Here is a 70,980-nt window from a genome sequence, read left to right on the forward strand (position 1 = left end):
CGAGCGTGCAGATGCCCCCATTGCTTGAGTGGGAAAACACACCGAGTCACTCTCGCGTCGCTCCCAGCACGCTCCAGCAGGCAGTTTGCCTCGGTTCTCCGGCCAGGGACTGACCGGGAAAGCGGGTTGGGGCTGTTGGGAAAAGCTGGAGCTGATGGCGAGATTGCCGCGGCTATAAATCCATCACTTCCCAGGTCAGCTCTGCGAGGCGCTGGGACTAAAGGGCTGGCGGAGCGAATTCCTGGGCTAGCGCGCATGCGTCGGCAGGTAGCAACCCAGCTCTTTATGACCAGGTGAGATGTTGGTGAGCAGGTAAAAAAAGGAGGATTTGCCTAAGCGATTCCAGGGAGCGGGCCCGGCCGAGCCCTACAGCCCATGCCCGGCGGGGACCCGTCGCCAGGAGCGCCGAGCCGCGATGTCCATACTTGCCAAAATGGGGGACTGGCAGGTACGGGGGTTTGCCTTGGATGGGGCTGAGGTGGGCGGGGGTGGAGCGGGGGAGGGGGCCGGGCGGGGGGAGGCGGAGAGCAGGAGCCGTGGCCCAGGGCGGCGGAGTCGCAGGGGAGGCGCGCGGGGCAGCGCCTAGGAGTGTTCCCCGGAGAGAACGCGGGCAGGAGAAAACCGGCGCAGGCGGCGGCCGCGGCGTTAGGGGCCACGCGCGCCACCGGCCGGCCGGGCGCGGGGGAAAGTCCGGCGCACGCTCCACAGGTGGCCCCGGGGGTCACTTGTGGTTTGCGCTACAGCCCCCGCCCCCCCCCACCCGCCCCGCCACCACCCCCCAAGTAGAAACTGGGCTGGATGACTCATTCGGGCGGGGGCAGGGCGCGGGGCGGGGGTGCGCTGCGCTGGGAGGAAGGTTCCGTGCTCGCTACGCCTCCGGTCTCGCCCTGGACCCCAAGGCTGCGCGTGAGCCGGGGCTCCCTTGCACCTGTCTCTCCTCTCGGCTCCACATTTGGGGGAACCGACAGGGCGGCAAGACTAGAGAGGGGCCCGGCTGGACGGGTCGCGCCGGCGAGCGTGTTCTTTCCGGGGAATGCCTTAAAGAGTTTGCGCCAAGTTGAGCTTCTCACTCTGGCTAGTTCCCGAAGCTAGTTTTTTTTTTTTTTTTTCTTTTTTCACCGCTTGGAGGTGACTGGTGGGGAGCAGTAAGTGGCGAGGGATGCGGCAGAAGGCCTAGATTTGATCGAAACCAACGCCTCCCGACGTTGGCCCGACTAGGCCGCAGGCACCGGCGAGGCCAAGTAGACTCCAGATACTTCGCTCTTTGAGCCCGGGGCCCGAACTCGGCCAAGGGAGCCTTAGGTTCAGCGCCCTCCTCCTGCCTTCCAGACATTTCCCTACGAAACCAGGGAGGCTGTGGCCAGGCTGGTGAGGAGGGCAGCCTCTCCCCTGTCGCCGATTTCCTAATGGGAACCGCCGGGCCCTCTTTTCGCCCTAGCCACGGGAAGGCCTCTTGGGGCGAGATTCTGAGTGTGGAAAAGCCTGCCAGCCCATTGGAATGGAAGGCCCCGAACTTCCTAAAGAAAAGCTGAGGCCCTGCTCCTTCCGGGGCGAGTTCTTTCGCTTGTTTCAGGTTCTGGCCACGAGAAGCAAAGTTCAGAGAAGTCCCATCTTCACCTCGCTCTCTGGAGTTGGGAAAAGGAAGTCAACACGATGTCTTTCTTTCCTTGTACCTATTATTTTACCAGCTAGGAGGTCTTTGAAGCCTCTCCTTCCCAGTTAAACCTAAACAAGTGCAACTTCATCTCCAGAGTTAGACTTTGTGGTTTAAGGGTGCAAATCCTGCTCCGAACTCAGATCTCAGGCACCCACTCTCTCCCTCTCTTGCCCTGTGGTTCTCAGGGACCTTCTTCATTCTCTTCTCTGGAGGGTGAAGACTGGGGGGCTCTTTGAAAGCCGAGGTCTTTCGGTTTTCTCCTCAAGCCGGGTGAACTTTGCGCAGAAATCCTCTGGGTGAGAAAAGGCCAGGAGTGCAGGCCTGGCCACGGGCTGGGCCTCCAGTGAGCCCCCGCTGAGGTTTGTAGGCAGCAAGATTCCAGCCTGAAGAAGACAGGAGTGAACCATGGGCCTGTCTCTGGGCAGGCTCAGTTTAACAAGCAGTGGGAAGCTGGGATCTCCGGTCGGGCAAGCGGCTTTGGGGTCTGTAGGGGCCAGGTCCTCCAGGTTGGGCCTGCTGGACTCCTGGGGCCCACTTGGTGGTGACCACCACCATCACTGGCGAAAATGGTAGCATCCCGTCTCCCTGGGTGTCTCTTGGTCTCTCTCAGTTGTCTCTGTCCCTCACACAGATAACTCACTCTTTTCCCAACGCCCTTTACACAAGCCCAGGCCAGGCCTAGACAGCCCCCCTACCCCCGCCTGACCCCTGCCGCCAGGCCTGGCGCTGCCGTCCTGGGGTCCCTGGCAGGCCGGAGCATTGACATGCAATGAAGAGGCTTGTGGTGGAAATGACGCTCACACTAGCGCGGTCTCGCTGGCTCCGGGGGCGACGGGACGCTGGCTGGGGCCTTTCTAAAGCGCTCGGCGCCGCAGAGCCCTCGGGCCCCAATCTGCACCTCAAAGGCGCCCTCGGCGGGAAAACAACAACAGTTTAGCAGCCCCGGCGGGTGCGGAGCCAGAGATCCTCCTCAGCGAAGAGGGAATGTGGATAAGACGAGGCCTTTACATGCCTTCCCCAGCCCAGAAGGAGAAAGAAAGCGAAACTTAGCTCCCCATGCGCATTGGGGGCGCTGGCGACGTGAGGGTGTACACTGCCCTGCTCCCAGCCCAGAGCGTGGCCTACAGATTGCTCTCTGGGGCTGCGGCGGCTGCTGGGAGAGTGTCGGTGCTCCAGGCGGCCTCCCTCCCGACGTCCAGCCGCTGCTGCTGGGCGGCGGCCCTGGGGGCAGCCCGCAGGGTGCGTGGCGCTAGGCTGGAAGTTGACCGTTTTTGAGGGCGGAGTACCGTGCCGAGTCTCGAGCTGGGTTCAGCCAAGAGACTGTGCTGGTGTGCAGATGGGAAAAGGGAGTGCAAGGGAGGGCCTGGCGCCTCGGGAGGCGCCCCCTCTTCCCCCACCCCCGGCTCTGAACCCCCTTCTAGCTCTGGTCGCCTTCCTCACTTAAAAGTTTTGTTGTTGTTGTCGTTGGGAGGACGGTGGTGCTTGTGGCCTACTCTGCCAGGCTTGGGGAATTGGCCGCGGTCTTTTTGGGGGGAGACTTGCCCTTGGGCAGCTTGGGGAGGAGGGGGGTCCCCCTCCTCTCGCCTTCCTTCCACCTGTTAAGCAACGCTCCTATTTGCCACAGCCTCTTACCCTCCCTCCTCCGCCCCTGCGAGGACGCCCTGAGAAAACTGGGAGGCCTGGAGTTTTGCAAGAAACAGGCCTAGACGGAATCAGAGGTCGTTACTAAAGCAACTCAGAGGCGAAACCTACTGTTGCTGGGGTGGGGGTGGGGGGGGGGGGTTGGGGGTGGGGAGTGGTTTGCAGGATTGCAGAGGGAGAAAGAAGGATTTTTTACGGAGGACAAACGAGGACGCTCACCGGGGGAAATTGATCCCTCTATTTCTAATGATTACATCACATCTTTTTGGGTCGTTCTTTCTTTAAATTTTGTTTCACACTAGGAAAAAAAACACGAAGCCCGAGTGGGGCGTGCAGGCCCCTGCGTGGAGCCGGGGAGTCTAGACTGGCTGACCAGAACCAGGGGGTGGCTCCCCGGCCTCCGGGTTCCGCGCCAGCCGGGCACTGCGCCGCGAGCGCGCTCGCGTTAGTGACAGCACCGAATCATGAAGGAACTCTCCCTGCTTTAATTAAAAAGGGGAATCTTGGGAAAACTGGAGCAGATTAGCACAGCAAAGGGTTGGTTCCCAGCGATTTATTTTGATGCATGCATGACACGGCGCACACATGTCGGTATTTCGGCTCAACTCCAGAAGCGTGCGTGAGCCTCCGTAGGAGTTTCCGTATTCCTGTCCACATCGCACCTAGGAAGCCCTTAGCCCAAATACCACGTTGAATTATCCGTCGGCCCTAGCTTCGTACAAATGCGAGGAAAAGTATTTAACCCCTGGAGCTGTCAAGCAACCTCTTCGGGGTACACTTTTTATTTTACACTAGGCAATTAAAGGATGGCAAACCCCAGCCGAGCGACTAAAGCCGTTTGGCAAAAATCTCCAACCTGGGGATTGGGGGGTGGGGGGCGGTGAAGCGCGAAGCCAATAAAACTCCCGGGGCCCTGCGGCCGGAGGTGGCGGCTACCCGCAGCGGAGGCGATCTTTAGCTGGGCAGAAAATCCTGGAGTGATGTCGCCGGTCTTGGGTTGATGGTTATATTTAATTGAGAAAAGGAATAATCATTTCTGCTAAAATTGGACAGGGCCCGAAAGGACGGAACCGCTGGTAGAGGCAGGGATGGGGGAGAGGTGCTGGGAGAGCTGGGCCCCGGGAGCGGCCGCTCGGACCGTGCGCAGGGCCGGGACGAGGAAAAGAGGAGAGAGACGACGACTCGGGCGACACGGGGCCGGGGGCGCCGGCTCAGCGGCGCGCTGCGGGGCTCAGGGGAGACTCCGTGGGCTCCCGGGCGGGCGTGCTCTCTAGGAGCGAGTTCGCGGCTCGCAGAGGCCTTTATACCTGGGTCAGAGCGGCCGGCGGCAGATTGTGGTGCTGGCGAGCAATTGGACTATTGTTGATATGCTAATGAGGCGATTAGGCTGTTGGTAAAGAGCAGGAAAAGGGAAAAGTTTCTACCATTAGAGGGAGATCTCCGAGCGCACACGGGAGCTCCTTCCCTCCTCGCCTCCTCCTCCTCACCCTCCTCCTCCTCCTCACCCTCCTCCTCTTCGCCCTCCCCCTCCTCCTGCGCTCGCCGCCCGCAGCCGGCACTTTGCGCTTACCCAGAGAGTAGCTCCACTTGGGTGCGAGGCGGAGAGGGGCCAAACCCATTCACGCCGATCCATGAAAATGCTTTGGAAACTGACGGACAACATCAAGTACGAGGACTGCGAGGTAAGCGCGGCGCGGGCGCAGTCTCTCCCGCGGCTGCAGGCTCGGAGCTCCGCTTCCCTCCTCTCCTCGCCGCCAGCTGCGAGAGGAGGGTGGGACAAACTTTGCCCAGCGCAGCGTCCGCCTCTCCGATTCGCCCGAAGAGCGCAGGAGAGAAGCTGGCGAGGAAGGCTGAGGACGTTCCCTTCTTTCATTCTCTTCCTTCGCAGCCCCCTGTCCCACTCCCCCCCTACCCCGATTTTCTCCGGACCAGTTTTGAGTGTGGCTAAGGGTAGACGAACGTGGGTTTTTGAAGTCATTGCTGGCAATTGGGCAGGCGACTCTGAACTCTGCTTGTCTCTCCAACGAGCTTCTGAGGGCCCAGGTCACCAGAAAGAGAAAGGGAAAACCCCTTTCCCTCTTTAATTCTTTGTCTCTGATCTTTAACATTCTTTATTTCTTCATTCTTTCCTTCCTTTCTACCACTCCTCCACCCAACCCGCTTTAAAAAGGCCCCCTCCCTTTTGGAGAAGGGGTCCGCAGCCTGCGCTCTGAGCGGGGGCGCACCTCCCTGTGAGCCGGTTCAGTTTGAGAGCACTCCTCCCCCGAACGGCTGCGGGGCTTCCTCCAGTACCCTGCGTTATTCGATAAGTTCTAGGCAGCTTCTCGCTCTGTGCTACTGGGTCGGCGCATCCCTGGGGTGGAGGCGGGAGCCTGCTGGCCGCCGCGCCCTCGGCTGCGTGACCGTGGGAATCCTGGCGGGGCTACCCACAGCCTCTGGTGCGCGGAGCCCGCCCGGCCGATAGAGCGCGCCGCCTTGAAGCCTGTTTCAAAACCCACAGTCCCGGGAGCTCCGCTTCGTGGGGCAGCCGGGGAAGCCCCGGGACCACGGGCCTGGCGGCAGCTGCCGCAGCCCCCTTCTAGCCCCCCGCTAGAAAGAGCCGATGAATCACGGGAGGGGGGCTGGGGAGGGGGCCGCTGCCAGAGACTACCTACGTAAATAGTAGGTGGCAGTCCCGGCTTTGGCTCTCCCCTCCCCCCTTCTCTTTCTCTCTTTTTGGCATTTGGAGCTGGGAATGTGGGGCGTAGAGGTCTGTGCGGGGCGCGGCGGGGTCTTCACTTGAAATGAGACTCTGGGCTCGGGCGAACGACGTGTCCCCCGTTCCCTCCTCGTCTCCTCTCCGTGGACTATTTTAATTCTTTTTCCTTCCCCAGTCCCTCCTGTTTCGCCCTTCCTCCCCCTGTGAATGGGGGCACGGAAAGACATGCCAAGGGGTTGGTTGCTTAGCTGGGGACTCGTGGCTTGGCTGGTGCGGGGTGCAGAGACTGACTCCATGTCAGACCAGTCGCTTTGTTTTCAGGGCCGGGGGGGTCCTTTGCGGACCGGTCGGGGTGACAGCGAGCTCCTAAGCCTCCTCGGGCCGTGGCCCTGGGCTCGGGCATCCCCCTTCTCGAAGGCCGAAAGCCCCGGCGAGCGGGGTCCAAAGCGGCGCGAGGCGCCCGGGGGACCCAGGTGGGAAGCGATGAACTTGCACCCCCATAGGGGGGACCCTGTGGGGGCGCGTCGTGTGCATGTGCGTGTGAGTGAGAGCAAAGGAAAAAAAAAACGAGAAGCGAGAGGAGAAAGAGGAGAAAACAGAGCTAAGGCTGTTTCAACAACTTCGCGGTGGCGAGCGCCGGAGCAGGGATTTCGGGTTTCCGAGCCGGCTCGGGGCTGTCTAATTATTCCGGGCTCTGCAGGGACATGCAGGAGGCGAGGTGCCGCTTGTTCCGACACCCCGGCGGGCAGACTGGCAGCGGCAGCGGGGCAGAGCGAGCCGTGTCATCCGGGGGTGCGTCGGGCGAGAGTGCCCCAGCCAGTCGGACGGGTTTGCGCCGGGAGCGGGGAGCCCGTGCCAGCGGCGCCCGGGCTGGGCCGCCTCGCGTCTCTGCGCGCCCCGGGCCGCGGTCCTGTGCCTCCCCCCAACCCCCGCCCCTCCTTCGCGAGCCCCGGCCGGGGAGAGCCGAGGGCGGGGCGGCCGGCGGCGCAGAGCGGCCGGTCCCAGGAGGCCGCGGGAAGCAAGAGAGCGGCGGCCCAGGCGAGAGTCGGACCCAGGCGGGGCGCCGGGCCATGGAGAAGCCGCACGGCGGCGGGCGGCCGGACCCCGCGCCCCAGGCCCGGCTGCGGAGCGGAGGAGCCCGTGGCCGGAGAGGCCCGGCCGGCCGCAGCTCGGGGGCCGAGAGCCCTTCAAACGCCCGGCCGCGGTCTCCGGGAGCGCCCGGCCGCGCCGCGCGGCCCCCGCGGCATGCCGAGGTCTGCCCCAGCCTTTTAGGTCTGATTGTCCTCGCTCGCTTCCTCTCCCCTCCCCCTCCCCCGCGGCCTCCCCCTCCGCGCGCTCCGGCGCGGCCCCCTCCCCTCCCTCCCCCTCCCCTCCCCTCCCTCCTCCCCCCCTCCTCCCGGGCTCTCCCTCCCCTCTCCCCACTCCTGGCTCCTCTCTCGCGCCCACACTTTCTTTCTCACACACGCACGCAAGACACACTCTCCCCCTCTCCGCGCGCTCGCGCTCGGTCTCCCCGTCTCCCTCTTTCTCTTTCGCTTTGGCCTACCCTGCAACCTTTTAAAATGTTGCCCCTTCCCTGTGATTCGCCAGCCGCCGCGCCGCGGCCCCCCGCGCGCTCGCCCGCTCCCTCTCTCGCCCGCTTTTTGTCTCTCGCGCTGCCTCTCCCCACCTCCGATTTGCTACACTGAGGCTCCCGTCAATGGACTGCATTGAGAGCCGGCTCCGGCGCGAGTTGCCTCTCCGCTTCACGCTCGATTTCCAGGCATTCTTCCCTTATTAAGTATTCGTGTAATATTAATAGTCATGAATATCTGCTATTAGGAGGCTCCAGGAACGCTGCCCAGCGCGGTTATTAGAAGCTCAAGCGAAGCCGCGGCTCAGAAAAGAGGGGGAGACACGGATTAAGGAACACGCGCGCACACACACAGACACAGACACACACTTTTCTTTCTTTCATTTTTTTTTTTTTTTGCTTTTTTGCCTTTTCGGGGTTGTTTTTTTTTTTTTTTTCCCCAATTTTTTAAGGAACTTTGAATCCTACCCGATCGCGGCAGGATAGAGACCGTGGGTTCGACCAGCTGAAGGCGCCGCTCGAATCGGTGGTTCAAGTTCGGATGGACCAGAGCAGGGCTCGGGCGCCCGGGGGAGCGGCGGCGCGGTGACCGGAGTCCTGGGTGGCGCGGGGCGCCTTTTGTGTGGGGCGCGCTCGGGCGGCGGGGCAGCCGGGCTCTCCGCGCTTGCTTGTTGTTTTCCACCCTGACTCGTTACCCCAGACTCTTCGCAGATGTTAGTTCACAGTTTTTCAGCTATGGTGAGTCCCACCCCCACCCCCACCCCTGCCTCCTTAGGAATCCTAGTCTGGAAACCTGGGGCTGCGGAGCGAGACCTCGGGGTCCTCGCCCGGTTTTCCTTCAGGGCGCCCGCCTTTCCTCGTTTGCATTTCCCACCCCCTCCCCGTTTTTCTCCCTCTCTTCCATCCTTCAGTCGAACGCGGTCCCCCCCTCAGCCCCGCGCGACCTCTCCCGGCTCGCACACCTACCTCGCCGCTACTTCCCCAGCGTGTTTTCTCTCCGCGTTCATCTGTATTTCCTCGCCTCTTCACTTGCTCCCGAGACGTGCTCAACATCTGATGCTTAATCCGGATGTAGGAAAAACGCTGCCCGGCGTGCCCCTTCTTCGCCCCCGGGGCCCAGGGCTGAACCTCCGAGGGTTCGCATTCCCTGGAATCAACTCCGTTCGCTTGTTTTGCAAACGAATTGCAATAGAGGAACAGAAGTCAGGCGTTTCTTCTGCCCTTTGGGGCTGGGGTGGAAGGGGCGGGGGCCTCCGCCCCGGGGCGCACCTCTCTTTTAAACCCAATATAAGGCTGAATCTTTGCATTTTAAACCTTTACTTGAAGTCCCCCTCTTCCTCGTCGCTCTCATAAATCGACTCTGTCCAGAAAAAGGCTCCTAAGTGAGGAAGCGGAAAAGACAGTCCCCAATCCCGCAGTTAAAAACCTTCTTTGAGCTGGTAATTTAAACGTGGGCTTTCCTTACAGCCCCTCTACGAAATATGTTTCTATTTAAATAGTCATGAAATGGTAATGGTCTTTGAATGGACATGATTTTACCCCCCTCCAAATAAATGGAACAGGGTAAACAATAACGATGTGGCGGGCAGGTTCAAACTCAGGGACAGAGAAAAGGCCGCTTCTAGCTGTTTAATATATTTACTAGGAATTTTAATTTTGCTTAAGGGAGGTTTCCCTCTGCTGCTGAGCGGGCTGTAGTCCGGGTTCTGCCTTTTTTCCCCCTTTGCAAGAAACGCCTAAGGAGAGTCTCTAATGCCCCCTCGATTGGCATCGGTGAAAATTGCCTATGATTGGGGAAGGAAGGGCCCGTTTCGCTTTTGGAGAATTTTCTGCCAAAGCCGCGCGGTGGGTTGGTTCCTCGCGGCGGCCTGCGGCCGGGCCGGGCGGTTTCGCACGCAGCCTGGCGGAGTGGCCCGACGCCTGATGCCGTCTTCTCTCCCCTTGGCCTCGCTCTCTTCCAGGACCGTCACGACGGCGCCAGCAACGGGACGGCACGGTTGCCCCAGCTGGGCACTGTAGGTCAATCTCCCTACACGAGCGCCCCGCCGCTGTCCCATACCCCCAATGCCGACTTCCAGCCCCCCTACTTCCCCCCGCCCTACCAGCCTATCTACCCCCAGTCGCAAGATCCTTACTCCCACGTCAACGACCCCTACAGCCTGAACCCCCTGCACGCCCAGCCGCAGCCGCAGCACCCGGGCTGGCCCGGTCAGAGGCAGAGCCAGGAGTCTGGGCTCCTGCACACGCACCGGGGGCTGCCCCACCAGCTGTCGGGCCTGGATCCTCGCAGGGACTACCGGCGGCACGAGGACCTCCTGCACGGCCCCCACGGGCTTGGCTCCGGACTCGGAGACCTCCCGATCCACTCCTTACCTCACGCCATCGAGGACGTGCCGGTAAGAGGCCGCGCGCGCGCGCGGGCGGCGGGAGAGCAAACGCTGTCCCGGCTCACCCACGCCCGGGAAAGGGTCCCCCCCTGGAACGTCCAGCCCCGGGGACTGGGCTTTCCTCCTCCCCTCTGGTTACTTTCTTCACATCTCCTTTTGTTTTATCGGGTGGACCCTTTGAGCACCACCTAGCCAACCGCATGCCAAAGATTCAAAAGTAGTTGAGAGTTCGGCCGGGAGAACAATGGTTCGCAGAGCTCCTTCAAACAATGCCTGCGTTACCATTTATAAATCAGACTGGTGTCACCGTGGACGCTACCTTCCCCTCTCGGCGACAGTAAACTGTTTCGATTATGAGAGGATCTGATTCCACCGCTATGTCTGACGTGGGGGTTTCTCCCAGTCCTGAAAGACGTGTTAGAGTGGATCCAAAGAGCTCATTTAAATGCCCTATCGATTTAAAAGAAAGTGTAAAAGACACACGAAGAAAATTATTTTGGCCGGATTTTATGAGTGCTAGGGGGTCTTTGAAAGTTACGTGTATACCCTACCCTGATTAAAGAATACTAAGTGGCAAATCCGAACAGGAGGACATTAAATGCAGCCTTTTTTCTCTTCCTAGGGGTGCTAAGTGCTGACCTCATAAATCATTAGCTGGGTTCCCAACGCCCATCAAGACCTGCTACACCCCCATATTACTTTAATGTTTTGAGACAATTGGGCAATGCAGTCTTTGAGTTCTAATTCAGTTATCAATAAATGCAGTTTTCTATGATTTCTAAATAAGCATGGTATTAGCACATTTACTCTTTGGCAATGCAAACCAGGCTATTGATAATTTGAAAATACTTTCTGAAATTAAATTTAAACCAGCATCTCTGCTTCAATTCTACATATTTATGGTTTCCTCACAACCTTCCTGAAATGGAATTAGAACAAGCCAATAATTTTATTAAAGCTGTAAAGGCTCTGTTAATGCTGCTTTTCTTTGGAGAGGAAATGTATCTGGATGTGATTTTTGCTAAAATGCTATTTCAAATTACTGCATCAAATATTGCAGCAATATGTCCGTTGACAGTTTAATGATTACTGCATTAGATTGCAAAGAAAATGGTCAGATGAACTTACCTGCTTGCTTGGTGAATTTAAAACATTATTTAAGTTACATAGGGAAATAGAAAATTTATTACATCTCTCATTTGGCCTAGTTAATCACTGAAATTTGTTGGTTATGTTTAGCAGCCTAGCATGGAAAGCAGGAAAGTAGGCATTTGATCTAGTGTGGGGTTTAGTAAGTCTTGTGTGCATGCATATGTGTGTATTTTCATACATGGTTTTAGAAACACATTACACAGTGCGTTTCTTGGAAAGTAAAATGAGAGGTGGAATAGTTGGGAGAAGGGCCATTAAAAAACAAACTTGGAAGTTGTGACCATTTGATCTTCCCCTTCCCGAAGAGTCTCTGAGTCCTGATCCTAGTCTGCTCCTTGGAAATATTTGAATTGCAAAATAACGTTGCTAGCTTTTTAAATCTACTGTGAATTAGAATTGCTCTACTTTGCAAAAAATTGCAAAGTGGCTGGTGTGAATTCTTAACACCTGTATAGTCTCTCTTTGTGGTGAAATTGGCCTACAGGAGAAATTAACCAAAAGATCGAATAAAAACAAGGAAACCCAGTTGCTGCTCTTCCCCTTTCCTCCCCCAACCTTTTAAGAGAAAATTCTTTCAAAGGAATTTGGGTCAGGAAAAGGGTTGTTTTCAATTTTCCCATTGCTGCAACAGTTAACCTTTAATGAGAACGAACGCCAAATATTTAAGAAAATCAAATCGATGGTGAAAATTATTTAATCATTAATATCTCAGTGGGGTTTTAAACTTAACAGTCTTCCCTGTATGGACAAGGTCTAGAAATAACACAAATAAAAGTATTATGCCACACTACATTTACTTTATGGGTTTAGGGTGCATGCATAAAGGGATCATATTTCCCCATATAGTTAAAACACAAGAACTGCAGCAGTAGTCATTTCTGAACATTTCTCAATTTAATTATACTTAAATCCAGAAGCACTTTAGGCAAGTTACAAATGAGAGCATTGAGTATAATAAAACCTGTAATAAAGCAACTTAGTACCATCCACCCGGAATCATTGCGATCAGGCACAATTAACAGGAGCATAAATCCAAGACAGAATGGAAAATGTTCGAATCAGTATTATTGTTGGACAAAGACTAGAGAAGGAAGTAATAGTTTTTTTAAATGGTAATGTCTGCGTTTGGTAACGATTGCGAAATCTTCTATCTCAGCAGCCCTGGTGCTAATTTGTAAACACAGCCAGACATTATATTGCCTGTCAGTTTCTGCATTAGAAAACATGATTTCATTTTACTTTCTAATCACGTTTTGACTGTAGCACACGTATACCCACCCATCTGTAAAAAAAAAAAAAAAAAAAAAAGGGAAGAAAGAAGGCCACACTAACAAATCTGCTGTTGGACACAGCAGGGAAACCTCAAAGGCTGCCCCCTCCCTTCTTTTTATCGTTTTCATATCCAATTTGATATTTGATATTCAATTTAGACAGTAGTCCTTAAATTTTTTGTTTGTTTCTCTGTAAGTGAAGGTGCACAAACACGTTAGCTCTTTATCACATCACCTAAAACGTTTTCGGGACTCCCAGGCCACTCCCGCCTCTGTCATTTCTATTGTGTTTCTCTGGTTTTTGCTACCTGAACAGTGGAATCGCTGAAGTCCGAAGCCGCTGAGGCGCCAAACTAAAGCTAGGTGTATTTTGAAAGGTTGAGCAGGCTGTGAGAAAGATTAGGTGTTCCCAAACTCGATTTAATTTCCAAAGAAAGTTTTGTTCCCCACTCCCACCTCCTTCAAATGTGGATTATTTGCTGGGGGTAGAGAAATTGGCTGTGGGTGTACAGTGAAACCTCTTGAGCTGCAAAGCTCCAAATTCCAATAAGCCAAGATGAGATGTTTATATATAAATGTCACCAGATGGGAGGGGGGATTTCGATTCTACGCCTTCCCCTCCCCCTATCTTGCGCGAAATATTCATTTCCTTTTGTTTTGATTATACACTTACATCCATGTGTATCCTTTTGTTGCAGCATGTAGAAGACCCGGGTATTAACATCCCAGATCAAACTGTAATTAAGAAAGGTAAGCCATTTCCTTCTGCATTCCAAGCATGTCCTTACAGGCACAGTGTTATTTAAAAGAACTTGCAGAGGTGTATTTATTTTTTTCAAGTAGGATTTCCTAAAGGCTCAGAATTATCGAATAGATAGGCATAGAACAGCAATGCTCAAATGATTTAGTAATGGCAACAGGCTAGCTTTGTTCTGATTTATGACTTGACCATTTAATTTAGTTTAATGATATCTGGACAAACACATGAAATGTGTAACAGTTGAGCAGATTTGGAAGTGGCATTTCAATTTTGAAACAGCTTTAACAGTTTAGTTAATCCACTGCCTGAGTGGCCATGAGTGTTATAGGAAGCGCATCATGCTAACAACGATGCAAGTAATTCAGTATTAATATGGGGGCAGATGATAAAGACAGCACTCCTTAGCAGAGGGGGAAAAAACCTTTCAAGTTCTTATACTGAATTTCTCATTAGGTGTTGAAGGGTTTTTTAAACTTTGTGAATTAGGTTAGCAAAAATTTGGCGTTTGGTTAAAATGAGCCTCTTGAAGATGTCAGGTTTATTAGCATAACTGTTCTGAGCAGAAATTGTTTTTTAAAAGTGTCAAGTGATTTGGATAGATTTGTAATTTATGTTGTGTTTAGTGAGTAAAATAAAGTTTACTGGATTAAATGCTATTCACAGCAGCTTCCCCCCCCCCCACTTGGTTATAGTGGCAACGTTACATTTCAGGATTCAAGGCACCACCAGAGAATGATGCTATATAAAACTGTTCTCATTTCTAACCCCAATCAGTATATTGTTAGCGAGTTTAAAGTTTCATTTTTGCATCTGTGAAGTCTTTGTCACGTCAAATTAGATGTGCAAGGGATAAATCTTAAGAGATGCTCTTTCCAAGTCGACATGATAATTGGCTCTTTTATTAGTAATCTCTCAAGAGTTCGTTTAACTCCTATTGTCTCTATTAGCCTCCCCAGAGCTATTAATGTCACAAGTGATCTATCCAAAACCTAGAGACCCCCCCCTATACGTCTAAAATATCCCTATTAAAGAGAGTACTGAGATAAGCATATATTATGTAGTATGTCTCCATGTGGAATTTTAATACAAATGCATACTGTATTTAAATGGTTGTGAATGCATTTGAATTATATTGGTGTTAGAAATGTAACGTGTTGGTCCACTTCCTGCTGGCCTTGAATTTTTTTTTCCCCCAAGTATGGGGGAATCCAACAATGAAGAGCTTGTGATTTAAACTAGTAAGAATATATCCTCCCCCCAAGAAGGCGCTTAAGCGTAGGGACTGTTAACTCTTTGCTCGTCAAAGAACACATTGCTAGTATTCCATGGTAGGCCTGTTTATCCGTTTTTTTTTTTTTTCAATTCAAAACTGGGCTTGGCATGGACTTCCAAAACCCCTTTTCACAGATAAACGTAAAGGGGAGGGGGGTAAGGAAAGGACTATTTATCAAAAGGTTGGGGCGTGTGCGCTGTGTGACACCTTGAATCCACCACTTTTCGGCTTGGGTGCCATGACTGAGATGCTCATTTTTACAGGCAGCTTTAGCCGTGGAGACTCGGCTGATTTTAATTATGGGTCTTTGAACAGTTTCTCCCCAACACTGAAGAAGCCCTCGCCTCCCCCGCACCCCACCCTGAATGCACACGGGGCTTTTTTTCTCGGCTCTGGGCCCAGTGTCCTCCGATGCGGAGAGGCGAGAGGGTCACCGCCTCACCAGCACCTCTAAACAGCACCCCAGCGGTTAAAGGGCGAAGGGTCCCGGCGGAAGGACGAGCCGGGCTGGCGGGGCGGGGTCACCGGGGGCGGGAGGGGGACGCGCCAAGGGGCTCAGGCTTCCACTCCCGACAGGGATGGAGCCGGAGGGACTAGGGGAGGTGGGGAAGGAGCCATGGGATTTTCGGGGCTGGAGGAGAAGCGGGTGAAGGGGGGTTGGTGGCGGCGCAGGCCTGGGGCAAGGGGCCCGGGGCTCTACAGGGCTCCCCGGCGCCCACACGCGGCCTCCCCATGTGTCTCCGCAGGCCCCGTGTCCCTGTCCAAGTCCAACAGCAACGCCGTCTCCTCCATCCCCATCAACAAGGACAACCTCTTCGGCGGCGTCGTGAACCCCAACGAAGTCTTCTGTTCAGTTCCGGGTCGCCTCTCGCTCCTCAGCTCCACCTCGAAGTACAAGGTCACGGTGGCGGAAGTACAGCGGCGCCTCTCACCGCCCGAGTGTCTCAACGCTTCGCTGCTGGGCGGAGTGCTGAGGAGGTGAGGCCCGGCATGGCCCCGCCCATCCCCGCCCCGCAGCCGTGAAGAGCGGGGGGGCGGGGGGAAAGCACTGCGCCTGCGCCGGGGCTGTGACGCCAACAGGCTTCGCGCCAGGGCCCGCCCTCCGCGGGAAAAGAAAGGGGCGGGGAGAAAGAGCGTAGAACCGAGTGGGTGGGAGCTGGGGGTGGGGTGGGCGGGGCGAGGCGACGCGCGCCTGCGCACTCCGCCGCTTTCCCGCCCGCGCGCGCGCGCTCCGTCGTTCCAGGGGCGCGCGGCCGGCGTGGCGCGCTCACCCGGCGCTCGGCCGCCCCCCGCCCCTCCCCGCGCGCACGCGCAGCTCGCTCCGCGGCGGACTCAGTCCCGGCCGCGGCAGCCGCGGGGCGCCGTGCATCCGCCTGTTCCCTCCTCGCGCCCGTGTCGCAGGCCTAGAAAAACTTCATCTCGGGCTGCTCACTTTGCCTTGCCTGCATGCAAGGTCTCTGATCGCAGAGGGCTTGCGGCCCTTGAATAGGGTTTTAAGCAGAAGACGATGGTTTTAGAGTCAGCGCGCCACGCCCCCGCGTCCCCGTCTCCCCAGGCTTCACGGGCCCGAGGGACTTGCACTAATAATTCGGATGCGCCGCGTCCGCACGTGCCAGCCTGCGTGCACGGCACGGTTACGTGCGTTTTGTGCGGTCGCTACCTACGACTGCATGTTGCTTACGTGGTCAGGAATTCTCATCTCAACGCGCGCGAGGTTGGAATGATTCGTTTCCTAGATAAGGTTTTATGAGGGTCAGCGAGGTGAAGCACCTTCCCTGAGGGCAGTTTGTCCCTCCTGTGGGCTTTTTACTTCTTGGGGTCCCAGCCAGGGTTGTGTGTGGTGGGTCTTGCGTTGAACGGTCCCAGATATTTCCTACTTCTTTCTAGTTTTTAATAAGAAAGTGGGCCCCACACTTCATTCTTTGACGTGTACACATATAGCTGTATATAGACCCGGAGTTCTGCTGTGATGGGTATATCCTATACAAAGGCTTACAGAACCGTTTTTGGACAGATTTTAGCATCAGCTGTTCTACTCTTTTCTTCCTCCTTCACAGTCATTTGCTGTTCCTTTGTAATCTTTCACTGACACATCTAAATCTGCCGCTGCCTCTTCCTACCCCTTCCCCCATCCCCAGTATTGGAGACTGTTTACCTAGGGGAGTATAATCTAATCCACACAATTAAAGAGCACTTGAGTAGGGAATAAAATCTGAAATTAATTAATTTGCTGTTTTATTTAAACAATTTATCTTAACCACTTTCTGATTATGGGAGTCTATTTAGACATCTATTTAGAACCACCTCCACTGTCTCTGAATTCAGTGACATTTGTAAAGGCTGATATCAACTTTTGACATTTCCAGTTAGGCTGGTGACATGGCATGTAAACAGTTGGTGAAATGAATTTCCCACTGGGGCTGAAGCCGAGCAAGAAACCTGAGAGTGATGATAACTTTGGTTACTCTGAACAGGCTCACAGCAGATCTAGCAAAGACAATTTAAAGACCCCATTGGGATTTGTGTGATTGTAACAACAGGGAAAATATACAGTAATCAGTTGAACTCAAAAATACTTCACACCCTGGAGATGAGAACTGTGTTTATCTGTTTGTGGTTCTTCTTTAGAGAGTTGGGAAATCAAAACCTTCTAACCTGCCACCATAGTTGCAGTAATAAATGAACACAGAGGGTGCTTTACAGTCTAGCAAGTATGCATCTCCTATGATCTTTCCTTCCCAGGTTTCCTTTCCTTATATATCTAGGGGCCAGGATTCTTAATTTTTAAAAGCGAATTTTAGGAAGTTGTCAAAATGAGTACAGTGGGATGCAGAGCAACTGAATGTTTTCTAAATCCATTTCTCACATATATTTGTGAAACAGGGCGAAGTCTAAAAATGGAGGAAGATCTTTAAGAGAAAAACTGGACAAAATAGGATTAAATCTGCCAGCAGGGAGGCGTAAAGCTGCCAATGTCACCCTGCTCACATCACTAGTAGAGGGTAAGCGAGTTCCCTTGCTAACAAGAAGGGAAGTTTCTCCTGGGAAAGTGGATGCTATTCAATGGCCAGATGTTTGGTTATATTTTGTGTCAATTGTGCAGTTTCATTTTTTTCCAGAGAACGTAGCTGGAAGTGAACAGAATTCTTGCATGTGAAAAAACTATTTGCATTTAGTCCTGTCCTCCTTTCCTCTTCCCCTCTGCTACCAAATTACACCCCCTGCCCCAGCCCAGTTTTGACCTAAACAATGTGAAAATTTAAGAACTGCATACTCTTCAAGTTCCTGTCTCCTTTATGGAGCTCAGCAGTAAATCACTTAAGCTACTCTGACATCTGCGTTTGAGAAATGCGTGACCATTACTTCCTGAATTAATTTGGGAATCTTTGACCTGCATCCTGATTTAAGACCATCCTGAAAGCTCAGGGTTATATGCCCTTTCAGGTTTTTGTTTTCCAAACATATGCTCCCTTATCTCTCATTTAATTGTGCTTCTCTACTGGAGAGGAAGAAAAATGAACAGTTTTAGACTTTGAGTTATTTGGATAGGAAAAGAAAAAAGAAATAAGCATTGCAAAAAGTTTCTCATGACAGTTTTTTTAAGCGTGCCCTCGAGCACACACACACACACACACACACACACACACACACACACACACACACACAGAGGCTTCTAAACCCCTCAAAACAAAAGCTCACCCTGTCCTCACTCCCTTTCGATATATGCCACAGTCCAGTTATGGTAGTCACATTTGTACCTCCTCCAGATCCTTGTTAAGTTTGTCTGATACTAAATTGGCTAAAGTTTGGGTGTGTTGGAATGAATGTATAATTCTCTCGCATTTTCCTTTGTGTTCTGTTGGAAATGTCTCATGCCAATAGGAAAAAAAGGAACTTAAGTTATGGTGCAGATTTCAAAACCACCATTTATATTTAAAGATGGCACTTTATCTTACTTATATCTTGTATTTGAGAAGATATTGTATAACAGTTCAGGTTCTCACATTGTAAATAATTTTTAAAATATTTAAAAACACAAATTTGAGGAGAAATCCTGTGAACCACTTGTTAATGGTGTCAAAAATGATAACTCATGTAACTGTTAAGGAATAAGCAATCGTTCAGTTGCAGAAACTTATCTACAGTAGCACTGTATTAAAAATAATACCGGTGCCCTGGGAACCCACCATTCAGACCCAAAAGCAAAAAATAGTAGTAATGATTTTGGGTGTAGTGTGCATGGGTCTGGGGGTTGAGTCCCATAGCAGGGAGGCAGTTTCTGGAGAACTGTTATTGTTTGTGATCCGCTCCATTTTATGGAAACAAGCTCCGCGGAGAGGGCTTTGATGCTCTAATTGGCGCATGCGTTCTTCCGGAGCTGGAGCTAATGGCAGGAAGCCCTGCAGTAAAAACCAACTGGTTCAGGAAATTAAAACCAAAGATTTGAAAATCAACAACACAGACAGACTCAGTGGAGTGACCCTCAAATCCTCTTGGTTAATCGGTTTGGATGAACAGATAATTATATGCGATAAAGTTAAAATGTAAACCCTGAGTCGTTCCCTTGCAGAAAAGCTCAAGAAGTAATTATGAATATCATTTTATGAACACGTTAATAGGTGTGAGGCTGGGACACAAGAAATGTTTTAAAAGAGATTGTGGGAGAATGTCATCAGGGTGGGGGATGAGGCTGTGTGGGGAGGTGATGGAATCTACATTTTCAAATCATCTTGGCCTTCTAGGGTAAGTGGCCATTTTCCCTGAGAAATGCATCTGCTAGAACCCTACAGAGAAGGAAAGAAAATGCCTGAAGTGGGGAAACAAGTCGTTTGTGTTTCCTGCGACAGCTGGGTTAAGAAAATAAGGGAGCTGGAAGTCTTGATCCCAGCTTTTTTCATTCTTTTGCCCTCTCCTTCCTCCTTTTGCCAGGAGAAGCTGTCCACCTAGCCAGGGACTTTGGGTACGTGTGCGAAACCGAATTTCCTGCCAAAGCAGTAGCTGAATTTCTCAACCGACAACATTCCGATCCCAATGAGCAAGTGACAAGAAAAAACATGCTCCTGGCTACAAAGTAAGACATTTACCTCTTCGGGGTCTCTGTGTCTCACTGTCAAAGAGAAACATCAAAATCGTCTTTGCTCTCACTTTTGGCCTCTTTTCCTTTTGTGTTAATCAGTTTTGTTGTTGTAAACGCTGAAATTACAACACAATCTTATAAACCATGATGGGGCTTAAAGAGGAAATACAAGGAAGATTATGAGTGTGTATTTCCCTCTTTCCCCTCCCTTCTGCCCTACCTTCTCATTAAAAAAAAAAAAAAAAAAGAGCATGTATGGGAATGGGGTATAGTGGGGATGTGAGGGAAGCTGAGTGTGGCTTTGTGACTGTTATTTTAGGAAAACCAGAACCAAGTTCTTAAAGGAGTGGACAGACTTGCCTGTGTCAGTTTTTGTCTCTTATCAATAGGTTCTCCAAGGGCAAGGATTAAGCTAGTGGCTTGCAAAATGTTCGGGTCAGAAGCTGGCCTAGTTTCTACCCTAATCCCTTCTCCCATTTCTTGCCTTGCTTTCTCGACCTCCTCAAAAGTGCTGCATACTCACAGCCCACAAGTTCTAGCCTACAGGCGAGATGTCAAATCAGTTTCAAAATGGCCCAAGTTTATATTCCCATTGGTGCCTGGGCTGAATAGGCTTCTCCAGGTGGTGTGTGAAAAGAAAATGACTGTTTTGATATGTTTTCTGGAAATTAAAAGGCTTGTTTGGAAGCCGGTAATTATCAAAGATGATGTCCCAGGAGGGCTTGGATCCAGAGGGCAGAGGCTGAGGCCTCTGGCTGGGCACTTTCTAGCCTGGGGAGACATCAACTGGCCTTGGGGGAGGCAGCCGGCCAGTACTCCCCATTCTGCCTCCCTCGTGTGGAGCCCCCTATCCAAAGCCCCCACCCAAGTCTGCTGCTGCCTCGGGAAGGCCCCAGCCAGTCCTAGCTTCCCAGATTCAGAGACTGAGCTACCCCTGTAGGCCTCATCGCCTGTATTTCAACTTTTCCCTCTTCTCTTAGCTTCCTAAGCACACCCACACTCACAGTTTTACCTAGACATTTTTTTTGGTGGCGGTGCGTGGGGGGCGGTGGGGCGGTGGGGGTGGGGGTGGGGATGCATGGGAAAGGAGGTGGCAGGGGAAATTGAAATGTCTATTTCTGCTTCCCCAAACCACTGAATTATCCCCACACTTGGGTATTCAAGTGCCTTTTATTTTTTAAGAGTAAAGCAATCCCAAGAAAAGTTTTGCCTTCCTTGTCCACACCCACCCTGATGTGAAGGTGAATGAGTGGAGAATTCATGCCCCCAGACCTCAGACTGCTGAGGTCACGCTGGAAGGTCAGGGAAGAGGGTCTCTACAGTATTTTGAGCAGGACAGCTGATGGGTGCAGGCTATTGGCTGCGGAAGAGATGCTTGTGTTTCTGACTCCCTGCCTTTCCTACTCACCTTCCTTTCTCTCCGGATGGGTGAAGTGTCTTCCTATGTCAGGGATGCCTGGTGTGAGTGAGAAATGGGGGTTAGAAATTTGGTTCAGGACTTCCCTGGCAGTCCAGTGGTTAAGACTCTGTGCTTCCACTGCAGGGGGCACCGGGTTCGATTCCTGGTGTGGGAACTAAGAGTCCACATGCCACAGGGCACAGCAAAGGAAAAAAAAAGTTTGGTGCAGCTGAGAGGTGAGAGACACACAGGTGGAAAGAGAGAGGGGGGCGTTAGTGGAAGTGTGTAAGGAGCAGGAGATGTGTGGATGGCTCCTGAGAGGTGGCTGGGTCTCCCCAGCTGTGCCCTGCACCCCTGGTCTGTCTCTGGGGCCCTGAGTCAGGTCAGCTGTCCTGCAGACAGAGCTGGTTGCAGAGAGGAAGGTCTTGTCTCGCTGCTGGTTGTGCTCCCACGGAGCCTCACCCCCTGTCTCTCTGCCCTGCTTGCGCTGCAGACAGATCTGCAAAGAGTTCACCGACCTGCTGGCCCAGGACCGATCGCCCCTGGGGAACTCGCGGCCCAACCCCATCCTGGAGCCGGGCATCCAGAGCTGTTTGACCCACTTCAACCTCATCTCCCACGGCTTCGGCAGCCCGGCAGTGTGCGCCGCGGTTACGGCCCTGCAGAACTATCTCACCGAGGCCCTCAAGGCCATGGACAAAATGTACCTCAGCAACAACCCCAACAGCCACACGGACAACAGCGCCAAAAGCAGTGACAAAGAGGAGAAACACAGAAAGTGAGGCTCTCCTCCCGCCCCGCCCGCCCCGCCGCGCGCGCCCGCCCACCTCCGCCTGCACCTCCATCCCCCCACCGCCCGCCGCCGGCAGGTGACAGCGCCGGGGACCAGCGACCCTCCACTGCTGCTACTGCCGCTGCTGCCGCCGCCGCCGCCGTCGCCTTCGGTCCGGAGGCCCCGGGGCCCGGGGCCCACGCTCCACGGCGAGAGGGGCGACCCCTCAGGCCCCGGCCCCGACCGCCCCCATGAGCATCACCTCCCCTTTGCCCCCGCCCCCGCCCCCGCGTGGAGCCTAAGAGAACCGAACAGGCCGTGAAGCCAGCAAAGAAAAGTTCTGTCCGATTTGTGAACCTTTTTTTTTTAATCCAACAAATCAACCACAAAGACAACAAAGAAATTAAAAACTTTTTTTTTTTTTTTAGAAAAAAAGAACGTAAAAATTAAAAAATAATTCTATGAGTTTCACAGGATGGAATCACCACCTTCCTTACATATTTCAGTTCAGATTGTAGCCATACTTAAAAAAAAAAAGGCAAAAAGGATCATGACATTTTTATCAGTATTGTGAATAAACTTGAACACACAGAAGTTCCATGTCTTGTCTTCAGTTGTAAAAGTTTTCCCTCTTCAAGGTAAAGCGACTAACTTGAACTTTCTCTGGCAACACGATTCACAATTCTATAAGGGAATCAGTGTTCACGTCTCTGTATATATTTATTTATGTGTAATTTAATGGGAATTGTAAATATGGTGAGTCTGTTTTAAGCCTTTTTTTTTTTATTTATCTGGTGATCTCGTTTACCTCTTGTTTAGTGGGTTTGAATCTTCCCTATTAGTTCTTCATGTGGTTCATGGTACTTATTTAGGAATTCAAGGTTAGGGGATTTTTTTTTTTTTCCTCTGGGATTCATGAATTTAGCCCTGTTGTAGCATGTTAAAGACGACAATGAAACAGCCAAACAAATTTTAAAAAGTAAAATAAAATTTTATAAATAATTAGTATTACATTTAGCTTTTCATTGAACTGAAAGGAAAAAAAATAAAAAGTGATATTGGACCCTGGAAAGATTTAACTTGAGTGGTTTGATAACCGGTCTATGTTTTTGTGGGGGAAAAGCAAAAAAGTTTATTTTATTCCACTGTCCTCCCTTAAAAGCATCATTTGAGCAATAAATGAGTATTGTCTTTAAACCAAGGGTTAGGGATGTTTTCCTCTCTCTCTCTCTTTCTCTTTTTGTTAAAGAACTTCAAGCATTTGGGACCGCCTGGTATTCTGTATTTTCACTGGCCATTTTGGAAGCAGTTATAGCTGTATTGTATTGAGTTGTGCTGGCAGTAGTTTTCATGCCTGTCAATGTATCATAGTCCTTTGTTGCCCAGATAAATAAATATTTGATACGCTTTATGTCGATTTTTTTATTCAGTAGCTGTCTTTACCCAGGCGTATTTTTGTTCTTGGCAGTATTTTTTATTCAGTATGGTTACAGTAATTGAGTTTAACTCTCCCTTGGCAATTGCTCCTTGCAATAAGCAGCTGAACCCACTGTTTCCCTTAAGTATAATAAAAACTTACTTTCAACTTGGAGTTCAGAGCAGGGTATCATTTAGATATTCCATTGAGTCTGTATTCAGACAAATGACACAATAAAACCCAATATATTCTTTTGGATAAAAGATTGTGTGTACTGCTCAAGGAATGACATACTATCTTTTCCTTACTAGAAACATTAATTTTACTATTAAAAATAAAGTTATATTTTATTATGTTGACCCTTTAGGTTTTCATTTGTGTTTTGAAAACCAAAATATAAAATCTTCAGAGCCAAACCCTAAAGAATGGCAGGGAAGATGGAGAACAGGCCAGAGGAACCTCCCACTTGCCCCTCATAACTACTTGGGAATCTGTCTCAGAGGATAACTGAAATTTAAATTGTTGGTTCATTAGCACAAAGGAAATACCCACTTCAAAATTCACTTAACTTGCCCTGGCTTCTCAGTGGCTAAGACATGCAAATGAGCTAGAACTGGCCCTAGTTTTCTGGGAAGAGTGGCAGAAATGTACGGAAAGCAGAGACAGAGAGGGCAAATTGCCTCCCATTTATTTTAATATTTCATTTAGAGATGAATTCATTACTGGGCTGTTCTTAGTAGCTCTTGAGGCAGCAGAGGGGACTGGGAATGTCTGTAGATTCCCAGAATCTTTTCCTCCAGCCCCCTAAATGCCCACCCACCCCTTTCAGTCACCACATGGGCTCCTCCTAGGACCTTTAAGAGATACAAAACGTTCTCTGGGGTGGAGGGAATTTTGGGGGGGGGTGGGCTGGGGGTCCTGCCCCTGCAGACCTGACTTAGCACTTAGCTCTTACCGAAAGGACTTCCTGTGTGTGAAAAATGGCCAATTCCGAGCCTGTGTATACTGCTTTGGAAAGTCTTTGCTTTGGAAGTAAGGAGGATTTTTTTAATGGTTTTTAAAGAAGAAAGTGGAGGTGGTTAGCTGGAAGATTCACAGGAGAGGTCATAGGGAAAGTGTCTATGTATACATACTGGAAAGGGTGCAACATTTGTTCTTCCGGTTTGACATTCTGAAGGACTAAAGAAGAAAACATTAGACAGTGTCCATTTTGCAGCCTTTTGCTTTCTAATCTCCTTATGGAAGGCAGGGGAAAATCAATCTCGACAGACGAATGAGAGTTGGTGGAGTCTAAATTCTATTTTCCAAAGCCAGAGAATTCATAACAATGGTGGGTTTGAAAAAAAAAATTCAGATGGAAAGTGTATCCTCAGCTCGAAATGCAGCAATTGTTTTTTAAAGCGGTTATTTATTATTTCCTAGAGAGACTGGTTAACTGTAACGTAGATGTAACAAAATAATGAGGCGAATGAACCCTAACTGTACATACTCTTGACAGAAATGAAATGCACACAGCATCGTAGCAGGTGAAGTGAAGCATTGTCTATCAAGGCTGTTTTTCTTGGCTGCATCTCAGATTGTGTGGGGGATCCTAACCTCAGGCACAATAGCATTCATAAACAGCCATACATTGCTAGTCTTTCTCCAATGACACATAAATACTCATTTTAAAATGAAAACAATCTTATTAAATACCATTCATTCATATCTGGATTTACAGATGCTTGTTATGTTGGAAAACCTGAACCCAGTATAATCCTTGCATCCTGAGAAAGACAGAAGGAAATAGTGGGTTAGAGTATGACAAGGTCATGATAAACAATGGTTTCCAAATGCACAGAATTAGTTGTTTTTATTCTGTAGTTGGACATTTGGCGGAACATGATATTGTCACTTTTTCTTTCTTTTTTTTAAACAACACATTTAAAGAAGCTATGCATACTTTTAAGGGGTGGGGGATCAGAAGGGTTATTATTAAAAATGACTTTTATGGCTACATGGATCTGGGCTTTCTCTGTTGTGACCAATTTTCTAAAACACATGGTGATTACTTGACAGGTCAGGTGCTTATATACTAACAACAGTGATTCTCTTTGGATTAACTCAAGTTAGGATACACAGTTGAATGATAAGGATGCTTGCTAGGCTGTGCTGATTACCAAGACCGATTTTTATGGCAACACAAGGCTCCTTCCAGTTTGGTAGTCATCATTACCCCTTCTATTCTCCAACACCCTTTAAAAATCACAATCCAATCCACGCCTCCCCAAAATCGAATATTAATATAATTTGAGTTCTTGATGGAACTACCATCAGGACTGCAATGCCCCGCAGCTGAAATAATATTTAAAATAGAAGGGATTTGACATTTGAGAAGTCAGTGGCTTGAAATACCCAGTTGTACTTAGCTAATTCAGTCCTTAACCTCTGGTTTCAAATAAATCAATTACAGTCGATTCCACTTCAGTTCAGAAGTGCACAGGGTTTTAGTTAATTGAATACATTTTATTCACTTGCTAGGAATATTCATTTATCAAAACTTCAAATTTAACATACATTTCTTTACAACTCAGGTTGTATTGGCTTGCACAATCAGATCAAATTTGCCCTGGTTTCCCCAAATCCTGCTTAAAATCTAAATTTCACCACTCTTTTCAAAACAATGTTTCCCCCTTCCTTTCTCAATCAAAAGTAAATGCATCATAATTCCAGGTCAGATAGGAGAGTTGCTTTCCTCTTCACAAAGGAAAAAAAAAAAATCTCATCTGTGGTCATCAGCCTTGTGTTAAGTTTAAATAGGTTAAGAACAGAACTGGATTAATTAAGTTTTTAAAAAAGTATTGACCTGAAATTGAAAAAAAAAAATTACGCATGGTTTCCATTAGAGCTCAACTTTGCTGCAGCTGACAGGTATGACAGCATTTTGTGGTCTTAAAGCCACAGGCCCCTTTTCTTAACCCTCTCCCTTCCTCCGCATGCCCCCTCCGGCTTTTGGAGAAGTGCTTGAATAAATAGCGAATTGTTAACTGAGAGCAATGTGGTTAAATGTGCCCAAATGAAGTTGTGCTTTAAACAGATATTGATGTATGCAGTGCTTTATATTTATTGTTTGTAGCATCCTGCTGGCAGCAGTTTACTGTTTGGAAAGGAAAGGGGTTAATTAGCGTCATTATCAATCACTAATGCTTGCCTAACGTGTCCAAAGAATAATCAAGTTAGAGGACGGCATGGAGCCAACAGCTGCTTCATCCCAGTTACAGATCCCCTCCTAAGCCACTCACTTGTGGGGTCGGGGGGAGGTGAAGTGAGGGGAAGAATCCTCATGGCTTTGGTAAAAGGGCTATAAAAACCGGGTCAACTCACTAGAGATCCAAGAGGCAGAAAGGACAACATAAATAACCAGTGTTTTCATTCTCTGAGTTACAGGTGCAGAGATGGGAGCATCCTGAGGCAAGAGCACAGATATTTGTCCTTTCATTTGTTTGATTATCCAAGTTGGGCATTTGAAGAAAAGCATCCATGTTTCCCTATCGCTTAGTACTGTGTGGTAAAAGGAAATCTAAAAATGCAAGGAGAGAAGAAATAACCCACACACGCCACGGACAAACCTGCCATCTCCTAGCATCACCCAACCGCCCATGTCAGAGGGATGCGCCCACAGAGCGCCGCAGTACCAGTGGTTCTCACACCTCGGCATCACTGCTTACCATGCTTAGGGATATCTTTCCTTGTCCATTTCTATGAACAGTTCTTTTTTTATATTAAACGTGGTTGCTGTGCAGGTATGCCATCTCAGCTTTCCATTGTTTTTATTACGATGATACTGCTCTCTTTGTGACACACCGTGGGAGAGAAACTGAGAAAGTCTGACCTGGAAATGAGTTTCTCTTACAAGCTTCTCTTTAGAAACATTATTTGCCAAGTTAACCATGAGTTAAGAGCTAAAGGCTCCATTAATGATCAGAGTTGACTCCACTGTTTTTCTGAAGGCAGGAATGAAGTAGTCTGAAGTGGATTATTTACAAACAGAGAGCAATTTGTGTGATTCAAGAGAACTATGATTCCTGTCTGCAAAAGCAGTGCCCAAACTCATCCTTGCCCCTGTGGACATAGACGAGAGACATTCACAATCAAATCAGGAACGTTAAGTCCTTCCCCAAAGAAGTAATTGGTGTTTCCCATGAAACTATAGTATCAGAGTATATCCCATGGTGATCCTCAGAGTGAGGAGAGAAAAGGACATTGGAATGGAAAATTGTGTAGTTCATGTATATGGGAAGGTCTTGAATTTAAAAAACATTCTATTCCTTAGGATCATGACTGAGAAAAAGAAAAAAGGGAATAAAAGATCTGAGGTTCTACCTGGGACCCCTATAACTAAGCTTTAAATGTTATTCATGTGTAAAACTACTTTTTTCCCTCTTTGATGCCTGAAAGGATGTCGAACCATCTTTGCTTTCATAGAGAGTTTCATTTTTTAGCAAAAGGGCAACACTGAGTATATTGCTGGAAAAAATCTGTTAGAGAAGAAGGAAGCTCAGGGTAGAGGGCCTTTCTATGTACATATATATATATTTCTCTCTTTCTTTCCCTCTCTCCATCCTTTCCTTGCTTCCTTCCCAACTTCCTCTCTCCCTGTACCCCTTTCTTCTTTTTCTCTCTGTCTCTATATCTTTCTAACTACACAATCAATTTAATGTCTTTGGGGGAGCTTGGTAGACTTAGTTTGGTCTTCCACACCAACATTCATTTAAAAGTCGGAATATTTTCAACAGCAGGTCAGGGATTTTTCTCAGAGTGGCCCAATTCCAGGCTATGCTTTTTTTGGTGTGTGATTTTTCTATGGAAACAAAGATTCTATCTGCTAAATTTCAGTAACAATCCGAAACACAAGCCCTCAAACTGAAGGTTGAGTCTCATGGTCCAGCCTCTGCCCGTCACAGCTCCCTCTGTTGGGTGTCCATCAGGACTCGGGACTTTTGCAAGTGGAAAGACCCCTGGCCCTGGGTTTCCTCTGGACCCGCATGTCTCCAATCTCTCTCTCTCACGAGCTGTTCTGGCTCATCACCCTTTTAAAATCCAGCGTATCTTGAGGAAATGTACACACATATGTATACAAATTTATTTACATTCATATCTGAGGTGTTTGGTCAACCTAAAGTTAACTATCATAGCTTAAAAGAATTTTCCCTGAGGCAGAGTTAATGTCAGGATCGAATTTCCTTTTTGCCTTGTCAGCTACCAAATCCTGTGTCAGGATCCACCTCCCCACCCCATCATCTTTTGGAGCCCCCAGGTCTGGGCTGAGCCTTTATCCCCAGCATGGAGTCGGCCTCCAGCGCCAGATCTCAGCTCCAGGCTCCAGGATCCCGCCCGGGAGGAGACTGGCACTGTCCGTACCCCCTCGGCGCTGGCCAGGGAGCCTTCTTGGCTCAATTTCAGGGAAAAAAAAGAAAAAAAAAAAAAAATCCCGCCGCGGGCCCCCTCGGATGAAAGGCAACTTGCTCCTTGAATTTGGGGTCTGGAGTAGCAGGCGGGAGGCGAGGCGGCGAAGGTTGGGTCGGGGGCCAGGAGGCTCGAGCCCACCTCGGGTGGTCGGAGGCGGGGGTGGAGGGCACAGGAGCCCCGGGAGCGGTGTGGGCGGCCTGGGCGGCGGCCCGCGGCCCGCCTCCGGGTTAGACCCAATTAAACTGCAATAAAACCCTGAGATAGAGGTTTGGGACTTGCCAGCTTCCCTTTTGCGCGCCGGTGCAGTGAGCGAGAGCTGGGAGGCTCCAGGTCAGAGTTTTCAGGGCCTTTTTCACGGGAATGGCGCTTTAATTAATGATTGGAGGCGAGATCTGGGCAACTTTCTTGTTCCACGACTCCGAAGGCGGCGCAAAATTTCAGACTCCCCGGCCCGGGTCTCTAAACTGATCACAGCGCCGTGGGCCTTCGACTTGGGGACCCACAGGCCTCCCGGAGCTTTCCACCCTCAACCCATCTCGGCAGAGCTGTGACTGCCCGACCTCTCCCCCAGGCTTCCCTTTCACCGAGACGTCGCCTGGACCCGCGCCGCCCGCCCACAGCAGGACAATGACCATTAGCCATCTGAGTCTTTACAAACTCATCAAGACCTTGTTTGGTTGCGACAGTTCAGTTGACCTTCCAATACCCGTTTGAACCAGCATCCCAGACCAGAGACTATCTTAGGAATGGGAGGTTCTATGGAGGACCACTTATGTGACCGCCCCCCCCCCCCCCCCCACTCCACGCCCCGGATCTCCGCACCCAACATGGATCGCGAATTAGGATGACCTCAGATGAAAGCCTTGGGTGCTGATCCTCGCCAATCCCAGGCCCATTTGCTCCTTCGTTTCCCCTCTTCCCTGCCCCCTGTCTTCCTCCTCCCTCTCCCTCCTCTCAAGACTCACCCTCCTCCCTCCTCCTCCCTTTGTAAAAATGCGCTCTGACTTTTGGGGCGGGGGCGGGGAGGCTGGCTGGGCTGGGCTGGGGAGGGGGGCTTCGCAGATAGTTGATATTCCGGGTCCAGCAGCTCTCCGCGCTCCCATTCTCTAAGCTCAGCCGGGGGGAAGTGTCGCCCCGGGCCAAACATATGCTTCTTTCCAGCGCGCTAATCCACCTTCAGCGTGGAGGCATAATTGCTCGAGTGTCCATGGATTCGCGGCGCTTTGTCCCTCGCTGGCTCCCATCAGCCCTGGCACACGCCATTTCAATCAAATCTTTTCAGAAAACTGTCTCCTTTTATCAAGTCCCAGCCCCTGCGAACGACCGGAGCATTTAACAAAACACCCTCGGTGTTCCGCCCGCCTCCCTCGGCCCTGGCGGAGCTGGAAGCTGAGATTATTGCAACAACTTTTCATTGAGTTCAGCCTCTGAGAAGGGAGAGAGAGAGAGAAAGGGAGCAGAAGAGGACAGAAGAGAACAACAACAAAAAAGCAACATCAGCATCCTAGACACATACATGTCTTTTTCTAAAGCCCTTGGTCCTTCGTGTCAGGTGTATTGGAAAGGAAAGGTCAGAGGTCACCCTCAAAGTGAAAACATGCTTCATCTGTTATATTTTTCTTTGGAATTACAGAAATCAAGTGCCTCTGTCGAGTATTCCAGCAGTCCAGTGGGTTAAAAAGACGGGCAGAAACAGGCTTCAAAAAATGGTCAGAGAAGAGGGAAGGATGTCTGAAGGATGTTTTTGATGGTCTCTTTCTCAAAAAAACTCTCACAAAAGAATCCCTCGCGTTGAGCCCCATCTAGTATCCCCTCTCTTTCTTTTTTTGCCAGCGAAGGGGATAAATGGAAGTTGAATTTGAAGATCTCTGTCTTTATGATAGTACTCTCTTGGTAAATATGCAAGTCTTACACACTCCTGATTTAATATTTTGACTGGATTCCCAGCTTCAGGAGAAAAAAGAAAAGAGAATGAGAGATTGAAAAGATGAACTCTGGATAAGACCCTACAAGGAGATCTTTAAAATATTTGTGATGCGGTAGAAAAAAAGTCATGAACCCAGATGCAAAAGACGAAGCACCAGGTTTGATTTTGCTTAGCAATTATTATGCAAATATACACAAACAGAAGAGGTTGTAGTTCTATTATAAGGAACACAGCTTTGCTGCTTGTTTGTAAAATGAGAACGTCAGAGTAATGAACAGTGTTCTTCAAATCCAGAATTACCCCATTTTGAGACTGATTTCAGGGACTTAGGTAATTTTCTTCTGCAGCAATTTATTTCCTGATGATGGAGGAGAAGAAAGGCAATGTGGTTGGACATGACCATTTGCTCTACAGTCTTAGAATACGGCAGGCCTTTATGGTTTAAAACTCCATGGGGTGTTCTGGTGACTCCCCTCACTCCTCACAAGTCCAAGCTAAGGAAACTATGAAAGGCTTGCAAGTGATAAGGTCTTCCTTGATCACATAGACCCCACAATGCCAATCCCAGTACCCATGGTCCAGTTCCAAAGTCAGATGAAATCCTTGATGTCCTCTCCATTAACCAAGTGGATGAGCCAAATTTGCTGTGAATGCCAAGGTCCAGGTGTCTAAGTCAGACCTCCATGCCCACAGTTTGAATAGGTGATTGCAAATGTAAGGCTTGAAGTCTTCTAAAAATGTCCAGGCTGTGAGATAGGAAGGGGTCGGATTTAAAGGGGAAGGCTATCCCACCTCACCCTGGAAGCTGGGAAATTTCTTAGCTAAATCTTGAGAACTAGAAATTACTTTGTTATTAATATGAAACACTAAAGGATGGTGGAAATCTTTCAAAATTTAAACCATGAGGTTCATCAGAGGGAAAAAGAGAGTGAGTTTTCAGTTTTTATTCAACTGCATATATTATGATCTTTTTGTAGTTACAGAACAAAAGAAATGCACAGTAACATCAAGTCTTCCTCCAATTCTCTTTTCATCTCTATGGTAAGGTTGGGGGTGGCAAGGGGGCAGAAGGGGAATTCAGAAGGAAGTAGTCATCTTGGAAAGGAGAGAGAAGTTAAAAACCATGATGGCAAGGACTGTAAGAACTCTCCAGTGGGAAAGACCACTCTCAGTAAACATAGTTGTTATATAATCTCTCAATTTCTCATCACTCCCTCCATGGTCAGTTGAATGGGCTCCAGAAAAGAATGTGTTTTCTGGAATATCAGAGAGCATGGAAGTGAAGAGTTCTAACCTTGAGGCTATTTCTCCAAGTCAAAATGGTCTTGAAGATTCCCATTAAGCTCGCAGGTTGGAAACTGGGTGGGTTTCTCCTCTTAACATTATGAGACATAAGCGGGTGGCTCTTGAAACAAGGTGGGATAGGGGAGACTGATTGTGGGGAGATGATGAATTGCAGGGGGCTTCTAACCATCCCCCGGGGACTCCACCTAAAAAAGTTCCAGGAACAGCAGAATAGAGGAAAGTTCTGATGAGGGAAATCTAAAATTAAACCAATCCTTTAATAAGGAGACCATTCTTAGGGGAATTTTTCATTTTATTTTCACTTAAAGAGATATTGATCTCACCACTGCCGTCTAGCTCTGTTTCAAGGCTGAGAAGCATCTTGCTGGGTTGGTTCAGGAAAGCTGGGGAGAGCTGACAGGGATGCTTGGACTGGTCATGCCCCTTGAGGCTCCAGAAAAGCCGTGTGTCCCTCAGTGATATGGTTTAGAAGGGGAAGAATCCACCTGCTTGTTTCTGAAGGTGCTTTTTGCTACTAACTGCTCTAGGAAGTCTGAGGGAGAAGCCTGGAGTGGGGTTGGGAAATTCCTCCCCAGCCCTTGGAAGTCAAGAGAGTCAAGTCACGGGACTGTGTGCAGAGTTAGAGCTGCTTAGAGAAGCTATCTCCGTGGGTGTTGGTAAGTATGGAGAAAGTCCCAAGAAAAGGTAGCAAGAAGAGTTCCTTCAAGAAGGAAATAGGAGTTTAGAGCATCCTCCTGAATCCCTCTTCCTCCCCATCTTCCCCTCCCTCCTTGTTGAATATTTTGGCTGAACTTCGTGTTCCTTTGTATTTCTCCCCTTTGCCGAGAAAACCTTAAGAACCTTCTACTAGGCTTAGATTTAACCACAACCCTTACTGAATCTGGCTTATGAAAACCAGACTTCTCTACGAGACGGGTCTTCTGGCAGCAATTAGTCTGACTTTTCTTTAACAAAATTCTTTGTAATGCCATTCAGAAAACCAGTCGGTAGGAGTTTGTGGCTGGGAGTGTGTGTGTGTGTGTGTGTGTGTGTGTGTGTGTATGGGAGGGGTCGCTGGGGTGGGGGATGGTGTTAGAGAAGGCCAATTTGTCTGATTTGGTGGAAAAAGAATCCCAATGTTAGCACATTAACTTTGGGAGCTGTGAAATATTTAATTAGTGCACTGGTTGGGATCCTATTAAAACTGGCTCTATTTCTGAAGACTGCCCTGAAAATCTGCATCTTCCTTTCCTGTGTGCAGAGTAGAAAACGGCATGGCCATCTTTCCTTGGCGCCGAATTATTTCAGTTTACCAAAGCAATTTATCTTTAAAAGCAGCCTTGTCTGGAACAAATGAAAGAAAAGATCCAATGAGTAAATATTTCCATCTAGAAGATTCTATGGGTGGACAAGAGAAGAGAGTGCTTGGGTCCAGGGAAGAATGGTCTGCCTCCATCCCAGCAGTGACCTCCCTGTGTCTGACTGATGGGTAGTCACACAGTCCTAGAAATGCCCTCCTATTGGCCTCCTCCCCTACATGTATTTAAGAATCTAACCCCACAACACACACACACACACACACACACAGACACGCACACACACCAAACAAGAGATCTATTCATCCAGTCTGCAAAGCCACCTCTCTTCTCCTGGTTATGCAAATACTAAATTGAATCAAGGGGCTACAGCGTTCAGCCCATTGCTGAAATATGATAGAAAAAAAAAAGTTGGGTGTTCCAAGGAAATTGATTCCAACAGTTCATTTTCAGTGGGGGTGGACGTCTGTGTGTCTGGAGGTGGAGACACAAATCCATCTTGTTGAAGTTGTGGCTGCCAAGCTGGGAAGCAGCTCACAGATTTTGACCCCCCACCTCCCGCACCCTCCCTCCGGCCCCCCACCCCGGGGAGGCGGGGAAATAAGATTTGGAGTCACTTAAGGTGCATTGAGGACAACTCTGGGGAGCCTGTCGCGGGAGGTGGGGGGAGTGGGGAAGGACTCTGGTGTGAACTCTCTGGCGTCACGGTTTCCTCGTCGCTGACAGGACCCGAGGTCCGAAGGGCCAGTTCAATTGCGAATCGGTTCCAGCCGGGGAAGCGGCCAGCTCCTGCCTGCATCCTGCCGGGAGAAGGGGAAAGCGGTGGAGACTGCCAGAGGAGAGCCCTTCTGAGAGCAAACACGCGCTCCCTGTCCCCTTCGGACCTGGGGGCCCTGGGACCTTCCAAAGAGAGGACAGGGTCTTCTAAAAAACTAGCAGACATCCTGGGCATTTCTTCTCCTCTCCAGGCCCCCGGAGTCGTCGACTTGGCTCACTCGCGGGCAGCCAGGTTGCGCTCCAGACCTCAGTTTCCCTGACGCGCGGACCAAGCCGGGAAGTTTCCGAGGGGGCCGGGGACTCTTGTGCTTCGGGAAATCGAAGTGGGGACCGGTGGGAGGAAGGGGGTCAGCTTCTTCCCCGTAGTCCAAGGCGCGGAACCCAGGACCGGGCCCCAGTAACCCAACCCCAAGCCCAAAACAATAAAGGCAGGACCCGGCGCTGGTTCTCCGCCACCATCTCCATCTTGAGCACCATTAAAAAAAAAAAAAAATCCAATCTTTCTACACACCCAATACATCATTTCAATAAGAATGACTTCACTTTAATAAAGATTTAATACGTTAAATCTGTCTTGTCGCTGATTGATGCTGCTTTGTCTTGAAAACGATTTGGGTTTTCCTGATCCAGGATTCTGGGGGCAAGGCTGTAATTCAGAGTCGGGGTTGTTATTATTGTTGGGTAACACTACCCAAAGAGGAGAAGCCCCGCGTGCGCAATGACACATACGCGCTCGCACACTCGGAGGCCCCGCTGGCATTTTCTCCTTGGGCTTCTCCAGCGTGGAAACCTGGAAAGCTTTTCTCGAACTGCCCGGGACATGGGGGGAAGGGGAACCGCGAGGGGAGGGGGCGCGCGGGCCGAGCGTCTGTCGGAGAATCATTTGCCCTGAATCACAAATTTTCACGGCTTAAAAAGAAAAGGTAAAGCTAATGTCTGGCTCAATTAATAAACATGGTAATTTCACACCCGGAGAAGGACATAATTTCATCCGAGCGCTATCGGCGCCATCACAAAGGGTCAAGGCGCAGCTGCGGCGAACCCGGGTCATTACGGAGTCGCCGAGCAGCTCCCGCGCCCCAGCCCAGCGCGCGCCTCGAGGCGAAGGATGGCTGCGGGCGAGGCCGGGGCGTCCCCCGATAAAGGACTTACCCACCGTGCGGGAAATGGAGCCGCTTTCAGACCCGGAGTAATCAGCTCGCAGACGTAGAGCCCGCCCCGGCCCTCCCCCACCCCCACGTTTACTTTTCAAAAATCAAAGACGAAACAAGCCAACACCCGCTCTCCACCACCTCCAGTCTTTTTCTCTTCTCCAGTCCTTTTAAGAAATCCACCACCAATACAATATAGAGACACACACCTACATATGTTTATTTTTTTTAAGAGGTTGTCTTTTGATTCGTTGTCAATAGAAGCCTATTGTATCTGTAAATTTCAGGACAGTTGCAGTTGACAAATTTGTGGTGTCAAGATTTGGGGCCAGGAGCTGGGAGACAAGATATTAGCTTCAATCTCATAATCTCTTAATCACATTACACTTTAAGTGAGCATGTGTAATTTCACCCATCAATGATTAATTTGAGGTTTTGGAGCACAATGACTTGTCTCACACACAAATACTGACTAGAGCATTGTTTGCTAGAAAGAAACCCTGAGATTTAGGAAAAAGAACCTATCTTGTCCATTCCATGGCGAGTCCCACTTCGGAATCAAAATGCATCTGTAATCGAGACCCTCAGGGCCCGTCTTCTCAAAGGATGAAGCCCCAGAGGCAAGTCCCCCCGAGCCACGGGGAGAGGGGGGCGCCCCTCCTCCCTTCTCTGGGTTTAGATTTTTAAGCAGATCTTCAAAGCTCAGATAAATGCCCATTAAATAGCCACATGCAAATAGGATGGAGCGGGGCAGCTAAACACACAAAGCCCATCTCACATGAAACAAAGCAAGATTGATGGCAACCCGGATGCTCGTGTGTTTGGAAAAAAAATTATCCTTGTCCAGTCTCCCAGGTGCCTAAATTATTGAAGAGCGATGTGCATATTTCAGCGGAAGAAGGTGGCCGAGGTTAGGTATCGGCGGTCCGCGCCGCCCAAGCCACTGTGCGGTGTATTTGGGTCTGGGGAGACTCCCGTGCACAGAATTTTAACATCTTCTTCTCTGGGCGGCCCAGGAGGCAGCGCTAACCTGACAGCTCTTGGGTAAATGGTTAGAGAGAATGGATCGCTCTCCTCGGCCGGGGACCCACACGCCGGCCTAGGGCAGCGGGTTCCTCCTCAAGGCTGACGGCTGCGCACCGCGTGCCACGCAGGCCTCAAAGCGCGTTGGGCAGGGCCGGGCCGCGGTGCCCACCCAGGCAAGCCGCCAACTTCCGCTCGCGAAGTGGTCTAGGGTCTTCGCCGCCGAGCTGAGCCCTGAGGTCCGATTCCGCGGGCAGAGCCCTGGGAGGCTCTCACAGAGGCAGCTCTTTGTTCTGGCACTTTCAGGGCCTCGGACGGATGCACCTCTGGGGACTCGCGAGGGGTCGCCCCGTCCGGTGCGGGCGGGGGGTGGGACAGGACCCTGCAGGTCTGGCTCGGAGCAGAGGGGCAAGGGTAGTGGCACTTAGTGCTGGGACCCAGCGGCCACTGGTGGTGGAGGAGGGTTACTAAAGCAGGTAAATACGGGGGGAATAGAACTTTCCAGAATTTCATTTCAAGTCTAAGAACGGAATATTTGAATCTAGGCAAGCATCTTTGTGTATCTCCTCCCTTCCCTCTCCCCCACCCTTTCCTCTCTCCTCTTTCTTGTCTCTTAGTTCTCTAAAGCAACCCCCCGCCCGCCCCCGTCCTGCTTCAACTCTCCAGCTCGTCTGTTTTTCTATCTTCTTTTTCTCTCCTCTCCCTTTCCTCCCTGCCTCTATCGTCTTCTTTATAAACATGCCGAAGAAAGAGATAAAGAGCCTCAGAAATTCCTGTAAAGAAAGGGGTCTGGCTTTGGGAGATCGGCCTTCGAGGCCTCCGGTCACCTAGGGAGCCCCAGGCGCCCCCTTCTCCGCTGGGCTGGTGGGGAGGAGAGGCGTGGACCGCCCGTCCTCTGCGTAGGCAGAAGCCGCTACTGCCCACGCATCGAATCCTAACCCCAAACTTGCATCCATTTCGCTGCTCGAATCAGGCTCGGCGGATTCATAATAGCGACGACAAAGAGTAATTACATATTAGAAAACAAAACAATAATTACACCACCAAGTCACACACACCAGTCAGCGAAGCACAGTCGCCAGGGTTGAAAACAGCCAAGCCCTCGGCGCCGGCAGCTGACTCAGCAAATCCGAGAAGCTCGGGACCGGGTCCACACCGACCCGGTCCACACCGGCCCTGCGACCGCCTCTCCCGAGGCCGGACGGCCGAGTCGCCCCTGCTCCTGCCCTGGTCACCTGCTGACCGCTCCTAGAGGCCTCCCTTCATCAGATCTGATTTGGGAGCCGTCTGGCAGAAAAACATCTCACGGACCAAATAATCGGTTTCCTGGAGAGTAGGGCGTTGTTTTTGAATCAAGGTAGACACACAGATCTTGAGTTTGAACCATTGTTTCCCATTTTTATCCTTAGAGCACAGCAAGGCGGTGCTCACGTGTTCATTTCCCCCAGCACCTGTCACCTGGCTCCAGGGTCACTTGGCTGCGTCCTCAGGCCGCAGCGTCTTGGGGTCTCCGCTTTATTCCCCCAAGCGTCAAGGCCGCCCCGGCCTTTTGACTTCTTTCCCCCGGGGCATGCAGGCGGGTTATTGGGCCCAGCTTGGGACCGAGCGCCTCTCTAACCAAGGCCTTTCGCTATTGCTGCTGAAGACCCCGCTTCCTGGCCCCAGGGGAGGTCCCTCTTTCGGGCGTGGCTCCCCCCGCCCCCGGCCCTCCGCCGTGGCTCCCGCGCGCCTGCTGGTTCGCCCCAGGGGGCCCAGGCCCGGAGGGTGGGTGAGGGATATGGGGGGACGGGCGGCTGGGGGGATGGAGGCGTCGCCTGCGGCCGGGCGGAGATGTGCCTTAGTCCCCGCGGCCCGCTGCGCGCCGAGGCCGGCTCGGCCTGCAGTCCGGGGGCGGGGTCGGTAATGATGCGGAGGACGGCAGAAACGCCTGCTCCTTGAGCCCAAAAGACGGTGGCTAGACGATGCAACTAAGCTTGAAAGGCCGGGAAAGGCTTGAAAAAGACTGAGGCCCCCCCCCCACCCGCCCAACCCCCAAGCTGCGTCTCTGCTCCCACTTCCCCAGGCCTGCGTTGGAGCTTCCAGGGAGAGGCGGCTTGGGTGGGGGCCGTCGAAGGGCGACAGCCGAGCTGGGGACTGTCCTTGCCAGGCGCCGGGATGCCGAGCACCTCGGTCTGGGAGAAAGCCTGGAGCAGCCTCTTAGGCCCAGGTGGGAGAAGCCCCCGAGGCTCAGGGACCACCGCACGCGCCCCTTCGCGGGCCACACCACCCAGCTCCTCTACAGCGCAGGCGACAGAGGGGTCCGACCGGCCGAGGAGGGCCAAGGGTACAGCGACCCAGAGTGGCCACCAGGGACTGAGGGCAATCTGAGCTGGGCTGAGCCCGCGAGGAGCCCGCGCTCGGTCTAGCGCCCTCTATAGCTCCCACGAGCCCCGCTGAGTGTGGACCGCTATCCTTTCATCCCCCAGGGCTCCGGGAAGGACAAAGGACCTATTAAAAAAAAAAAAAAAATCCAACAACAACAAAAAATATCAACTTGACCCCCAAAAGAACACTGTTTAATGAGGTGGAAAATTCTTCCACACAAATTGCTTTTTCTACTACTTTATGAGAGTTCATAAATGTTAATGAAATCCAGTTACCAAAAAGTAACATACATCATTGCAGCCGAAAGGAGGCAGAGGAAGGAAGGTGGTGGTTAACGTACAATCATAATTAAAATAACAGCAGCGGCAGCAACAATGTGGCCTATGGCTCCTGTGGTCGGAGGCCCGGTCCAGCGGTCCAGCCTTGCACCTCTGTATCCAATCTGGCTTGGCTGTTGGTGTTTCTCTGGACAGGGAGAGCGGCTTCAGCGTAAGGAACACAGCCAAAAACTAGAGGCGCAGAAACAGGTGGAGCAGAATGAAAATAAAACCAGCGCCTCTGTTCCTTTTCTTTTGCAGTAGAATGATTGTTACTGACTCAGATGTCCTCAGACTTCGTGCTGAAAACCGAACCCAGCGGAGATGCCTAGAAGAGGAGAGGCCAGGCAAGTTTATCATCTTCCACTCCCCGGGGGATCTCATTGCTTCTCTCTTCCTCTATTCGCTGCAGACTGTAAGCTCCTAGAGGGTAAGCTCCTAGAGCTAGCGATCTTATGCTGCTATTTCTGCCCTGAGCATCCAGCCCAGTGTTTGGTACATGGCAGGTGTTTAATAGGTATGTTCTGAGTAAGCGAATGAGGATGGATCAGTAACAGAAAGTTAAATAACTCAATGGATAATCTACTTGATGACACCTGAGATGCTCAAGCACTCAATAGTTTCAATATTCAACACACATTTCTTTTTGATAACTTACTACATGAAGGAACTGTTCTTGGCCCTGGGGACACAGCAAAACTAGCAAGACAGACCATAATCCCTCCACTCAGGAAGCTTACACTTGATTTGGGTGTTTTTATAGATGTGTTGTTTCACATGGCTGGACAAATGTTCTCCTATCCAACTTTGGAAAAATACTTTAATTTCCACCTTCCAGATTCTTCCTTATTAAATGGAATTTTGGAGACATGAGGTCAACTGCTGAAATTCATTATATAAATGATATGTCCTTCCCCCCTCCCCTAGCTTTATTGCTACATGATTGACATATAGGAATCGTATATATTTAAGGTGTACAACTTGATGTTTTTAAATAGGGTACGTTGTGAAACGATAACCACACTCAAGCTAATTAACATATCTATCATCTCACATTGTTACCTTTTTATCTTTCTTTTTGGTGACAATACTTAAGACCTACACTTTGAGCAAATTTCAGGTATGCAATTGAGTATTGTTACCTGTAGTCAGCATGCTGTACATTAGATCTCCAGTCTGTTCATTTTGCATAATTGAAACTTTGTATCCTTTAGCTAACATCTCTTCTCCTTCTCAGCTATTCACCCAGCGCTTCATCCTGAAGCCTGTTTTTCCCCAACCTCTCCCCGCCAGCCTCTGGCAACTACCATTTAGCTCTCTGCTTCTACGAGTTCTAGTATTTCTTGTTATTGTTTAGTTGCTAAGTTCTGTCGAACTCTTGTGACCCCCATGGACTATAGCCCCCCAGGCTCCTCTGGTCATGGGATTTCCCAGGCAAGAATACTGGAGAGGGTTGCCATTTCCTACTCCAGGAGATCTTCCTGACCCAGCCATTGAACCTGCGTCTCCTTCGCTGGCAGGTGGATTCTTTACCACTGAGCCACCAGGGAAGCCCTCAACTATTTTAAATTCCACTTATAAGTGAGCTCTTGCAGTATTTGTCTTTCTATGTCCGGCTTAGCATAATCTCCTCCGGGTTCATCCATGTTGTCCCAAATGGCAAGATTTCCTTCTTTTAAGGCTGAATAATATACACAATATTTTAAAGGATATGTTTTGAAAGTGCATGTTTTATATTCCTTTCATGCAATTGTTTTGTCTTCTGGCTTTATTTCTGGTGGATAAAACTGTTGTGTTTTTTTTTTTTTTATAAATACTTAGGAGAATTTGAATATTTTCCTGTTCCCTTTAGAGCTGCTGAAATCAAGTCATTTTGGCTGTGCATGCACTGCTTAATATTTCGTGGCCTCTAAATATGAGTCCCAAAGAGTCGGACTCGACTGAGCGACTTCACTCAAATATGAATACCAGTACTAATAACTCTAGTTTTTAAAGCCCTTATCTTTTGCCAGTTACTGTGCTTGGTGCTTTATTGGTCTTACCTCATTCAAACTGTCAACAGCCCTTTGAGATAAGTTTTATGGTCAATGTTTTATTTTTAAAATGGGGAACCAAGGCTGAGAGAAGGTAAGTAGTGAATCTTGGGCCAGCATGGAGTACCTGGCAATGCCCAGTCTGGAACCCTTGGCACTAGAAGGGAGAACACACCATAGAGCTTCCAGCCATCGTGATCAAGGGCAACTCATTTGCCCACAGGTTTCTTATCTATCTAAGGTCTGTCTAGTCAAGGCTACGGTTTTTCCAGTAGTCACGTATGGATTTGATAGTTGGACCATAAAGAAAGCTGAGTGCCAAACAATTGATGCTTTGGAACTGTGGTTTTGGAGAAGACTCTTGAAAGTCCCTTGGACTGCAAGGAGATCCAACTAGTCCATCCTAAAGGAGATCAGTTCTGAATATTCATTAGAATGTTCCAGACATCCTGGAATGTGAAGTCAAGTGAGCCTTAGGAAGCATCACCATGAACAAAGCTAGTGGAGGTGATGGAATTCCAGCTGAGCTATTTCAAATCCTAAAAGATGATGCATGAAAGTGCTACACTCAACATCCCAGCAAATTTGTAAAACTCAGCAATGGCCACAGGACTGGAAAAGGTCAGTTTTCATTCCAATCCCAAAGAAAGGCAATGCCAAAGAATGTTCAAACTACCACACAATTGCACTCATCTCACATGCTAGCAAAGTAATGCTCAAAATTCTCCAAGCCAGGCTTCAACAGTACGTGAACCGAGAACATCCAGATGTTCAAGCTGGATTTAGAAAAGGCAGAAGAACCAGAGCTCAAATTGCCAACATCTGTTGGATAATAGGAAAAGCAAGAGAGTTCCAGAAAAACATCTACTTCTGCTTCATTGACTGTGCCAGAGCCTTTGACTGTGTGGATCACAACAAACTGTGGAAAATTCTTCAAGAGATGGGAATACCAGACCACCTGACCTGCTTCCTGAGAAATCTGTATGCAGATCAGGAAGCAACAGTTAGAACTGAACATGGAAAAACAGACTGATTTCATATTGGGAAAAAAGTATGTCAAGGCTGTATGTTATCACCCTGCTTATTTACCTTATATGCAGAGTACATCATGAGAAACGCTGGGCTGGAGGAAGCACAAGCTGGGATCAAGATTGCCAGGAGAAATATCACTAACCTCAGATATGCAGATAACACCACCCTTATGGCAGAAAGTGAAGAGGAACTAAAAAGCCTCTTCATGAAAGTGAAAGAAGAGAGTGAAAAAGCTGGCTTAAAACTGAACGTTCAGAAAACTAAGATCATGGCATTTGGTTCCATCACTTCACATCAAATAGATGGGGAAGCAGTGAAAACAGTGAGAGACTATCTTTTTGGCTCCAAAATCACTGCAGATGGTGACTGCAGCCATGAAATTAAAAGACACTTGCTCCTGGGAAGAAAAGTTATGACCAACCTAGACAGCATATTAAAAAGCAGAGACATTACTTTGCCAACAAGGGTCCTTCTAGTCAAAGCTATGGTTTTTCTAGTAGTCATGTATGGATGTGAGAGTTGGACTGTAAAGAAAGCTGAGCACTGAAGAACTGATGCTTTTGAACTGTGGTGTTGGAGAAGACTCTTGAGAGTCCCTTGGACTGCAAGGAGATCCAATCAGTCCACCCTAAAGGAAATCAGTCCTGATATTCATTGCTGATGACTGATGCTGAAACTGAAACTCCAATACTTTGGCCACTTGATATGAAGAACTGACTCATTGGAAAAGACCCTGATGCTGGGAAAGATTGAAGGTGGGAGGAGAAGGGGATGACAGAAGATGAGATGGTTGGATGGCATCACCGACTCAATGGACATGAGTTTGAGTGAACTCCGGGAGTTGGTGATGGACAGGGAGGCCTGGCGTGCTGCAGTTCATGGGGTTGCAAAGAGTCGGACGTGAATAAGTGACTGAACTGAACTTTTTATCTATAAAATGGAGCCAATACCTGTCTGCTCTATACTGTTCACAGTGTGGTGAAGATAAAATTTAAAAGCACTGTGAAAATGTTAAAACACTGCATGAGTACACCGCGGGTTTTGGTTACTATCACTCTATGCTGTTGCTGATCTATGACAGCTAGTACCTCCAATAAGGTGCTCTGCAGCAGCAGTCACTGAAATTGATGGAACTTTGGCTGAGCGATTGTTTGGGGGATGCAGGCGGTAATGGATCTGGTGGGGATGGGGTAGCACATTTAATGTGCTGGTTAAGTGGAGAAAACACTATGGAGATGACGGCTCTTCCTGATGAGTCTTGCTGCATCCTGGGGGATCTCAGGGTCTGGCAGGAAGGGGTCTGAGGCCTCCTACCCACCCTCCACAGTCTTCCCCAGGGACATCCTTCCTTCTGATTGCAGGGTTCCCTGCTCTGCCCTGCCTGTGCCATTGGCCCTGTTGTTGGCCATCACTCTTTGAGCTGGTCCAGCACAACCGTGAGAAAGGTTAAGTGTTCATTTCGGTGAGTAAATTTGCAGTGCTGCCTGGAGACAACATAATTGCTACTTCCCACATCTTATTGTGACTGGTGGAGAAACAGTCACAAAGACATCAGACGAACATCCTGTCTCTGGCACTGCCTACTGCACCTGTCATTCCCCACAAAGTGGGCAAGACCTTGCGGGTGTTTGAAAACCTTTAGCATCTTTTCACGGGAGTCCCTTGTCTGGGGTGACACCTGAAGATGTCTTTACTGTTGGAAACTTGGGTCAGCTAGTCGAGGCATAAAGAGGCAAAGCTGTTAAGGACATACTAGCTTCTTAATGGTTTTAGTAACCAGCTTCCCTGGTGGCTCAGGTGATAAAGAACCTGGCTGCAATGCAGGAGACCAGGGTTTGATTCCTGGGTCAGTAAGATCCTCTGGAGAAGGGCATGGCAACCCATTCCAGTATTCTTGCCTGGAGAATCCAATGGACAGAGGAGCCTGGCGTGCACCAGTCCATGGGGTCACAAAGAGTCCGACATGACTGAGCAGCTAACGCTTTCACAACCAGTCTTTATATTTCATTCATTCGTTTATGTGTACATTCATTTACTCAACTCTTTTGAGCTCTTTGCTGAAAACTCAAAAATTCCATTGAGAAACTCCCAGGCTGGTGGGGAGGCAGATGAGTGAAAATATACTACAGAACAGTGAGGGAAGTTTTAATACAGATTTATTCACACAGTCGGGCTGAGTCAGTTAATCATTTTGATATACAGGCAGTAGACGACAGCATGCATTCTTAGTTGGGGTGATATTGACTTGAAAAGGGCAAAAGTTGTTTCTTGGGGGGCAAAAAGTTTTTAGCTATTACATTGGTTTGTGATCTTCTAAGACCAGCAATACTCAATAAAAGCTTATTCTTTTATATTTAATTTCCCTTGTTACCTAGACTTAAACTCAAATGTTTTTCATCTTTGAGAGAGTGATAATGAAAAAAAAAAAAAAGGACTGATAACCCCTGGGCTAGATAGATGGATTTCCCCTTACAAAGTCAGGGGCTATCTAAGACTACCAAGTTGGCAGTTGTGGCTGGCATTTTCAGTTAGTTAAAAAGCAGCTGTTGGTTTGGTTAATTTGTCCAAAACTTCCTCATTGTTTTACTGATAAAAGCTTTCCTGATTTGTGTCTTAATATAGAGACTTGCCTGCCCTGTCCTGCACAGTCTCAAATAAAAAAGTGAATTCTATTATTCCTCTTGGTTCCTTGAAAATTAGTTAACTCTGGGGACACATGGAAAACCAATTTTTAGCCCCTCAGTTTCCTTGCTGTAAGAAGAAGCTGCTAGATACAACGTCGACATCCTGAGAAGCAAGAAGTTTTGCACAGACGATATGCTGTATTATTAGTTACAAATAGATGGTTGTTGAATTTGCAAGCATGATTCCTTCCATTCATGCAGAGGTTAAGATATCAAATTTTAATACACAGACAAAGCAATACAATCCCTTCACAAGGTTGTAAGTAACTTATTCTTTTGGTTTGCAGTTCTTATCCTTTGGGCTAACTGTAATTACCACTTCTATATCTTGCCCAAAGCTTAACCTAAGAAATGATTGGGCCCAATATTTGAGATTTTTAGAGGAATTTTTCACTGTAGAAAGACATTTAAGTAGAATATAAGACTAGTTAGGAAATGTACTAATAGCTGGACCCTAACAATCAAATGAGCAGAAACAGTGATGATTCCTGAGAACATTCAATGAAGAGGGAGAAAAGGAAAGTGGCCCAGGGGGGTAGGGGGCTTGAAAATGGTCACAAAAGAGCTTTACCTGAAATGGCTTCATTTAAAAGGAGGAATAGAACCTGCTGTTTCCCCTTCCATGGAAGTCTGAAAAATAAAAAGCCCTACCACCCACAATATGAGATGGTTGGATGGCATCACCGGCTTGATGGACGTGAGTTTGGGTAAACTCCAGGAGTTGGTGATGGACAGGGAGGCCTGCTGAGCTGTGGTCCATGGGGTTGCAAAGAGTTGGACACGACTGAGCCACTGAACTGACTGGCCACCCACAAAGATATCCTGGGTAGTCCTAAGGACACGCTAGTGGGGGCTGGCAGAAAACCTGGCTCAGGACTCCTTGCCAGCAAAGGGTCCAGAGCTGGTCCGCCAGTTAGCGCCTTCCCCAGACAGAGAGCCGAGCGGGAGGGGGCGGGGTGGGACAGTCCAGCGCCTTTCAGTCCCTCTGGGTCAGCAGTGGCCACTGTAGATACGAGCCTTTCCATATAAACCCTGCTTGTGTGAAGGCGCTGTTGGTCCAGTCACACAGACGGGGACACAAAAGCCACTTGTTAACGCTTCAGACGAGGCTGAAGGGGAGCCATGAGCAGGCTGACCCACATTCCTCAGGGAACGTAGCAAACAATTCTCCTCATTCACACCATAGGAGGATTGACTGCTTCATTGTCGGTCTTGTTATTGTGGCTGTTACTCCTTTAATGACACTATTTTCAAAAGTTTAAAAGTTGACTGCTAACATTTGCTTCACTTTAAATCTTAGTGTTAAAGTGTTTCGGGTGTGTGTCTGTGTATGTTCACACACGAGAATGACCCAAGAGGCAGTTTCATCTAAAGGAAACTAGTGTTTAAACTCCTAAATATTTCCATCTTCGTACCTACTATCTGAGGTACCTTTGAGTCAATAACCTCATTGTAAAATAAAGACGGACATATCTGGAGCTGGCTGAGGTTTAGCTTGAAGAGCAGTTGGTTTGAAAGGAGAGGAGCAGGCATTTTTTTAGCTGTGGGCAAATTATTTAATGCGCATGAGCATTTATTTCCATGCCCATTAAATGGGCATGATACTATACCAGCTCATCCGAGTCTTGGGTGTTTTAGATAAAATAATGGACACTGTAAAAATCAGTGCTTTGAAGATGTGAGGTGGCTTTGTAATTAGGCTGAGAATGAGCTAACACTGAGACGTCCCCTCTGAGAGCTTCATGGACAGTTTTTCCTCACCCTAGTTCATCTGCCACACTGGATGAATGCTGAGTATTTTATGGTAGCCTAGAGTTATATTCCTAAATGTAGATCTAATTATATCAATCTCCTCTTCACAAAACTGCAACGGTTCCCCTTTATAAAGATTAACCTCTAAAACTCAGCCTGGCAGGCGAAATCTTCCTTGATCTAACCTGGACTGCTTTTCCAAGGCTTTTGTTCATTAAATGCTTCCCATGTTTTGGCTGCCTTAACCTTGCCAGGCCTTGAATATGTCGGGACCTTACAGGACTCCGCCTGATCTTTGCTCAGCCTCTGATGTCGAATTCTTCTCACTCAGAACATGAGTAATCATTTTCATCCTTTATGTCCCGGTGTACAAATTCATCTCATAAAGCATCTCTCATCTCTCCAGTCAGAAGCAATTGTCTCATCTCCTGACTTCTTACAGCATAATTCTTGTAATTTTATTTAAGCCTGCTTGAATTCTGTTTAACTCCCTTTGCTGTGAACCTATGATGATTGTTATTATTTGTTGAACATCCTGTATCTTAGTGGGGCTTCCCTCGTGGTTCAGATGGTAAAGAATCCACCTGCAATGCAGGAGACCTGGGTTCCATCCCTGGGCCGGGAAGATCCCCTGGAGGAGGAAATGGAAACCCACTCCAGTATTCTTGCCTGGCCAGTCTCATGGACAGAGGAGCCTGGTAGGCAATAGTCCAGGGGGTCACAAAGAGTTGGACAGTACCGAGCAACTAACACTTTCACACTAACATTACTATCTTTATAAAGAAGTTAGTTGATGTTATGCTGTGCGTGCTTCAGGTACAGTAAGGCCTGTTTAATAAAGCACGAGGAATATTCTCACTCCACCTTGTGTTTAGTTAGTTATGTCTCTGTCCTTCACCAAATGACAAGTATATTGAGGAAAGGGCCTATGCTTTCTTTCTTTCTCTAAGATGTTTTCTTTCTTTCTTTTTTTTTTTTTTTGATGTGGACCATCTTAAAGTCTTTCATTGAATCTGTTACGATATTCTGTTTTGAAAAATTGTTATTTGTTTACTTTTGGCCCCTCTGGTCTTCGTGGCTGCCCTCAGGCTTTCTCTAGTTGCAACGTATGGGCTTTGCTTTGCCATGGCTTCTCTTCTTGCAGAGCACAGGCTCTAGGGCGTGGGCTCAGTAGTTACCCAGAGGTCTGTGGGATCTTCCTGGACCAGAGATGGAACCCACATCCCCCGCATTGGCATTGGCAGACAGATTCTTAACCACTGGACCATCAGGGAAGCCCTGCTTCTGTTTTTTTTGTTTTTTTTTTCTAGTGTTTTGGTTTTTTGGGGGGGGGGGCTGCAAGACATGTGAGATCCTAGCTCCCTGACCAGGGATCAAACCTGCAGCCTCTGCATTGCAAGGTGAAGTTTTAACCACCAGAGCACCAGGGAGGGAAGTCCCCTCTACTTTCTTTATATCTGTGTTCTTAATAGTGATTGACAAAGAGTCTTGCATGAATTAATAACAAAAGAAATCAGGTTAACAAGATACACTTTATGAAGGTTTAGCTCTTTTGGTGTGAATGAAACCTATTAAGCAGAGGCCAATAATAAAAAGTGATTTGGATATAGGTATATAGTTGACTTATAGTGGACTCAGGTCCACTTAGAGTTGTTTTTCTCAATAAATATGTACCACATGATCTGTGGTTGGTTGAATTCAAGGATATGGAACCACAGATAAGAAGGGCCGATTGTACAGTTATGTAGTGATTTTCAACTCTGTATTTGTGGGCTCGCCTATGCCTCTCGTTCTTCAAGGATCAACTGTACTTTGAGAAAAGATATATTCCTGAAACTGTGTGACTTAACTGGATTTCTTTGCATTTGAAAATTGGCCCTGATTATTTATTTAATTGGAGAAGGCAATGGCACCCCACTCCAGTACTCTTGCCTGGAAAATCCCATGGACGGAGGAGCCTGGTAGGCTGCAGTCCATGGGGTCGCTAAGAGTCGGACACGACTGAGTGACTTCACTTTCACTTTTCACTTTCGTGCATTGGAGAAGGAAATGGCAACCCACTCCAGTATTCTTGCCTGGAGAATCCCAGGGACGGGGGAGCCTGGTGGGCAGCCGTCTAAGGGGTCGCACAGAGTCGGACATGACTGAAGCGACTTAGCAGCAGCATTGTATTTAATAGGAGATCTTTTCAAAGAAACCCCTGTGTTTTCATGTTGGATTTACAGTGAGCGGAGAATGCTCGTAGCCTTGCCATCTCCCTGCAACCTCCTACAACTCTGAATTGTTGCCAGCAAACAATTTAACTCCTTTTTCATTTTGACAAACAAACTCCTTCAGGATATCGTAGCTGAAATATCCATTGCTGTGTGGCCTGTGGCCTTTCTGCTGCAGAAATTTCTTATGGCTTTCTAGGCGAATGATCATCATCTGAATTAATGATGAAGCCATTCTATTTTATTGGGTAATTAATAAATGCTGGGGAGGGGGATCCTGGGTGATACATATTTTCCCCTTTCTGTATTTATAGGAGAGGAATGTAAACCAAAAATGAAGAATGCTTTGGGCCAGTTGTACTAAAATGACTCTGGGCCAGTGGGGTCGCACTCTGACTGCACTGGGGTCATGAAAAGATCAGGGCTTTGGGGGCTTGTGTAAATGTCCATATACTTCCCTAACACCTATTTTTTACTTTTAGCATGCTGGGAAAGAAACCCAACACAACAACCCAGCCCCCAAGCAGTCACAAGTACAGGCAGAATTCTCATACAGAAGGGTTTCAGAGTACAGCCCGAAGGCAGAACACCCTTTTTCCAACAGTGAATGGGTTTGTGACGGTAGTCTTTGAAATTTTGCGTGTTGTGTACGTCTCTTTTGCACATGGCGTGAAGAAACAGAAGGGAGCTGCTATGAATGATTTTCCCATTTATTCTATCTGCTGTGGGTTGTACATCGTCTCACTAAAAGATACACTGACGTTCTAACCCCAGAACCTCAGAGCGTGACCTTATTTGGAAATAGGGTCATTGCAGAAGTGATCCGTTACGTTGAGGTTATAGTGGCCTACGATGGACCCTGAATGCAATATGATCATGACTTATAGAAGGAGGGAAATTTGGATGCAGACAGTGACTGGGAGAAGCCGCATAATAACAGAGTCAGAGGATGGAAGGATAAAATCGCAAACCCAGGAGCGCCAAGGATTGGCAGCCTTCACTAGAAGTTGGGAAGAGGCAAGGAAGGACCTACTGAGCATTTTGGAGGGAAGAAATCCCTACTGAGAGCTTGGTTTTGGACTTCTCTCCTCTAGAGCTGTAAGAGAATGAATTTCTGTTGCTTTAAGCCTTCTAATTTGTGGTACTTTGCTACAGCTGCCCTAGCAAACCAGTATATCAAATTCTTGCCTTTTGTTTTCTCTGTCCAGAGGCCAAACCATGTTAACAGGTCTGATGATAATATTTTATTTTAATTTGAAAATCAGCGTGTTTGATTTTTGAATAGGTGATACATTCCAATGGATTGAAAATTACACAAAATACTCAGCCATTAAAAAAAAAGATGAAATCTTGTCATTTGTGATAACATGGATGAACTTTGAGGGTATGATGCTAAGTGAAAGAAGTCAGATGGAGAAAGACAAATGCTGTATAATTTCACTCATAAGTGGAATATAATGAATAAATCAAACCAAGCCAAAACAAGCACATATACAGAGAACAAAATACTGGGTACCAGAGAGATGGGGTGGGCACAGGGTCAAACGGGTAAAGGGGTCAATGGAATGGTGACAAATGGAAACAGTACTGTATACAGAAGTCAAAATAGAATGCTGTACACATGAAATTTATATAATATTATAAACCAACATCCACCTCAATAACAAGTTATACGATCTATATTGATAAAAGAAAACTAATTTGTTTTTGTATTTGAAAACTCCTTTGTTGTTGTTTTACCCCGAAGTCATGTCCAACTCTTTTGCAACCCTATAGACTGTAATCCGCCAGGCTCCTTTGTCTATGGAATTCTCCAGGCAAGAATACTAGAGTAGGTTGCCATTCCCTTCTCCAGGGGGTCTTCCTGACCCAGGGATCGAACCCAGGTCTCCTGCACTGGCAGGTGGATGCTTTACTGCTGAGGTACCAGGGAAGCCCCAATAAACCTCCTTACATGACAAAAAATCACACAAAAAATTATACGATGAAAAATGTTTCTCTCATTCCATTCCTCATCTGCTCTTTTCCCCTCTTGCCTCATCCTGTCTTTCCACCATGGCCATTCGTTTTATTAGTTAATTTATACACTATGTATTACAGATTTTTGTCTCTCCTCTACATAATAGGAATCTATTATACCATTGTTCTTCACCTTGTCTTTATTTTTTCTATGACAAAAAAGTACTTTCCAATTATTGTCCAGTGAAAATGCTCTGGCATGGAAATGGATGGATATTGTTACAGCTTTATCGTTAAGAAGAGAGAAAGAGAGGAGTTGGTTGCGGTTACCTCCCATCTCAGCATCAGAACTGGGCTGAGTTTCTAGTCTCTGCACTTATGGGCTCATAAGCTGTAGAAGGAATATGTCAGTCAAGGCTGGAATGCCAAGAGCCAGGCTCCTCGCACTGGAAGTTACAGATTCAGGGAAAATCAGGATAATGTGAGCCTCAAGCTTCCAGGCTTGAGTAGCCTCCTGAGTTGGCAGCAGTGGATGAGGTGGGCATGACTGAGTGGGCCCTCTGTGTCTCCACTGTCTCCTGGGAGACCTCATGTTCTGGTGGGATGCTCAGAGGGAGTCAGGTGTCCAGATCTTTGCTATCCAAGGATAGCAGCCTCAGATTTTCTGATTTGAGGAGGAAGAGGGCCATGGAACCCAGGGGTTGATTAAAAGCCTCGCAACCAGGTTTGAATTCCTGTTACCAGCTGGATGATTCGACCTAGCTACTGAAATCCTCTCTGTGTTTCCGAGTCATCATCTGCAAAATGAGGATTGTTCTGAGCAGTAAAGGAGGTCTTTGGCTTGAGTGTTGCTCCTCTGCTTGACACTGTAATGTCCAGGTGGTGATGGAGAGATGAAGATGAGACCAGAGATGCTGGAGCAAGACACTTCACCATGGTGCAGGAGGAGAGCCGCTGGCTCAGGCTGGGCCGAAGAGAGGGGGTTTTGTTTTTGTTTTTCCCAGAATGGATTAACTTTATCTCCTTAAGCAGAAGCAGGAAAGAACTGGGGATACATGAGTTGAAAATATACAGACTGAGGGGAATTTATGTTCATTCTGACCTTGATTAACTTATAAAACATATAAGAATTTATATGCAAATAAGTACCAATTATTTTCTTTCATGATCGTCGGTCGTTTTTGCAATCTTAATATCTACAGGGTGCCAGATCGCCTGATCTTTGCTGTCTCAGGCTGGGCTATCAGCTCCAGTCTGCTTTGTACCCACCATCCACTGACAGCTTTGCCAATTGCAGTGACTGTCCTTTGTTCAGATCCTGTCTGCCCTAGTAAACAAATGTCAGTATTGCCTAGAATTGGCCATGGAGCTCTCCATAAATTCACAAAAATGTTGCCTCTCAACATCATACCAGCCAAGTGGCAGTGAAAAGTGAAAGTGAAAGTCGCTCAGTTGTGTCCGACTCTTTGTGACCTCATGGATAGTCCATGGAATTCTCCAGGCCAGAATACTGGAGTGGGTAGCCTTTCCCTTCTCCAGGGGAATCTTCCCAACCCAGGAATTGAACCCAAAGGTCTCTCACATTGCAGGCGGATTCTTTACTAGCTAAGCTAGAATTCATAGTATGTATTCTTAAGGATTATCAAAGCATCTTATTCATTAAGCCCCTGCTCACTAAGTAACTTGTGTGTGCTAGGTTTCTTAAGAATGAGAGCCATATGAGGAAAAAGCTATCAGGATCTCTGGGAAATAGCATATGTATATTTATATATCATTAAAAAGAGCATACTTTATATTAATCAGAATTTTAAACTGCCAGCGTCATATGCTTCCTTCCCATTACAGGGTCATAATTATCAATACATTAGATCCTCAGGCATTTTGATGTTAAGTTGATCTCAATAGGATGAGGTGGCTAACAGGAGCTAAGCGGAGAAGCCTCCTCTTGGACCATAATATTGAGCCCAGAAGAAACTGAAGCTTGCCGACAGCCCCAGCCTCAAGTACATCCAAGGACAACCCACCCACAGGAAGCAAATATTCTTGCATAACGTTGTTTGACTAAGTGTGACTCACCTAGTACTGTATTATTATCCAGCTTATATTTCTCCATCAACACCACACAAGTGAAAGAGATTTTATCAAAAATTCAAAAAGTTGACGTCTAGTTGTTGAAAATATTCCTTAGGCTGATAATCTTAACATGAAAAGGAAATGAACTCTCTTGGGTATTCTCATTGAACTCTTACTGATTTGCTGTAATCTTATCTTATTCTTCTTGTGTTCACAAGACTTTCCCCTCCTGTGTTTACTTTTCTAGAATTTTGCCAGGGAAAGATGTCCGATTCACTGATCTACGATTTTCAGAATATCATCTTTCATAAAACCTGGAGCTACATTTTGATCTCATTTTCCAGAATCTCATCTGATTTCTAGCACTCGTCAAAGCCTACCTCTGGTCTTTTCTCATAGAAATTTGTCCCCTTATTGTTTCAGTCCTTGAAGGTGAATTTCTTTGCTTTATATGACAAAACAGACGCCCTTAATGTTTTCCTTATAATGAATACTTTTTTCACAAATGTCATTCTCTAGGGTATGAGAGCAGTAATTGCTTTGAAAAACCATCAGATAAGATGGTTTTAAGATCTTCCAATAAATTGTTATCTTTAGTGTCAACAGCCTTGACCTAAAAATCTCTAGAAAGATGGGATCAAGAAACCAGTAAAATAGGCAAGATTCTTTTAATGTGGATTTGAGCTATTAAAATATCAGAGATTTTCTGGCATCATGCCTTTATATTGTAAAAGATGTAAAGTCTTGAACATGCAGAGGGGTAAAATAAAATGATGAACCACTGACCCACTGAAATAGCCTCCTCTCTGTCAGATTCCTGGGTCGGGAAGATCCGCTGAAGAAGGGTTAGGCTACCCATTCCAGTATTCTTTAGCTTCCCTTGTGGCTCAGCTGGTAAAGAATCCACCTGCAATGTGGGAGACCTGGGTTTGATCCCTGGGTTGGGAAGATCCCCTGAAGAAGGGAACAGCTACCCATGCCATTATTCTGGCCTGGAGAATTCCATGGACTGTATAGTCTCTGGGGTGGCAAAGAGTTGCACACGGCTGAGCGGCTTTCACTTTCAGTTTCTTTCACTGAAATGAAACAGTCAACCAAGACATTTATTCCGCCCTTGAACCTTCACTCATGGAATGTGTTAATCTCTTCTAGGCTCTTCTAGCTTTTCAAGTGTGTTGTTACAGGGTTAAATACCAAAGAAGAAATGGATGTGATAGACATTGTCCCTGAGTGAATCAGAAGTGACATGAATCATATGCCCCAAGACCTGTTGAAGGTGTTTAAGATCTTGACTGATGAACTGCTCAGAGTCTTGGAAAGTGTAGATAGACGGTGAGCCCAATTTCTCTGGCTTGGGCAGAGGCCGATGGGCTTGTTTCACCTTTTGCTGAAAATGGGGAAACGTCCCCTGCCTCATTTCCCTGTTCCAAGGCTATGGTTTTTCCAGTGGTCATGTGTGGATGTGAGACTTGGACTGTGAAGAAAGCTGAGCACCGAAGAATTGATGCTTTTGAACTGTGGTGTTAGAGAAGACTCCTGAGAGTCCCTTGGACTGCAAGGAGATCCAATCAGTCCATCCTAAAGGAGATCAGCCCTGGGTGTTCTTTGGAGGGAATGATGCTAAAGCTGAAGCTCCAGTACTTTGGCCACCTCATGCGAAGAGTTGACTCATTGGAAAAGACTCTGATGCTGGGAGGGATTGGGGGCAGGAGGAGAAGGGGATGACAGAGGATGAGATGGCTGGATGGCATCACCAACTCGATGGACGTGAGTTTGAGTGAACTCTGGGAGTTGGTGATGGACAGGGAGGCCTGGCGTGCTACGATTCATGGGGTCGCAAAGAGTTGGACATGACTGAGTGACTGAGCTGAACTGAACTGAACTGAAGGTGCACCCGCAGCACCCATGGCTGCTATATCACATGGAGGGTGGCTGTTATACGGCTGTTATGCTTGAAGTGTTCCCAGGGGAGAACTCCGCATGGACCCCTGCTGGGTGTGCCTCTTCCTTTTCTCTTTGCCTACGCAAATTCTTTTTCCTGCTTTTAAACTTTGTGTTAGTTCTTTTTCCTGCTTTAAAATTTTATGTTAGTTCTTTTTCCTGCTTTAAAATTTTCTTTATTTGCTTATTTATTTTTGACTGCATCGGGTCTTAGTTGCGGCACGTGGGATCTTTTGTTGCAGTGTGCTGGCTTCTCTCTTGTGGTGTGCAGGCTCAACTGCCCCACAGCACATGGGATTTTAGTTCCTGGACCAGGGATCAAACCTGCATTCCCTGCATTGGCAGGTGGATCCTTAACCACTGGATCACCAGGGAAGTCCCACTCATTTCTAAAGATTTCTCCAATTCCATAATCTTTTCCCTGACTGATCAATATCTGTTGATCTTCCCCTAGTTGGATCTTTAGAAGTAATGCTCATCATGTCCCTAATCCTGTTATTTTATTGTCTCTCTCTCTGTGCTTCGTCTTCCCCAGCCAGCGCACTGGCAGTATCTAGTGGTAGGAACTATATTTTTATTTCATTTTTGCTGGCTATGATTTCCTTTTAGTGCCTTTCATTTATATGAAAGAATTAGTTAATGAATTCATATTTGTTTTTCTATATGTTTTATTTTCTATAAAATAAAAATATTTTTCTATCCTTGGAATTTTCAGGTTCTTGATGAATTAAAACAGTCCCAACTTTCTTCCATGGATGTGTCTAAGCAGGAGAGTGCCAGTGTTTTGACCAAGAAAAATGTGATCAGGGTGCCTCATTACAGAAATTTCTCTGATATATTGATCTTTATTGAGGGGTTGATCAGTGAACAATTTCCAAGTCAGTTATTACAGCTTCCTCCCAAGGGAGAAGCAAGCTCAGTGGTTCACAGTGGTCCCTTCTCTCCTCGTCAGCAAATCCCTTTCTCATCATCATCTATCAAGGTGAGTTTCTGAGATGAAAAGCCTCAGGTCACCTCCCGTAAAAGAATGTGCTACTGCGTTGGTTTTACAGATGCCCTGTCAGCAGGACATGTATTTTCAGTTACTCCCAGGAATGTTGTTGGTTCTTTTGCTGATCTGGTTTCACTTACGATCAATGATTCGTGAGTGTCAAGGGTGCAGCCAGAGTCTGGGGTCTGAAGCTTTGGGTGAAGAACTAAGGCCCCCTATTGCTGTGCCTAGTCACTCAGTTGTGTCTGCAACCCCATGTTCTGTAGCCGCCAGGCTCCTCTGTCCATGGGGTTTCTCCAGGCAAAAATATTGGAATGGGTTGCCATGCCTTCCTCCAGGGGATCTTCCCAACCCAGGGACTGAACCCAGGTCTCCTGCATTGCAGGTGGATTCTTTACCACCTGAGCCACAAGGGAAGCCCAAGGGCCCTATTACCCAGCTGTAACTTTGACCTAATTTGTGCAAAGCGGAGATGCTGGCTACACAAGACAATGAAGGAAGGGGCCAGGAATGCATCTCTTCTTGTTTCAAGAGTCTTGAATTCACCTGGGTGTAAAGGTAGACAGGTGGGTAAAGTTCTGTATAGTGGTTTTCAATCTTGCACAAACCAAAATCCTTTTGAGAGTGATGTATGTGCATGCTAAGTCACTTCAGTCCTGTCCAACTCTTTGCGACACTAGGGACTCTAGCCTGCCAGGCTCCTCTGTCCATGGGATTCTCCATGGACAGAATTCTCCAGAATACTGAAGTGGGTTGCCATGCCCTCCTCCAGGGGATCTTTCCAGCCCAGGTATCAAACCCATGTCTCCTGCATTGTAGGGGATTCTTTATCCGCTGAGCCTTGAGAAAGCCCTCACAGGGTTTTTGGGAGGATTAAATGAGTAAATGCACTTAAGCTCTGAGCAAGGGGTCTAGTGTGGGTTAAGGGCTCAGAAATGTTTGCTCCCATTCTATTTTCAGTTAAATGTTACCTTGGCCTCAATTTGAGGCATGGAGCTAAAACAAAGTTGTATATCATGGTAACCTGAGTTTTTCTGGGGGCCAAGCGTCACGCTTGTTTTTAGCAGTGCTTCCGACCCTGCAGTCTCCAGCAGCCATATGAACATATGATTGTTCCGTGGCTGCTGCATAACCTGCAAAGTGGGTCAGCCCCGAATGGGCTGAGGAAGTGATTCTGGAAAACACAGTCTGAACGTGAGGACTGGTGCCTGGGGAGCAGCCGCCGTAGAGGTCATTGCAGTGACTCAGGAATCAGGAGACACGCTGAGGTTCTGTTTGAGCCAAAACACTGTACCCCAGGAAGCGGGATGTTCAGAGGACATTAAAGTCCATCACCATTGGTCGTCCCTCGGCTCACATGAACTGCTTCACAGAGGTACCTGTCTAATGTTATGCGCTGAGCTGAGCCATTCAGTGTTTTAGTGGGTAATCTTGCTGCGTTTGTTTGTGTATGTGCCTGCAGTGTACAAGAGGGTCTGTATGGTGTAAATTAGCTGATTGAAAAAGCCCAGCGTCCAGCCTATAACGTCCAGGGCTGTCCTATTCCGGATGGAAGCCGTGGGAGAGATCCTTGCGCCGAGGGGCAGGCTCCACGTGTGCATTTGCACGGAGTGCAGTGATTTGGTTGGAGTGGAGCCGTCCGCAGAGAGGCCTCTGAAAGCAGCCCCTGAATGTGCGCTGGGTGGTTAGCGTCGCTGTGGAAGCACTTGTGGGTTGTTTCTGATGGTGGGGATGTTTGTTTAAGGTTGCTTCAACACAGATCAGTGGGGCTGTTGATCCCTGGGAAAGAAATCCATGAAAACACAGTTCTTGGATTTTGGAAGATGGTATTATGTAAAAGGGATTAACTTGGCAAAAATGAGAACATAGGCACGTACGTCTGAAATGTCTCTCCCAAATGTCTTTAAAAGCATGAAAGCTTTTAAATAAAAAGCTTCTAAATAAAAAACGGAATGATGATTAGAGGGGGTTTCTTTTTCAATAGAAAAAAGATGAAATAAGGTGACTTGGTATTTGTTTTGTATTTCACTTCCCATCTCCCTCTGGCCTGGAGCCTGGCCTGAGGGTGCTCAAGTGTCTGATTGTGATGTAAGAGGTTCCTTCCAGTCTGCATGGGCCTAGAGGCCACACATATATATCATTCTGGGACATACTTGTGGAGACTGAATAAGTTGAGGGTCAATCTTGGGACAAGTGGTGATCATAGACATGTACGTCAGGCATTTCTAGCTCTTTACTTTCTGGGCACGTAGTAGGATTACACTTGGCCCCTTTGCAGTTGAGTAGGGTCACATGGCCGATTCTGGCCAATGAGACCAAGTGAAAGTGACCTGAACTATTTCTTTTCTTTTCTTTTTTTTTTCTCTGAACTATTTCTTAGCTGACCATATAATTATCTATATGAGACCCTTGAGTATCACTTTTCCTCTGGAGTAACAACTGAATATTTGGGAAGGTGACTTCTCTATTAACCCAAGTTCCTGAGTGATTACAGAGCAAACAAACAAACAAATGCTCCTAATGACCAGAAATGAACATATATCACGACTAAGGAATAAATATTTGTTTGAGGCATTCATAGAGATTTTGGGGTTATTTGTTATACAGCATAACCCAGTCTGTGCTGATTGATACAGAAGTCTGATCACTGAATCACAGAATGTCTTGTAACCAAACTTTCTTGCCTTTCTCAGTTGCATTTGCATTACTAAAAGTTAGTCTAATATCCCTCCACAAATCCCAGCAGTCTTTTCATCTGGAGCTGACTCAGCATAGAACATATACAGACCCTTAAGCTAGAGGATATTTCTTCATTTTGTTCTGAAATGAATGCTTGAGGACTCTTCTGGGATTTGGTCAAGATCTCAAAGGGATAAAGTAGAGTTATTTTAAAGTACTTAGTTATCACAACTGGAAGAGATCCTTGGAATCAACAGTCAAAAACTTTAATTTTATCAAGAGGGAAATCGAAGCCCATGGAAATGAAGAGTAATTTAATCAAGGTCACATAGCTTGCTGTTTGGTTAGTGGTCAAGGCAGGACAACAGCTCAAAACTCTTGGTTACATTTTTTTCTTCTGTGTAAACAGGAACTGTTTGTAGAGGTCACAAAGGAGCCCACTGAACTCTAAGTCAGCTCTGCCAACAGAAGTGTAACATAAGCTACAAATATGCTATTTTTTAATAGCTACATTTAGATGTTAAGAGAAAGGGATGGAGGGAATTCCCTGGTGGTCCATGGTCTGGTGGTTAGGGCTCCCAGCGTCCACTGCAGGGGGCATGGGAACTAAGATCCTGCATACCTCGCGACCAGAGTAAATGAATAAATAAATAAATAAAGCCCTCGATGATTCTCATTGACACTGACCCCAAGTAGGGCCCCAGAAGTTGTGTGTGTGCACTTCAGTCGTGTTGACTCTTTGTGACCCTACGGACCCTGGCCCACCAGTCTCCTCTGTCCATGAGATTCTCCTGGCGAGAATACTGGAGTGGGTAAGCTATGCCCTCCTCCAGGGCATCTTCCCAACCCAGGGACTGAATCCATGTCTCTTATGTCTCTGCATTGGCAGGCAGGTTCTTTCCCATTAGTGCCACCTGGGAAGCCCCCTCAAATCACACACACATACACACACAGAGGATTTCAAGTCAGTTCCCTTTGCAAAATACCTCCTTCCATGTCACCTGTAATGACATGTTTCTCAATTTCTTCATCTGGATCCTAGACAGCATAGTACTTGGCCGCTAGTCACTTCATAGGGATGTAAAGACAATTAATGAGATAATGTCTGAGTTCTGTAGAAGGTTCTATCTGTCTGAACTCAAAGTGCTATTCTCTTTTGTGTATCTGTGGGGAAGTCCCATTAGCACCCATGGGAACTATTCATGTTACTGTCATGGAAAAACAAACATTTCTCATCAGGCACTGAATAATACTAGGTTACTAGCAGGGGCTGGCTTTCCCAGTGTGGGCGGAGACTTTCTGCTGAGAACTGACAGTTCCTACAAAGTCTTGTTGTGCTAGCCAGTGGTGGAGGTGTGGGATGATGGGGGCAGGGAGGTGGAGAAAGGTAGACCCTGGGGGTTAAAGGCTATTGTTTTCAGAGCTGACCTGGGACTATGTCCTTCCACGAGGAGGCGTGGGGACGGAAGGAGGCAGGCACAGATGGAATGTTGCTCTTTTAAAAGTGTCTGAATGGCCAGTTTGAGTTTTCTCATTTGCCTGAACTTATTTTTGATTATTATCATTTAAATAATTTTATTTATTTATTTTTCGCTGTGCTGGGTATTTGTCGCTGCTCGGGCTTTGCTCTGGTTGCAGAGAGGTATGAGTGTGGGCGTGGTAGTGGCCTCTCTTCCTGCAGTGTTGGGCTTCTCACTGTGGTGGCGTCTCTTGTTGCAGAGCATGCGCGCTAGGGTCCTCGGGCTTCAGGAGCTGCGGTAGTTTCGGCGCGTGGGCTCAGTGGTTGTGGCTCCTAAGCTCTAGAGCCCAGGCTCAGTAGTTGCGGCACATGGCTTTAGTTGCTCCACGGCAGGTGGAATCTTCCTGGATCAGGGAAGCTCTGATTTTATTTTTAAAAACATCTATGTATTTATTTCGCTGTGCTCAGTCTTAGTTGCAGCTTGCCGGGTCTCTTTCCCCAACCAGGGATCAAACCCAGGCTCCCTGTATTGAGAGCCAGGAGTCTTAACCAGCGGCTCATCAGAGAAGTCCCTTGTTTGACTGAGTTTAGGCAAGGTTCTGTTAACCCAGCTGTGGACAGATTTTCCAGGGACAGTAGACTTTGTTATTTCTCCCTCCTGTACCAAGGACAGCTTTTCCTTTGCAAGAAGAACAGCTTACCTCGCAGTAGGCTGGAACTCATGCCTGTTGTCTTGTTCAAATTTTCTAGAGATCGATACTTTTGAACCCTTTGAAACAGTGCTGGACACTGTGGGTGAGTATGGTCTCCCTTCTGGGGCCAGACTATATCTTCACATAAATGGGTTTAGTCACTTCTCACACCTTTTGTTTCCGACCACTTTTCAAAGTTAAGACACACAAAAACACACATACATTGTTTTCTAGCCTCAGAGCACAAGTAGACTTTTTTGTGGCACATTGGAGAAGAAAGATTTAGGGAAATCTAATTTAATAGTGTATAGTTACTGCTCCTAACACCTATTTTTAATTTAGCACCTACCCTGTGCCAGACATTTTTTATGCACCATTTCTCCTCCGTACAGCTGCCCTTAAATAAGCTGGGTGTTATTTTCTCTGTTTTATAGATGAAGACACTGAACTTAGTTGGGAGCTTAGGTTACTTGGTGAGAAAAAATAATCTGAAGCTTGGAAATAAGCAAAAGGATGACCGCCTTCATGTGTTCCCAGTATCATTAAAACCACTAACAGTCTCACCGAAAGATGACAGCATTCTTTAGGGAAAGCTGCCTTTGAACCTTTGCTAAGATCAGGTCCCAGACTCTGTTAAATGACAGAGTCCAAACTGTTAACTTTTCGATTGCTAAATTGCAACTTAAAGAAATTCTTTAATTGGAGTCTAGTTGATTTACAATGTTGTATTAGTTTCAGGCGCACAGCACAGTAAATCAGTGATATGTATACCTGTATCCACTTTTTGCGACTTATTTTTGTACAGTAAATATGTAAATGAATTCTTCCTGTTATAAATGACAATCCTGGAAGTTGTAGTTCTGTTTACCAGTAGGGCACTACCCAGTTTTGTATCTAATTTAACAAACTTGTTGGGCTTCTCTTGTGGCTCAGCTGGTAAAGAATCCGCCCACAATGCGGGAGACCTGGGTTCAGTCCCTGGGTTGGGAAGATGCCCTGGAGAAGGGAAAGGCTACCCACTCCAGTATTTTGGCCTGGAGAATTCCATGGGCTGTATAGTCCATGGGGTCGCAAAGAGTCGGACACGACTGAGCGACTTTCACTTCACTAACTTGTTGCAGTTTTTCTTTCCTGCAGGTCCATGTGAATTGTCTCCCAACAGTCAAATTTCTAAATGTTGAAGCTTATATGTTGATTCAGTTCTCATGGCCAGTTAATGGCTGAGTCTGGATTCTCCCTGGCTGCAACGCCTGGGCTGTTTCTACTATAGCATGAATATCCAAGTCCTACCACATGCAACCAACCAAAGAACTCCCACCGCTATGACCTCTGGGTCTCTTCCATCCAAGAGTGGGAGTGACCTTGGTTTGAAAATGATGCATCAAAATGTGGATTCTAAGAGACAGAATTTAATTTTATTAGTCAAGCTTACATGTCTTGAGATGCCTAAAACACTTATTCTGATGGAATTTTAGCAGAGCTCTGAAACCATAAAAACTTTAAGGAATAAGGGCACTAGTCTGTAAGAAATTTAAGAGCAGGGACCCCGTTTTATCCATCTTGACATTCTCGGGAACTAGCTCAGGGTCGGATATCTAGCAGATGCTCAATAAAATTTGCGTGGAATTAACGAATGATAGGAAGGGGACACACTCCTACTTCCTTCCTTCTTATCCAATCTCTCTTTGGTTCTTTTGTCTTCAAGCAAACAAAGCAGATATCTGTTGAACTCATTTGTGCCTTGTGATTTAGCTGCTGGGTCCAATAACTAATTCCATATGTTTATCTCCTTCAGCGTGAAAAGATTTGGCCCACACTTTTCATTTTATTTATTGTTTCCTGAGTTTTCAGTCCTGCCTCTGCTTGCTCGTTCTCCAGCCCCCACCCCTCCACACACCCCCCCCCCCCAGGAGTGTGAAGTGGCAACGTGCCGATGGTTACAGCCTCACATTCTCGGAAGGATGGCCGCGGTCTCCAGAGGGTCACCCCAGGCTGCTGTCCGCGCCTGCAGAGGCTGACGGCTCAGCCTGTGGCCCGGGCCTCCATTCCCGAGATGCCTTGTCACTGTCTGTCTGACCAAACGCCCTCTCTCTCCTCAGGTGAGTGCAGCCCATATGGTGGGCGAGAGAAACGGGAACAGGCCCACTGAGCTCTTCCAGGGCCCGAGACGAAGGTGACAAAAGGCCAAGCTTTGAAGGGCACAGCGAGTCAGTCTCCTGCCCCAAAGGAAAACTCGGGAGGAGAAACCTATGCTTAATTAAGAAGGGGTGGGGAAGCCTTTTCTGAAATCTGTCTTCACTTTCAGAAGGGAATGATGAATTATTGACTGAAGAGCTGAGCTGTAAAAGGCTATTTTTATATCCATCTGTGAAACTAAACAAATGTTGAACTACATAACATTTTCGGATTTGACATTAGCATGCGCCGAGGGTCAGGAAGGACTTCCCTGGTGGCTCAAATGGTAAAGAATCCGCCTGCAATGCAGGAGACCAGGGTTCGATGCCTGGGTTGGGAAGATCCCCTGGAGAAGGGAATGGCTGCCCACTCCAGTATTCTGGCCTGGAGAATTCCCATCGAGAGAGGAGCCTTGTGGGCTATAGCCCATGGGGTTGCAAAGAGTCAGACATGACTGAATGACTAACACTCACACTCAAGGGTCAGGATAAGTGTCCTCCTCAGGGTGGTTTAAGCCGAAGACAAATGCTCTTAGGCATCAGAGATCCAGTTTATCTGAGAGCCAGTCTCCACTTTCTATATCCTGCCAAGGCCACGTATAAAGCACTGTAGCCTGAGGACTTTCCTGATGGTTTAGTGGTTAGGACTCGGCACTTCTGCTGCTGAGGGCGTGGGTTCAATCCCTGGTCAGGGAAGAAAGATCCCACAAGCTGCACTATGTGGCCAAAAGAAATGAAAAAATAAAGCGCCACAGTGTAGGTTTCTGCTGGTCTCTTTAGCTTAGGAAATAGCCCTTCTGGCTTGTCCAGGGTGAGTGATGACTTGCATAGGCCAGGAGTTTGGGAGGCTCACTACCTTTATTCCATTCTCTCTGGACTTGCCAAGGGTGGTAATAAGTCCAGAGTGGTAGGATTTTGGCAGGATTTGCTCCAGTGAGAGCCTTGCAGCAGTGGAACAGGCTGCCTGTCAAGGCTGAAATTGTCTGAGCTGCAGAAGGATTCCCACTTGACCTGGGAGGATTGGAATAGATGATTTCTGAGGCCTTTTCTAAAAGTCAGTCTAAGGTTTTCTTATATTTAGGTCTCTGACCAGGAAGGTGGTAGGGTGTGTTGATCAAAAGCAGAGGCTGAAGCCAGGCTGCCTGGATTTGAATTCTGATACAGCCTGTGCTGCGTGACCTTAGGCAAAACTCTGTGCCTCAGTTTTCCCATCTGTAAAATAGGTAGGGTAATGGTAGTATCTATTTCATGGGGGCTAGGCTGCCTCATCTCATGAGGTTATTATAAGAAATAAGCAGGTTAATACATGCAGAGTGTGTAGGCCAGGGTTTGTGATTGATGTGTTAGCTACTATTAGCTATTATTATTGACTGTTCAACACCCCTCCAAAACCCCCAATGTTCTGAGTCCCCCACTTCCTTCTGATCATTGATGGGACACTTTCAGCCCTTTTTCTTGGCAATCACATCCCCAGTTGATGGGAACTGGGTGGAGCAGAGGGTAGAGGAGGAAGAATGAAGATCAATGTGATAGCAGGAGGGTGTGAAGGAAATAGCTCCCCCTCCCCCCACCTACACAGAGCAAGCCACAGCTGCCATCGTCGTCTTTGTTTGCAGCAGCAAATGCGGAAGAAGCAAGGAGGGGTGATCTCCGATCATCACCATCACTGTCACCATCCTCCTAGGCTCCTTTCCCAAGGACCTCGAAGATGATTAGTGATGAAGCAATGAGACACCACGGAGTTTAACAGTGTTTTCAAGCCCATAAAGATCTCCAGCCTTCCCATGGGTGCAGCAGATCTCACATATCAGTTAGCATCCTGCTTACACAGAGGACGTGCTTCGTAAATGTGGTCCTCAAGCTCGTGCTCAGTCACGTCCGGCTCTTTGTGACCTCATGGACTACAGCCCGCCAGGCTCCTCTGTCCAAGGGGTTCTCCAGGCAAGAGTACTGGAGTGGGTTGCTATTTCCTTCTCTAGGGGATCTTCCTGACCTAGCGATTGAAGCTGCCTCTCCTGCGTGGGCAGGCGGATTCTTTACCGTCTGAGCCACCTCAGAAACCAAATGTGGTCCTCTCCCCGTGCTGATGCGTCCTCTACCTGCACTTCCCAGTTGGCTTTCTTTCGTCTATTCCAGGATTGCTATTCTAAAACCTCCCTGATTCCCTCAAAACTGATCCCTTCACCAGCCCTGCCTGCACTCTTTGTAGATTTTATCCTCTCCTTCTAAAAAAGAGGGCTTTCCAGGTAGCTCAGCTGGTAAGAATCTGCCTGCAATGCATGAGTCCCCTGTTCAATTCCTGGATTGGGAAGATCCACTGGAGAAGGGATAGGCTACCCATTCCAGTATTATGTTTTTGGGCTCCAAAATCACTGCGGATGGTGACTGCAGCCATGAAATTAAAAGACGCTTACTCCTTGGAAGAAAAGTTATGACTAACCTAGATAGCATATTGAAAAGCAGAGACATTACTTTGCCAACAAAGGTCCGTCCAGTCAAGGCTATGGTTTTTCCAGTGGTCATGTATGGATGTGAGACTTGGACTGTGAAGAAAGCTGAGCGCCGAAGGATTGGTGCTTTTGAAATGTGGTGTTGAAGAAGACTCTTGAGAGTCCCTTGGACTGCAAGGCGATCCAACCAGTCCATTCTGAAGGAGATCAGCCCTGGGATTTCTTTGGAAGGAATGATGCTGAAGCTGAAACTCCAGTACTTTGGCCACCTCATGTGAAGAGTTGACTCACTGGAAAAGATCTGATGCTGGGAGGGATTGGGGGCAGGAGGAGAAGGGGACGACAGAGGATGAGATGGCTGGATGGCATCACTGACTCGATGGATGTGAGTCTGAGTGAACTCCGGGAGTTGGTGATGGACAGGGAGGCCTGGCGTGCTGCAATTCATGGGGTTGCAAAGAGTCGGACACGACTGAGTGACTGAACTGAACCCATTCCAGTATTCTTGGGCTTCACTGGTGGCTCAGATGGTAAAGAATCCGCCTGCAATGCGGGAGATCTGGGTTGGATCCCTGGGCTGGGAAGATCCCTTGGAGAAGGGAACGACTATCCACTCTAGTATTCTGGCCTGGAGAATTCCATGGACTGTATAGTCCATAGGGTTGCAAGGAGTCAGACACGACTGAACGACTTTCACTTTTCTTACAGAACCTAGTGGCCATCGGGATAACCAAGCAATGTCCTACTTTCAAAGCTGACTTTCCCATGCTATTGCTTGTTACCCCATCTGTGCCTTTTGTCTGAGAGAAAGGGCATGTTCACGCCTCCGAGGCTGAACTCTCTGCTACCTGGGCTCTGCATCTCAGACCCTTCTGCCTCATCTGTGACCTTCATCCTCTCCATGTCCTTAAGGTTCCAGCTCTCTTTCCTGAATATTCTATTGCTCTCTTTCCTTTAGCTCCTTCCAATTAGCTGGTGGAAATGTTCAGTTCCCTGAACCCTGAAATCATCTCCCACCCCCTCCACTGTCTTATCTCCAGATCCTGGTCTGTCTTTCTCCTTTCTGCTTTGCTGTAGAGAAGAGGATGGATGTCTTCTCTTCTCGCGCTGTGTGCCTTCCTTGGGTGATTCCATCCATTTCCATACCTTTGATCAACCTCCATGTCTTGGGGCGGGGGTGGGGGGGTGCGACTTCTCCCTGTTCTCTGCATCTGAGGCCCATGAACTTCCAACTCCGTGTGTCCCAAATGGAAGACGTTGTTCCTCCGTCAACCGGCCTGTCTTCCTCCTGCCTCCTCTTCCACTCTGGGTGATGCGGTCACCACCTAGGCAGTCTCTTTGACTGGAGCCCCAGTGTCATCCCTATTCATTCCCCTCTCCCAGGCTCCAGTCTCATGAGTCACAGGAGATTTTCCTGGAAGATAATTCACAGCACACACTTGTTCATTCCTCTTAGACACGTTCCTCAAATCTGACTTCCTACTCCTACTCCCGTCAACATTCCCTGGTCACCTCGTCACCTTTTGCCTCAACTACTGCACCCATCCATGAGACATCCCTGGTGGGCCAGTGGTTAGGACTCTGAGCGTCCATTGTAGGGGGTCTCAGGTTCCATCCTTGGTGGGGGAACTAAGATCCCACGTGCCACATGGCTGAAAAAACCCTCCAAAAATGATCACGCCCATCCAGCCATGTCCATTCTGCAATCTGTTGTCAATGTGATTTGTTTAAAACGGAAGTTCTTAAACCCTCCATGGTTTTTTGATGCTCTCCAAAGTCAAGTCCAAACTCCCTGCATCCTTAATATACATCCTAGAGCGATCACACTCCCCCGCACCGTCTTGCCCTGACAGGCTTCTGCAGCACCGCTGCTGGGAGGTCTGGAACATGTGGCCACACTCCCGGCTGAGTTGTACTTCCAACCTTTTTCCACGCCACTACCCCCCTGAAAATCCAAGTCTTTTAATTTCTGCCAAAGTCTCTTTTCTCTCAACTTTCTTGTGGACAGATTGTTTTTCTCCTCTTCAAAACTTAACTCAAGAATCTTACCCTCTAAGGGATTAAGGGATAGTTAGGGAGTTTGAGATGGACATCCTGTTCTATTTAAAATGGATAACCAATAGGGACCTACTGTAGACCCCAGGGAACTCTACTCAATGGTAAGTGGCAGCCTGGATGGGAGGGGAGACTGGAGGAGAATGGACACGTGTATATGTATGGCTGAGTCCCTTCACTGTTCATCTGAAACTATCAACATTGCTTGTTAATCGGCTATCTCCCAGTACAAAATAAAAAGTTAAGAAAAAGAAAAGGTCCTTGCCTTCTGTGAAGCTTCTTTGCATTGTACCAGGCTGCTTGCTTACCCCTGTGCTCACCAGCTGGAGCTTCTTCAGCACTTTGGAGATGCTCAGTCCAGTTTCCTGAAAGTGTGAGTAAGCATAGGCAGAACCAGGCTGATAGAACAAATTTATAGGTATTATGGGTGAGCGAAGTTCTGTGGGCATGCTTGCAGAAAGAGGTTGCTATTAATGTTTGGAAGATGATTTCTTCCACTCAGGCCACTCTCTTTTTCTTCTTTTGGCTGCATGTGGTCTCTCTTCGTTAAGGTGCCTGAGCTTTCTCTAGTTGTGGCCTATGGGCTAAGCTGCCTGAGGCGTGTGGGATCTTAGTTCCCAGACCAGGGATGGAACCCATGTCCCTTGCATTGGGAGGCAGAATCTCAACCACTGGACCACTCGGAAAGTCCCAGGCAAATTTCTAAATGGCGATTTTCATTAAATTTAGCCTTAGTTCTAGGTAGATAGGGGTAGGCCATGCACACAAGAGCTATCTCCTCTGAAAATTGTACCTATTTGGTTTGCTGTGGCTAAGTGAAATTAAAAAAAATGTTATTTAAAGTGAAATTTTTATCAATAATGAGGACTTGGTGGTCATTGTCAGGATGCTTCAGATTTCTCTTTTGTAAAATAAGTGAGTCAGTGAAAAGATTTTTGGAGAATCTATCCTAAGTGTGGTGCTTTGGAGGATGCTGAAAGAGCTGGTCATTCTCCAGGTGCTCGCAGAGGCACTGGAAGATCAACATGAGAGAATGGTGTCTGACAGCGCACGGCTGGCTGTGGTTACCTGTGGGGTGATGGCGACACACACTAGCCGTTGTGGGAGACCAGAGACAGGCCAGGCCGATTCAGGCTCAAGCAGAGAGAGGACAGGCTGGACTCACTGGAGAGGCAGCAGTCGTCAAAAATTACGAAATCTTATGGACCCCGAGGGGGAAAGGGAGTGTGGGATGAGTTGGGAGATTGCGATTGACATATATACCCTACTGATACTATGCATAAGATAGGTGACTATTCAGAACATGCCGTATAGCGCAGGGAACTCTCTTTAGAGCTCTTTGGTGACTTAAAGGAGATCCAAAAAAGAAGGAGGTCCAAAAAAAGAGATGATATATATATACCCATGGGCTTCCCTGGTGGTTCAGACAGTAAAGAATCTGCCTGCAATGCAGGAGACCCAGGTTCGATTCCTGGGTTGGGAAGATCCCCTGGAGAAGGGGATGGCTACCCACTCCAGTATTCTTGCCTGGAGAATTCGAGGACAGGGGAGCCTGGTGGGCTGCAGTCCATGGGGTGGCAAAGAGTTGGACACGACTTGGCGACCAACACGTCACTTCACTTCCTGTATACATATAGCTGATGCACTTTGCTGTCAGCAGAAACTAACTCAACACTGCAAACAACTACACTCCAGTAAAAATTCAAAAAATATAACAAATAATAACTAGAGAAATCTGTGAACAAAAATTTAAAAACTCTCACCACGGGTAAGAAATGAAACTTTTGAACTGGGAGTAAAGGAGGAGAAAAGCGAGTGGGAGAGATAAAGTCTGATCAGTGGTCTGAAGCAAGAACAAGCATGTTTTCTGCAGAGAACAGTGGAAAGGGCAGCCTGTGTAAGGGGCTGCTGGGATGTTGGCAAGGAGGATCTTTGTACGAAACGGACAGAGAAGGTTGAGGGTCAGGCTGAGAGGCGGGGACACGATTGAGTTTTTTTTCGGTTTGGGGATGGCAGCTTTGAGCCAAGAATGGAAGGGTGTCAGAGCACAGCAATGTGTTCCTTCCCCAAGTTTTCCATGAATGAGGTCTTGGGGCAATACTGTTCCTTGCCTGCCGTGCACAAGGTCTCAGGGAAGGACAGACTTCATTTACATTTGGAGTTTGCTTTGCAGGTAATGGGGGATTTGACATCCTGACCCCTGGGAGTTCGCATCCTCAACCACTCCAGACTGGTCAAGGCAATTCCATTAGCATATCTGTTCTCTGTGACAGATTATTTTTAGCAGCCCATTGCCCGAATCCATTCAAAGAATGCACCTGTTAGATGGGAATCTAGATCTGGCAACCATGCAAGCTAATTTCGAGAGAGCCAAGTCAGGCTGTACCCTGAACTGGGTGACACGACCGCAGCTCTATTGATCTGAAGCTCATGACAGCTGCTTTGCAAAGCTGGTAACATGAAGGTGTTGCTATTCATCTGGATATTTTAGTTTAACTGGATTCGTGAAAATAGTCAGATACAAAGGAACATTCTTTCCACTCTCCTCTGTTCCCTTGCTCCCTATCTTCTTTCCTTTAGCGATATAGTTTTTAAAATATTTTATTTTGTTATTTTCAATTGGAGTTTAGTTGTTAAACAATGTTGTGTTAGTTCCTGCTGTACAGTGGAGTGAATCTGCTCTGTGCATACGTATATTCCCTCCCTTTGCGGATCTCCTTCCTACCCCACCCCCATCCCATCCCTCTAGGTCATCACAGAGCACCAAGCTGAGCTCCCCGTCCTATATAGAAGCTTCCCATGAGCTATCTGTTCTACGCACGGTAGTGTATTTGTGCCAAGCCTCATCTCCCTAGTCATCTCAGCTTCCCTTCCCCTCTCTGTGTCTATTTGTCTAGCAATATTTTTTCAATGCTCTATCTTGGGTCTGGAATCTCGGGGGTAGAAAAAACAACTACGGTTTCCTTCTTCTATTAAATGTATATTCCAGAAAGGAAAATAGGTAAGTAACAAATAAACAAGTTAAAAGATAATTTAGTTGCATAAGGTGATGTGTGCTGGGAAGAAGGGAAGGAAGGATTAGAGGGTGACTGGGTGTGGACTAGAAAATCATGCGAAGGAGTAACATCTGAGCAGAAACCTGAACTGAGAATGGGCATTCGAGCAAGTCGCGAGGTAGAGAGCTTGGCAGGAAGAGGCGGCAAAGAGCAAAATTTGGTCAAGGAGGAGCAAGAAGGTCAGTGTGCCTGGGGAGGAGTGGTGAAGGAAGAGCAGGGTGGGAGGAGAGGAAGCAGCCAGTAGCTGCTTCGCTAGGGACTTGTCGGCCACAATGGGAGCCCCGAGTTTTATTCCGCGTGCAGTGGGAAACTGTTGGAGTTGTGCAGGGAAGCAAGGGGGTCTGATCTACAGTTTAGAAAGATTATGCAGACAGCTCCATGGAGAATATTCTTGTTGAGAAGAAAGAAGGAGGTGGGAGAGCAGCTGCTGGGCTTTTGGAAGCGCACGTGGAAGCTGACGGTGGCTGAGCGGGGAGGTGGTGGTGAAAGATGCTGAAGCCCAGTACATGTTTTAAGAGACTGTCAGAGGACTTGATAAAGGATCAGATGAGGAGCAAGACGGAAAGAGGGGAGTCAAGGGTGACTTGTGGGTGGAAGGTCTGAACAACAGGATGATTTGTGGGGTCATTTTCTGAAATGGGGAAATTAGGGGAGGAGGTAGTTGAGATTGGGAAATTGAGAATTCTGTTTTGATCATTTGAAGTGAAGACATTGAGAATTAGATGGGTATGGAGAGAGTAGGCTGCAATTGAGGTGAAAGATCAGAGCTGGAGAAACACTTTGGGAGTTACCAGCGTGACTCACCAGTAGACAGGGCATTAAAGTCATGGGTCAGGAAGAAGTCACCTGGGGAGGGGCGTGTTCACCTGGAGGCTGGGGCTGAGCTCAGGGGCACTCTGATATTTAATGGGTAGTCTGAGAATAGGCCGCCCAAAGCGAAGAGTCGCCTTATTGGAAAATACCCTGATGCAGGGAAAGACTGAGGGCAGGAGAAGAAGGGGGCAACAGAGGATGAGATGGTTGGATGGCATCATTGACTTGATGGACATGAGT

General features: G+C 48.0%; 1 protein-coding gene across 5 annotated transcripts; it reads left to right on the forward strand.

The window, feature by feature from the left end:
* The first annotated feature begins 285 nt into the window (after positions 1-285).
* On the forward strand, positions 286-23,071 carry TFAP2A (transcription factor AP-2 alpha). 5 transcript variants are annotated; one of them, XM_042236731.2, is made up of 8 exons: positions 286-448; positions 9,531-9,588; positions 9,728-9,965; positions 13,078-13,129; positions 15,159-15,390; positions 17,296-17,414; positions 19,342-19,483; positions 21,382-23,071. In XM_042236731.2, the coding sequence occupies exons 1-8, from the start codon at positions 376-378 to the stop codon at positions 21,668-21,670; spliced, it is 1,203 nt and encodes a 400-aa protein (XP_042092665.1). In that variant the 5' UTR covers positions 286-375; the 3' UTR covers positions 21,671-23,071.
* Positions 23,072-70,980: the final 47,909 nt, after the last annotated feature.

Source organism: Ovis aries, chromosome 20 (assembly GCF_016772045.2).
Source record: "Ovis aries strain OAR_USU_Benz2616 breed Rambouillet chromosome 20, ARS-UI_Ramb_v3.0, whole genome shotgun sequence".
Taxonomy (NCBI): Eukaryota; Metazoa; Chordata; class Mammalia; order Artiodactyla; family Bovidae; genus Ovis; species Ovis aries.

What these genes read in the sequence shown, in the direction of transcription:
- TFAP2A (XM_027958344.3), top strand. Translation starts at nt 4,930, where the DNA reads ATGAAAATGCTTTGGAAACTGACGGACAACATCAAGTACGAGGACTGC. An exon ending in TCAAGTACGAGGACTGCGAG is followed by an intron (nt 4,981 to 9,530) that starts GTAAGCGCGGCG and finishes GCTCTCTTCCAG; the next exon opens with GACCGTCACGACGGCGCCAG. An exon ending in AACATGCTCCTGGCTACAAA is followed by an intron (nt 19,484 to 21,381) that starts GTAAGACATTTA and finishes CTTGCGCTGCAG; the next exon opens with ACAGATCTGCAAAGAGTTCA.